Below are 72089 nucleotides of genomic sequence, written 5' to 3' on the forward strand. Positions count from 1 at the left end.
AAGCTTATTCTTCAAGTAACCGAGAGTACTAAAACACCTTTCATCCTCAATTGAGCCAAGAATAAAGGTTTGACATAAATTTGCAAGCTTGAAGTACTCAAAAATGTTATCTTGTAGGAATGTACTGCGAGAGAGCTCGTTCCAAAGCGGAACCATTGAACCTTGCATTTGAACATTTTCCATTAAATTACTTTGCTGATGCATGACTTCTCCAAAAAGGGAAGACTGTGAATAAAGCTTTCCAAGATCCAACAAACCATTGTACTTTATATTGTCCATGTCAATGTCCCATCCAAAGTGTTTTTTGAGAGCATCCAAATGATTCTTTAGACTTGCTTTGATACTTTCATAAGATCCATTGACCCAAAAACGTGGAAATATGATGGTAAATGCTTCCATTAGGTCATTTCGTGGAAACCTACTTTTGATCTCATCTACCATTGCACTTGCAACTTCACTAAGGGCATTTTTCACTGTTTCTACTTTCTTCAAAAAAGCCTCCTTTTTAATGTATTGTAGTCTTTTGTGTCATTTGTTTTCTCTCATCATCTTGAAAACATGATTGTTTGCACGAAGGCAAACATATCCTTCCTGGTCACATGTTAAAAGAGAGTAATCCCCATCTAGGTCTATTAAACTTTTCCAATCTTTAAACAATTTCTCATCTTGAAACCTAGAGCTTAACTTCTTATCGTATGCTATTGTTATACTCAAATTAGTGAGTTTTATTGCCTTGACATATTCATTGATATAAATATCCTTCGATTGAGAGATTTTACTCAACATATTCATTTGTCTAAAAGTGGAATAATTTCACACAATCCCAATATCGAATCTATGTTGGTCAGTTTATGATACAAAATATCTGCCTTTTCAACCTCTTCTTTTGCCTCCATATGCATTAAATAGACCAAATTCTTGTATTCATCCCATAATCTTTTCACTGGCTGAACCAAAGATATCCATCTAGTATCCACATTCTTCAAAATCTTCCTCCCTTTTGTACCCACTGCTTCTACAATAACTCTAAATTGATTGTATCTTTTTGGACTCTTGCAAAAGTAAGAGTAGCTTTTTTAAACCAAAGTCTCGATTCGTTGTGCTGATGGAAATATGGACACAACTTTGTAAGCTAGATTTGTGTGATGAGCCATACAATGTATCCCAACACAGTAAGGACCATATTTTGTTTCTATTTTTACAGAGACACCATTTCGACAACCTTGCAAACCTGAAGCACCATCACATGCAAAACAAACAAGTTTCTTGGCCATCTCAAACTCTGTCATGCCTCCATACTCTTTTAAAGCTTGGTGGATCAAAACTTGCACTAAGTTATTAGCATTGGATTCTGAATCAAGTCTGTATACATGTAAAAAATATGGTTTTCTCTTATTGTTTTCTACCACGTACAAATGCATTCCCAACCATGATGTAGTATCCATAGCTGTGTACTCATCCAATGACACAAAAAAAAAGTCTGCAAGTTTTAAAGTCTCCTTTAAATCATCAATTATGACTTGGTTCATGTGGTTAGCCATATCAATTGCACTACTCCTTGACCAATACATACTTGCCAAATTAGGAACATCCAAAAATTGAAGATATGATTGGTAACCTGAGAAGTCTATTAGTGAGTGGCCTTGCTTCAATATTTCCATGATAGTTGAAAATTGCACTATCTTTTCTCTATCAACCTGATCATCGATACATTCCCATAGCTTTTTCAATGATCCTTTACTTTTATTTCTACTAGACTCTTGTGCAAGCAAGAACTTATTGTACTCAATCTCATTTTTTAAGTGGCGGATATTTTCCTTGTCCCATTCTTTGATCACTTTCTTTTCATTACTTGTACCTTCTACGGTCTTGTAAACCTTCCCACAATACTTCTCAATCATATCAATCTTCAATTGTAACCGTGCCTCCTTTTTCCTTGCCCATGTGCATATTTTACAAATGGCCCACTTTGGTACATCCCCATTGTCCACTTGTTCTACGCCTAACCAAGGATATTTGGCTAGCTAATCTTCTTGAAAATTCCTACGAATATCCCAAGCTCTCTTCCTCTTCTGCTTACTTGAAGAGTTGCAATTTTCTGATGCATTCTCAATGGTTTCTTCAGTTGGTGTTGACATTGATGATACTATTTCTGACATTTTTCCTCTTTCCAATCCAGTTAAATCCACTACCTCATTATTTGTCAATGATGTGCCGGCTGATGAATTTTCAATTCCAATTGCATTCCCTTGATTACAATTTTGTGATCCTGTCTTCCCTGCTTCGAAGACTTCAAAACTCAAATCCCTGTTAAAACTATCATCGTTAAGTAGTGATCTAGAACATTGATTTCTAGCATGATGCATTGTTAGCTATATCTAAGGACTTGGTCCTTGCATGGATGTACGTCTACGGTAGCCTAAGAGCTGTGCAAAGTTTAATCTCCAACAGATAAGTCCACATGCATATTTCGTGAGTATGTGCGCCATTCTTCATACATAGTCGTGCTATAGGGATTATAAAAATGTACACATTATGCCTTTCACGTGGCGCATACCAAATCAGTTCGAGACCAAATCTTGCGTGGATGTATGTCTAGGGTGGCCTAAGAGTCATGCAAAGTTTCATCCCCAACAGATAAGTCCACACGTGTATTTCGTTAGTACATGTGCCATAGCTTTGCCATAGTCGTGCTAGTAGGGATTTTAAAAATGTACGCATTGTACCTTCCACGTGGCACATACCAAATCAGTTCGAGACCAAATCTCGCGTGGATGTATGTCTAGGGTGGCCTAAGAGTCATGCGAAGTTTCATCCCCAACAGATAAGTCCACACACGTATTTCATTAGTACGTGCGCCATAGCTTTGCCGTAGCCGTCTGACCAGATCCAGCGCCGCTGCCATGTGACACCATGATCCCTCAAGAAACTATCATGCAAAGTGAAGCAATGCTACACAAAATGGGGATCACGCGATCGATCATCACTAATGTAGAAGTGATACTCTCGCACAATGACGCATGAGTCCATGGTGCTATCAATGCCATCCACATGAGCCTATGCATGACGATAGCCAATGTGCACACACATCACCTATTCGGAGAAATAATACTCCAATTGGATCTCATGCTGTGGTGCAAAGGTGTAATTCTCCGCAAAGTCCACCATTGAGACAACCACCCCTGTAGGAAATGTCCTCAACATGCACGGAACTGACGATCCTCCCATTTCACAGTGTGCGAGTGGCGTATGTAGCAGTACAGCTTCCCTCGAAAGCTGTCAATGAATACAACACGTGGTGTCTCCTTCCCCATAAGCTACAACCTCCTCGACTGTGCACCACCATCTAATGTCAAAGTACTGTACTCATACTGCTGCCAACGAACCATCTGCACATCATAAGTATCTAGTGCAACTCGTGGCACTCTAGCAAAGTCACCACACAAAGTACACCTGCCTTCCACACAATCAAGGGAGTGGAATAAAGCATCACCATCGCGTGTACACAATATGGAATGAATGAAGTTGCGAGGGCTAGTAGGAACCACTCCCTTATGACCATCAAGGGAACGGAATAAGACATACATCAATCCAAAATCCACATGGTAGCAACAACAGCATGTGTCACACTCCTGAGAGCATCGCACAAACCATGGCCTACATCGCTCAAATGACCTCTGCCCAATCCTGAACTCCGGGTGCGCCTCTACAAACTGAGTGTACAACTCAGTCTGGGTACACTCCAAAAAACATGCACCATGCTCAATGTACACACCGCATGACACACTCTTCCGCAATGCCTTCTTGAACACCGGGGATGCTCTGCAATGCTCCTCCCAAAACTATTGTATGAAGGACCTAGTGGAATCATCCAACAATCAATCACTGCGAGGTGCACGACCACTCGAAGCCCAAAGAGCATCAGTCTCACTATCCTCTAGACTCTGCCTCCTAATCATGCCTGCTCGCAATGTACATAGTGCAATCTGAAGAAGACGTGAAGCGGTACGTACATGGCCTATCATATGAGGTCTACTAATGGCAGCCACAATAGCACGACGTGCTATCAAGGCATCATTGAAGTTCCTATGCTTAATAGAAGCATAGGAACGTCGAACACTGCTAAGGACCTCGCTAGATACAACCCTATCTCTATGTGCACCAAGACCAGCAAGCCTCCTACACTCTACCAAGTCAGGGATGTGAGAAGAGAAGACTGCGAAGCTGGCGTGAGGTCACAAAAAAAAGACTGCACAATCTTGCTAGTACGACGATAGATACTGGACTTCAGCAAGTCACATCGTGAAGCAGCACTGCTGCTGCAAGGTGGGGCAAGGGGATCAATGGGAGATGGTAGGGTGGACGGGGGAAGGGAGGTGCCAAGCAGATTGGGGGGAGGGGGAGGGGGGAGGGTGGAGGGGGAAGAGGTAGAGGTGGAGGCCAAAATGTAGGTGGCTAGGGGAAGGGCGGAGGCTAGAGGTAGGGGAGCGGATGAGGATGGGGGGAGAATGGAGGTGGGGGTGGGGGTGGGGGTGGAGGTGGAGGTGGAGGTGGGATGTAGAGGTAGAGGTGGAGGTGGATCGGTGGTGGCAGCACGAGCTCTAGCTCTAGAGGCTCTCTTGCGCTCAGGAGCCTTCCGCTTGCTCTCCTCATTAATGAGATTTGGGGGGGGGTTCCTACATCTTTCACATCTACTAGCTCTATGGCTTTGAGAACCCTTTCTCAATGAAAGTAGGATGGAAGGTGTGACAAAGTGATGAGGAGGCAAGAATGGCTAAGAATGGGTGAAATGAACCAAAACGTGGTGTCTTATAGAGAGCCTCAACTCATCCACTAGATTGCTCTTAGATTGCTCTTCATTATTATTGGTGGAGAAGGTGCTAAGATTGAAACTAATTGGCTGGAATCCAACGTTAATTTTGAATATTTGCATTGTTTGATTTTATTCCAGTTTTGTACCTTCAAATACCTCGATCGAGGTATGCTATGCCCAGGTCATATACCTCGATTGAGGTATTCAATGCCTCACGCAGGTATAAACCTCGATCGAGGTACCCCTCGGTCATATACCTCGATCGAGGTATTCTATGCCTCATGCAGGTCATATACCTCGATCGAGGTATTCTATGCCTCGTACATCGTGATGTGTATACATGTGGCTGATGTGGCACCATGAATGGTCATGATGTGCCAATATAGTCTCTTCCATGACATGGAAAGGTGATGTGACATGATGAGTTGGCATTCATGAGGTGGTAGATTGACATGGCAAATTGAGGTGGAGGGATTGGTGATGTGGCAAGGTTGATGAGGTATGCCAAGGTGGCAAGGTGTGATGACATGGCTCATGATGTGGAATGATGAGGTAGCACATGTGGTAGCATGTGTGGCAATGTAAGGTGACATGGCAAGGAGTGATGTCACATCTTCTTGATGACATGGCACCACGTGGTCTAACAACATGGCATGGTTGCAAGGCAAAAATAGATGACTCAGCCTTCTGCATGGGCAGCATGCACACTCCAAAGGCTTGCCACTAGGGTCGGTGATGCTCCTAGCCTACCTCACCAAGCCTAATACCAAGTCTACCTTGTCTTGGTATTAGGCTTGGGTGGCCCTTTTTCCCCCACAAAAGGGAGATTTCACTCTTGGAGGCCATATCATACATTTTCCTTACTCAAATTTAACCAAAATTTTTTCCTCTTATTCATCATGTGGAGGACTAAAAATATTGACATTTTTGAAATGTTTGGTTATGTTTGAGAATTACTAGACTTATTTTTAATATTCTTTGTTGATCCTCTAAGGAGTAAAAGTAAAAATTAAACTTCAATCTTCCTAAATCTAATCGTTGGATTTGGGATTTGATGATTCAACCACACACCCTTATGCCACCTACTAACCTTCCACCGAATTGGATTTGCTTAATTATTCAAAATACTAAAAAAATGTGGAGTGCTACTAAAATGCATGTATTTTATGACTTTATTTATTATAAATAATTATTTATAATTAGATAAATCATTCAAAAAATTACCAATAAATCAAGTTAAGCTCTACATAATCAAAGAGACCACTTACAAAGTTTCAATAACATTTAATCTAAAATTAGTGAGAAATTTAGAATTTAATATGACACTCTCTGTTCGTGACAAACGTGTGACCACTTTGGAACATGCCGTGTGACACAAAGAAATTTTTTGTGTGTGCATCAAATTTTTGATCAGACTATACGATTGTGTGCACAATAGCAAGTGTGATGTTGTGTCAGAAGACTTCAAAGACTAGATCCATAGGGAAGTAGGTGAGATTTGCATTTTTGTGTGCTAAAAAGCTTGTTTTTCCACCTCCTAAGGATTGGGAAGTGAACAAAAAGTGGACACCCTTAGCTTGCTACTTCCCTGATGTCCATGTATTTTGTCTCAACAACCTTTGGAATTTTAGCTCTTAGATCCTTTGTTGGTGTCGCATCTGCATCCATTGAAACCAACCACTTTCTAGCCCATGTCTTATCAAGGAGTTGACACTACAAGGCATAGGTTCTTTTCCGAGAGAACCATCATCTAAACCATTAATTGCTCTACCTTGGGCAGTGGACTACAAGGCCCTTTTCTTGATGTCCATATATTCTATCTCAACAATCTTTGGAATTTTAGCTCTTAGATCCTTTGTTGGTGTGGCATCTGCATCCATTGAAACCAACCACTTTCTAGCCCATGTCTTATCAAGGAGTTGACACTACGAGACATAGGTCCTTTTCTGATAAAAATACTGATCTTTTTTACACTAACAGGTTTTTTTTCAACAAGCGCAAAGGTCGTTATTTATGTCACGATAAGTATAAAAAAATAACGGTAGCTATATAAGCGTCGCTATATAGTGACACTAGTAAACGTTGCTATATAGCGACGATTAACAGAAGCTTTAAAAAAACATTAGTGGGGCTAAACAGGACCACAACAAACCCTGTTTTGCCCCACTAATGTTTCTTATTTAGTAATTACAAAAGAATGTTTTTTATTACAAAATTTCCCTTATGGAAAGGGTGATACAAAATCACTCAAACGAACCGAGCGACAGAAGCATATACATGTCGAAGATATACAACATTGTTTGTTACAAAATTACCCTTTCCAAAAGAGTGATACAAAATCACTCAAATGAGCCGATATACAAAAGCATATATATGGCAAAGTATATGCAAACTACTACTATTACTACTACTCATCCGAATCATTGTCCTCATCCTCGTCCTCATCTTGCTGGCTTGATCCTTGGCCCTCATGAGCTGCATCTGATCCCTGGCCCTCGTCAAAGTCGTGTAAGCCTAATCCCTCATCAGCACCGCTCACCTCTGCTGAGGGGACATTCGAGCTTTGATTCTAAGAGTGAAGCCATATTAATTGGAAATTAGATTAGAACTTAAAGAATAAAATATTTTAAAAAGTGAGATTACAAGTAGGAGTAGACTTATACTATGTGAGCAACCACCTCAGCCCAATCGATCATTGCTCCCATTGCCTCCTGCTCAATAAACCACGGCTTTGTTCCTACGCAAAACGCCCGTCTCGTCTCTGTGTCTATAGGAAGAGGACCCATCGCAGCTTACTATGGATCCACTTTATGAGAGTTAGATAAAGTGCATGCAATATGTAGTAAAACAAATAGAACAATACATTAAATGAGAAGAACTAGACTTACCACGATTGCCTCGAACGCCAACCGTTCGCCTGCACCAAAGTGCGAAGTACCTACAGAGTCCAGCCATCTCCTTGCAACCCTCCTCTAGCCCTCGAACATTTCGGGATGGTCCCTGCTTTGCTTCTTGAAAAACTTCCAATTAGCTTTGTCTGCCCAGCTGAGTTTAGCCTTCCCCTTTGCAATGGAAGTACGCATGGTTGACCTACAATGCTTCAAGACCAAACCCATGCGCTCTCGCATGTAATTCTCATTGAACTCCAATTTGGGGGGTTAGGGTATTTTCTTTTCAATTCATTGATAATTGCCTACTTCTTTTGGTCATCTTGGTACCACCAATCAGTAGCTATGCCACTCCTAAAGTGGTGGCTCATTAACTGCCTCATGGTGGCCATCACTGCTACGCCCTTTTTATCTTCTATTATTTCTCCAGCAGCCGTGATTTGATAGGACAGGTCCTCGATTGGGTAAGGAGGACTCATGGTAGTAGCAGAGCCAGAGCGAGTGGTGTTTGTACGAGCACTTTTGGAGTGAGGAGTAGCAGTGGGATTAGGAGAGGGCAAGGGACCTGACTGGCACTGGGTCTTGGGACCAAGTGGAGACCTATAGGGATGTGAGTGTGCTGACTCATCTATATCTCCCGAGTCAGCACAACATAAGCGACCCCTCCTACTCTTCCTTTCCTTATGATGGGCACGCCCAGGTGATGACCCCTCAGTTGAAGGGGCTAGAGGGGACAGATGGACACTAGGTCCAATCATCAGTGTAGGAGAGAGATTTATTGAGGTCCTCTGGGATAACAGAGAGAAGAATCTCGTTGCCTCTGCATCGGTCATCTGTGCGATAAACTCGTCGAGACTCCTGACAAAGCCATGGGCTTCTAGCAAAGGAGTTCCCCGAGGAGTAGTCATAGCGCTACGTCTGAGAGGAGTCGGGCCAGGGGTTATAGTCGTAGGGGTAGGCCCTTGATGTGTCACCTGAGTGGAATCAAAGTCCTCTAAAGAATAGAGATCATGATGTCTCCTCCTATGATGGTTTTTGTACTCGTCGGATGTGAGACGTGATCCCATGTCTAATTTGGGGGGATTGGACAAATGTAGACACAAACATGAAAACGAAAAACAAAAAACAAGAGCAGGTAAGAAGTGAAAAGCATATGAGGGAAAGCATATGCATAAGAGAAGGAGAAGCATAAGAGAAGCAAAAGAGAAGGAGAAGCATAAGAGAAGAAGAGGGGAAAAGAAGAGAAAGAAAAGGGGAAAAGAGATTGAAAGAGGGGAAAAGAACCAAATATGCATAAGAGAAAAAAGAGAGACAGCATATGCATAAGAGAAAAAGAGAGAAAGCACATGCTTATGCTTATGCATAAGCATATGAGCATATGCTCCTGCATAAGTATAAGCATAAGCATAGGCATAGGCATAGGGATATGCTTTATGAAAATAAGAGAAAAAGAGAGGGAAAAAGAAGAGAAGTAAAGGAGAATGAGACATATGCTCATGCATAAGCATAAGCATAGGAGAAGAAAAAACATATGCATAAGAGAAAAAGAGAGAATTTAGCATATGTTTGAAAGAGGGGAAAAAGAGATTGAAAGAGGGGAAAAAGAAGAGGGGAAAAGAAGAGAAGGAAGAGGAGAAAAGAGATTAAAAGAGGGGAAAAAGAAGAGGGGAAAGAAGCATAAGCATAAGAGAAGGAAGAGGGGAAAAGAGATTAAAAGAGGGGAAAAAGAAGGGGGAAAAAGAAGAGAAGGAAGAGGGGAAAAAGAAGAGAGGAAAAGAGCATAAGCATAAGAGAAGGAAGAGGGAAAAAGAGCATAATCATAAGAGAAAAAGAAAGAAAGCATATGCTTATGCTTATGCATGAGCATATGAGCATAAGAGAAAAAGAGAAAAAGCATAATCTAAAGACTTATGAATGAGCATATGAGCATATGCTCATGCATAAGCATAAGCATAGGCAAATGCATATGCTTATGAAAAGAGGAGAAAAAGAGAGGAAAAAAGAGAGTGAAAATTAAGAGGAGGAAGAGGCGAAAAGAGATTGAAAGAAGGGAAAAAGAAGAGGGGAAAAGAGCATAAGCATAAGAGAAGGAAAAACATATGCATAAGAGAAAAAGAGAGAAATATTATGCTTATGCTTATGCATGAGCATATGAGGGAACGAAAATAACAAAAGGAAAAAAGAGAAAGCACTTTCTTACCTAGAAATGTCCCGCTCAGTGTTTCATGCTAGACTGGCCCTACAAAAGAGAGGAAACATACCATTTTCTAGATAACTAGTTGGAGAAAGGAGGAGTTTAGAGAAGCAACTTCTCAAAGGGATTGGATTGAGAAGACAAGCATAAGCCTACAAACAAGGAGAAAGAGGAGGAAGAGAAATACCAAAAAGAGAAGAGGTGAGTCTTCTTTCTTTCACCAAATCTCGTTTTTTATCCTTAACCTTTGAAAATCAAGCATGAAAATTAGCACATAGCCTTAGCAATACAAGGAGAAACATGCTTCAACACTCACAAAACAAAATCTCACAAAAAATGAACCTACATTGCTTAAAGAGACTCACCTTCTTGAAAAACTTCATTTCCCACAAGCACAGAGCAAGAAGGGTGGAGAGGGAGCACAAGTGTTGGGAGAGGGGCTGGGTAGGGGTGAGGAGTGGGGAATAGAGAGGAGGAAAGCGAGGTTGTCGAATATAAGGTGGGAGGAGAGATTTTTTCTTTTTTTGAAATAGAGATGTAAAAGACGGCATCACGCAGGGTTTCGGGTTTAAGCCCCCAATGTCACTATATAGCAACGCTAGTCAGTCGCTATATAGCGACGTTTATATCCAAAAAGCATCGCTATATAGTGATGGTACAGGGCAAAGCGTCGCTATATAGCGACAGTTCAGAGCAAAGCATCGCTATATAGTGACGATTCAGGGCACTTATTGTCAAAAGAGAGAAAAGGAGCTCATGGGTGGCTATTTTTTGGATCTTAATAGCTTTCCTTGTAGCTCATGTTGTAATTTTGAAAGTGTGTAGATGGAAGGGACGAGTGGAAGCTCGTCAGATGATGCACCAATGCCTGGGAGTGCAAAGAGGCTTACGGAGAGGTTGTATTGTCATTGCACTCATTGCAAGCGAGAAGTACGACATCAATGTCGTATTGTCATGTGCCACTTGCGAATGTATGGGGAGAAGCCTGAACCTGTACCCACCATTGGTGTTGCACATGGTGATGGATCATCACTAAGTCAATGCTATTTGAGTTCGTGTGATTAATATTGGATACCATTATGACCTTGAGACAAGATCTTATATTTACACAAAATCTTGAGATAGGACGAGGAGCATGGCGAGCGTGCGCATATACCTTCACACTTTGAGCAAGACTATAGTCTCCCAGATGTGCCAGATGATGACGAGGGTATGATGGACATTATGGATTCTATTTTCAGGGACACTACATCACCATGGATGATTTTTTCAAGTTAGTTTTGTTAAGAAACTAAAATGTTATATTGGCTTTGAAAGTTTGTATGCCCTAATAAAAATAAATGTTTGAAATATTCGCCAGGATTTGAAACTTTTTTGCAAAAAAATTTAAAGTTTCACCAAGATTTACATTTTTTCCTTCAAAATTCAAAATAAAAAATATAAAAAAGTACTACATTCTACCAATATTGTGAAACTAAAAAAATGAGCTTAAAAACTTTCACCAAGATTTTATATCAATATATAGGCATAGGTTCGATAAAAACATCCTGGTACATCATATGTACACACGATGTCAGAGTCTGAGGTCAATATGCAAGAGTTGCAATCAACACAGTTGTATGAGGGTGCTAGGATGTCTAAACTACGGGCTTGTCTCTTAATCTTGAATCTGCAAGCAAAGTATGGGTGGTCGGATACAAGTGTCTCAGCCTTAATGAGGTTAGCTCCTGCATTAATTTGACTTATTATTTGGAATACTTGTTTGACTCATTATTTGGATTCTAAGCTTGCTCATGTCTTACAGATATTCTAAGCTATAGTGTTAGTAACATGACTTCTTTGTTGCTTTGAAAGAGGGGAAAAGAGAAAGAAAAGGGGAAAAGAGAGGTGAGAATAATCATGTATGTTTGAGAATCATCATTATTTGAAGCCTATGTATGTTTGAATTGTGATAGGTTGCTCCAGAAGATGTTGCTTGCACCAAATACCACGCCCGCATCAAGAGATGAAGCGAAGAAGATGCTAACATCAGTGGGTATGGATTATGATATCATCCATGCTTGCCGTAATGACTATATTCTCTGTCGTCGATGAGCATGGAGATTTGGCTATTTGTCCAAAGTGTGGGGAACAATGATATAGAGATGACTTGCAGGATGCTTGTCCTGTTTGTGGACCAAGTTTGAAATCGCTTGCATGATACTCCAAACATACGAGGAAAAATGTTAATGAAGGTCATGCTTGATACCTTCCGCTAGACCATCTCATGCGTAGAGGTCAGCTTGATCCATCACCACCATATTTGAAGGCAAGTGACTGGATTCAGGCTTGGAGGGCGAATAATCATGTATATTTGAGAATATCAAGAGATGAAGCGAAGAAGATGTTAACAACGGTGGGTATGGATTTGTAAGAAAAAAACACGTCTGTGCTCAATAGATAACGGGATCTCATACACAAGAGAGAAAACCAGATAGTATGGAGAATCAAAAATTTGATTACTGTAGAACTGATACAATAGATGGTGCTGCCTCCCAACCGTGTGCTCCTGTGAAAGAAGCTTCGATGGCAAGCTGGAAATAGTAGAGGATGGAGGCTGGATGCTAAGGAATCAGGGTTGCTATAGCCAGTGATGAAAATGGGCTTCATGGGCTCACTCTTATATAGCCACCAGTCGTAGTCGGTTAGACCCAATATGGTGACCGTCCACCCAAAACGGTCGACTGGGGGTCTGTCCTGAAATAGGCCACCGACCACACGATAGAACCGGTGCGCAAAATAGAGCGACTGTGACCTACGGCCATCAGCCATCCGTGATCATCTGGGACTCCGTTCGGCCCACAGCCATCCACGATCATCTGGGACTCCAAACGGGCCCGGCAACCTAAGAGTGGGCTGCCTCAGGAAATGCTTCGTCTACCCTCAATGCGGTCAATCAAGGGATGCCTTCCTACACTTGCATGTAGCCTAGTTGGCAGTGTGCCAACTCCGTCCAACCATCAGGCCACAATGGCCCCCATCTGGTGTCCAAACTAGGACCTCCTGGATAACCAAGCTACTCAAATGCCTTCTCCTCATATGGGGGGCTTACAAGTAGAGTTAGCTGGTTCCCGCGTAGTTACATGAGAGTGGAGCATTGATATCTAACACCCCCCCTCAATGTCCACCTGCAAGTGAACTTACTTTTTCGACCCAATGCCAAGTCAATGAAGATGCCTTTCCAGCAAGTCTCTTCGTGAAGATGTCCGCAGCATTCTCTGTAGTTAGATAGTACACCAAGTCAACCTCTCCATCCATGATGAGCTCACGTACAAAGTGATATTGAATCTCAATGTGTTTTGTGCAAGTGTGGAACACAGGGTTCTTTGTAATCACCATGCAACTCTGATTGTCACATGATAACTGCATAGGCTTGTTCTGCACTGCACCCATGTCCCCCAAAATCCTCCTCAACCACACTGCCTCACAAGAAGAAAAGCATGCAGATTTGTACTCAGCCTTGGTAGAAGAAAGAGCAATTGTGGGTTGCTTCTTGCTGACCCATGATACAGCTCCAGATCCAAGTGAGAAATAGTAACCTATCATTGATCTCCTGTTGGCCATGTCTCCTGCCCAATCCGAGTCACAGAATCTGGTCAAGATGTTGCCCTTGGTATAGGTGATGCCATAATCAAGTGTGCCTTTGATGTATTTCAGCACCCGCATCCTTGCCCTCCAATGGTTCTCCTGGGGCTTATTGGAAAACCTACTTAGTACACCAGTCGCAAAGCTGATGTCCGACCGTGTGTTGCACAAGTAAATCAAACTATCCACAAGCCTTTTGTACTTCGCTTCGTCCACCAGTGGTGATGAATCCTCGTTTGAGAGCTTCACATCAACCTCCATAGGGGTACCAACTGTCTTGCACTCAACCATGCCAAATGCCTTCAGTATCTCTCCAGCATACTTCAGCTATGAAATGAAGATCTATTTTGGCTCTTGCCAAACTTCAATCCCCAAATAGAAATGCATCAGTCCGAGGTCTATCATTTCAAACTCTCTTCCTAGCAAATGCTTCGTCTGTGAGATCTTCTCTTCATGGTTCCCTATTATGACAAGGTTGTCCACATAAAGGACCACGATCATACATCTGCCTTCTTCTCTGAAGATATACAAATTTGCATCTGATGGGCCCCCCTCCTGAACCCATTTTGCAGAAAGTAGGCATCAATCCGCTGGTACCACGCTCATGGGGCCTGTTTCAACCCATAAAGTGCCTTCTTTAGTTTACAGACTTTACCTTCTGAACCGGGGATCACAAAACCTAGTGGTTGTTCCACGTATACCTCCTCCTTGAGATCCCCATTCAGAAAGGCAGATTTTACATCCATTTGAAACATGGGCCAACTTTCCTGGGTAGCTAAAGCCAAAACACTACGAATTGTGGTTAGTCGAGCTATGGGAGCAAAAGTATCCTGATAATCAAAACCATGTACCTGTGGCAATATTCCAGTGATGCAATGGAAGCACTACTCAGTAGATGGAGATCATTTATGGAGTGAGTCAAAGAAGCATGCATACAATGTTGAAAAATGTATCACAATCTCTGATCCAAGTCATGTCCATATTAAACATCATTTGGCAAGACTTGACCCATCAAGCACAAATACATTACATGAATCTCATGACTCTGAACGAGATTCAGATGCATAAGATAATGTTTTGTTTTATTAGAGGTCACCACTTGACTTTTTAGCTTAATAAGGCCATATTTGTATATAAGTGACCCATTTAGTGCTTACTAAGTGAAGGTGAGTGGAGAGGATATGCTCCAAAAAAAAAGTCCAAACTAGGAGAGAAAGTCTAAAATTTTTGAATAGTGTGTTTAAGGGGATGCCTAATACTTTGGTCAAGGCATTAGAAACATTTATATTACAAAGCCTAGCTAACAAATGTTTCCTAGTCTGTCTAGTGTGGACGTTTGGGTAATAATTGCCTTGGTAGCTCTCAATTCTTACCATATTAGCCGTGTGTTGCGTATTTACCTTCACATGATTGGACTCTAGGGCCACGATCTTCCCCTTCTTGCGTACCATCTTCGAGTCACTCTCCAAAAGGATGGAGATTTGCAAATTAGGGAGAATGGTAGCTTGGCATGGAACATTGGCATAGAGGCAAGTGGTGTGAAAACCATGCAGCTATTGGCCGAGGGTGGTAATCTAGTGCTTGTGAACTATAGAAACTCGAATGTTAGCAGCAAGGACATAGTATGGTAGAGCTTCGATTATCCATCACACTAGCCAACAATTGAACCTGCATGTCACTATATTCGTTGTTGTAGCGGTCGATGTTCCCTACAAATCAGGAGGCTTCTACACCATGGCAGTTTCCAATTACTCTGATGACTTGCTTCTCTATGCTTAATTCAACCAACCATCCAGTCCAAAAGTTTGTTGTAATGGACATAATATTTATCTCCCCTGAAAGCGCCTCCACCAATTAGGGTCCAAAAGCCCATAGAGTTGTCGGAAACTACATTATCATCAAAGGCATGCATGCCAAAGTAGAACTTGAGTGGGTCTTCACCGCAATAGATCAATCCTCAACGCAATGGATGAATCTACTTATTCAAACTCAAAAAGTGTCCTTATAACGATTTCAACTATTTGTGAAAAGAGGTTGCATACGAGAACATTGTTACAATAAGAGCATGACGAGTGGCCTTATCCTTTAGCCGAGTTTGCATGTATGATGTTGTCCAATTATAAATTTAAAGTGTTTTGAAATGTGGGTAAAAGGTTTTCAAAGGTTACGATGCAAGCCAAAGGTTTGTGAACATTTCATTATTGAGTTTGAAGCATAGGACTCATATACTTATTTCCATCGCTAGTCCTACAGCCCAACCTTTTGTAGCAGCTGACTCCTGCTCCTTGGTTGACCTTCAATTGTACAACAACTACTCCTCAATTGCTTGTTTCTCCACCAAAATGGTCTCCATGGACAACCGTATTTTTGGACCTACCCTGCTGCGCATGCATGTATATATATAGAGACCATCACCTAGGAAGACTATAAGCATGGCGATCTACTCGTCTTCTTTCTCAGCTTTGGCCCTCCTCTGAATGCTTCCTTACTCCGCATCCTTTGCCTCCCTCATTGGTCTCTATCCTTACTATCCATTGATATAGCTATTTCCATCAGCGAACAATTTTCCTAGGGATGAAGAATTTCGTGATTCCCTCATATTCCTACTAATTGGATTGCTCTGCCCATTACCCTCGGTGGACCCTAATCACTCAAACTACGAATTACTGATGAGGAAACAGCTTGGCGATGTGTGTGGGCTGTAGAACACGGTGGTGATCCTCAGGCGAGAGGTAGACAGATTGAGGATCTAGAGAGGAGACAAGACATAGAGCTCAGCGGGGATGGAGGAAACTCCGATTTCCAATAGTCAGGTGTGTTCATTCTCTATGGGTAACAAAAATATCGATGTCACTTATAATTTCTCAACGTCCCAAATTATTAATACTTAAATAATAAATGTCCAAAGAAAATACTTTCTTTAATTAAAAGAAAAATATCCTAATTCCAAAGGAAATACACCCTTTCCCCAACTTACACTAATGTTTTCACAAATATTTTAGGTCCCCAAGTGCTATTAAATTCAAAAGAGGAACTTAGGAAAATAATTATTTTTATGTAGGCAAGAATCAAAAGCATAAATCCTTCCTTGCATAAAGGAATATCATTAAGAAATCTTCCATTACCAATAACCATCAAAGACATTTTCTCAATCCATTGTCATGCACTGCGTGCATCTCTTTTCTACTAAAAACAACATAACACGTAAAAGAGAATGGGATGACATGCAAGAGAGTTTAAGAAAAAGAGTTCCTCTAAGTATTGTAAAAGACTACACGGGGATCCATTGAAACCATCAATAGTAGTAAAAGATAATCTAGAGATGATAGGATGGACTATGCAAAATCAACAGTTAAATCCAACTTGCATACATCAATAGAAAACCTGCTCAGGATTAGTCATTGATAAACACAGGTACTTCATTAGAAGGGTGTACAACTGAGGGTAATTCAGAAGATGAAGAAAGAGAACCACTTAAATGCCAATTCCTCTTTATGGGGAAAAAGGATTTTTATGGTGACTCTAAGGACACCCCCATAACTTCAAAGTTGAGCTTCTAATCAACCATGTAGCCAAGTTGATGAAGTCATCGTTTCCTGCTGGAAGAGCTACACCTGCAAAAACAAATGTGATGTTTTGACAAAAAAAAAGAGACGCGCTTTGTCCAGCTTTCACCGAAATTCACTTGTGAAATTCTAAAGGTGAAAACTGAGTTCAACCACAGCGACGTTAGTAGCACATGTATCTATGGGAGCTACTGGAGAGCTCGAAGCGGAGGTAGTAAATGGAGAGCTCGAAGCGGAGGTAGTCAATTCTTCCGCATCCACATAGGAGCTTAAGCACCAGCCGATGGACAAAAAAATATGATGTGCTGGGACTGGAGGGCTTCTGGTACAACGGAAGACGATGCTAGACGCAAAATTACAGGGATCATATACTCGTCAGGAAGGCAGAAGCTCATCAATAGAAATGCGCAGAGAAGCGTGAACATCCTCCGCGTTCTCTGAGGAGAGGGGGTACGAAAGCTTTGGGGAGGAGGGGAGGGGAGGGAGAGGGTAATCCCCTTGGAGAATGCAACGGACATGCCTTCCCTCCTTCGCCCCTAAACCAGTCTCCCCAGCCCGTAGCCTCGCGTTGAAGTTGTTGTCTAGCTTCACATTGGTTGACTTCACGTCCCTGTGCAGAATCACACACCCATAGTTTATTTTTTGCGGCTGCTCCTTCGAGCACACCCCCCCTTCGTGCAGATGACTTAAGCCTGGTGCAATCCCACTCGCTATCTCGTACCTTTGCGCCCAGGAGAGACTCTCGTACTGGTTGTCGAAGAGGAACCTATCTAAGCTCTCATTTGGCATGAACTCGTACACAAGCATCAGCTCCCCCCTCTCTAGTCACCAGCCTGGATAGGAACCAAATTACGATGGCGGAGACCGGTGAGGATTCTTACCTTGTGTAGGAACTCCTCAAATCCCTCCTGAGGATCCTGGGAAATTTTCTTCACAGCTACAGCAGGTCCCGAATCCATGAGCACTCCTTTGAACACATTGCCCAAGCCGCTGCTTCTCAACCTTTGGTTCTCGCTAAATCCCTGCGTAGCTGTGTACAGTTTTTTGTACGTAGGGCTCTAGAAGCTGGACTTGCTAGCTTGAAGTCGTAGTCTTTGGCTCTTCGAAAGTCGCTCAGTCCTCTCTTGGACATCAACCCCTATGACAACAAACCAAGAGCTACTGCCGCAAACGCCCCGATCAAACACAGTGAGAATGCAAGGCCAGTTCCACCTCTGACGCTTGATTGATGTGGAGCTTGCTTCCGACGAAACTTCGTTCAAGCCTCAGCTTGAAAATGTCCAGGATATGAGGGTGTGGACTTCGGTACTATAATACCCAGTGGAGGCAGAGAATCCGACATACATGAACTCATTGAAATGTTTTGCAAAACTAACATTTGCATCGATTAGCGAATCAACAGGCTCTATGGAATTGGTGCTAATCCGCACTTGTAGATTTTCCTATGCACCATCGTAGTCGATCCAAGCCGTGATAATAGAACCGTCGTTCAACTGCACGCCTACATTGCTTGTGCGAGTAAAGGAGAAAATTTGCTTCTCTGACCTTCCATCTCCTCTCTTCGCAAAGCCTAGCGTCTCTCTGCAAGCGAATCCAGGGAGATCCACAAAAGCAACCAAAGAGGAAGAGAGTAATGAAGGAGGAGAACATGTTAAATGCATTGGGATATCTATGTTGGAAGCGAAGATGTATGTGCTTCATTGATCTTGCAGACATCAGGGAATGTAGAGGACACGTGTGGCAAAGAAGAGGAAGCGAAAGAAATGAATACCTTCTCACAAGTCTCTCTTGCTTTCTTCAGAATGGCAATAAAAGACTAAGTTCAAGACAAAAGGTAAAACCTCTCGTAAATGGAAAAAGGATTTGCAATAAGGCATATCGCAATATTACTGGATTATCCCATGGTACATATTGGGATTTAGTCACCAAGGCAAAGGGCGGCAACAAATTTAGCATTCACGGTAATAGAGGAAGGTCCAAATCAAGAATCTCAACTGTCAGGGCAGCAGCAATTTCGCAAGACTTCATACATGAAAATGCTTTACCTCAACCCCATATATCTACCAAACTCCCTAACAGTGATGCGATCACTGAAATGCACCTTCCAATGGGCTTAACAAAGCTCGAAGTGTTTGACTCTATTGCAGAAAAGCAAAGGCAAAGAGGGGATGCCGTAGCTTCTTCTCATACTTTGTATACTCTTTGAAACAAGAACTTTGGATATGTTAAAATGCCAAGGAGGCAAAAAATGTCAAAGTGCAATGTCTGTGATGATTTAAAGCGAGCGATTGAGAGTGCAACATGTCCAAATCAAAGGGAATTATATAAAAAAAACCAAAAATCTCATCATGACCTTATTCAACATTCTAGACAAAAATATGCATTTTGGAAGGAGCAAGCTATTTTGCATCCTGATGACTACATGTGCCTTATTGTAGATGGCGTGGATCAGAATACAACAACATTGCCTCGTTTTGTTGCCACTCCACCTAAATTACAAGGAAAGCACTTTCTAAAGACACATCTATGTGGAGTGTTAGTGCATGGAATTAAGTTCTTTGCAGATATATGGATTGATTCCTTGCATCTACATGATAGCAATCAAGTTGTAACATCTATTATGAAGGCAATTCGCAATGTACATGTAGAAAAAGGTCGCCTACCACCGACTTTGAGAATACAAGCTGATAATTGCTGGCGAGAAATCATCCCATATTTGGACAGCATGTCCAATCCATACTGCCTCTTCAAAAGCGATATCCCACTTGTGGATCTAATCACCTCAATGCCCAAGAAGTAACATAGCTCTCCCAAATCCTTCATCTCAAACTTCTTCTTCAATAGCATTTTCACATGAAGGATATCTTCATCACTATCACCTGTGATGATCAAATCATCAACATAAATGACAAGCAGCATAATACCTTTCTCTGTGTTTCTCACATAAAGTGAGAAATCTGCCATGGAAATCTAAAAACCAATAGTGACAAGATACTATCCTATCTTATCAGACCATGCTCTAGGTGCTTGCTTCAAGCCATACCCATGTAAGGATTTCTTCAACCTACAAACAGACTCAGGATGAACAGCATGCACATAACCTGGTGGCTATTCCATATAGACCTCTTCTTGAAAATCACCATGTAAGAAGGCATTCTTTACATCCATCTGATGTAAAGACCATCCCTTCAATCTAGCCATAGTAATGACTACTCTTATAGTTGCCATCCCTACAACCGGACTGAATGGATGTTTCTTTATAATCAATGCCATATGTCTGTGCATACCACTTGACAACTAATCATGCCTTGTATCTGCTCACAGAACCATCTGCATTGTGCTTCACCTTATAAACCCACTTGCAGCCAATTGCATTCTTGTCTTTAGGCAAAGGCACCAATTCCCATGTAGCATTTGCTTCCAAGGCATCCATTTCTTCATCCATGGCTTTCTCCCATTTTTCTTTTCCCATAGCTTGCTCAAAACAAGTGGATTCTGGTTCTTGCATCACTTTGACTATATAGGTAGAGTGAATGGCTGTAAATCCATCATATTTTAGCCTATCCACAGAATACTTGACTCTGCTAGACCTGTTGAAAATAGGCTCACTTCCAGGTGCTCTCAAAACATCCCTTGTCTTCCTTACTCCAAGTGTAACAATAGAAGGAATACCCAACTCATCATCAAGGTTCTGTTCTGAGCCACTGGATTCACCATCCACATATGAATGACCTGCATTCACATCAACCATGGGCTGATCTACTTTCTCCTTTTCTTTTTGTGATACTTGCATACCACTATTTGTGTTGCTTTGAGGAGATTCTCCTGATCTCAATTTGCCTGTCCATGGCGAAGTATGTGAACCACTGCTAGACACTACATGTCCACTAATATTTTGTGATTGCTACTGTGAATTCTGTGCAGCATTATCATTTTGTGCATCTACATCATCAATCACATTTACTGGTTTATACCAACTGCTCATCTCTTCAAAAACAACATCTCTGCTCACTGTAAACTTATGAGTAGAAGGATTATAGCATCTATACCCTTTTTGTTGCAGAGAATATCCAATAAAGATGCACTTCTCAGCTTTTTGATCCACCAACTTGGATCTCAACTCATCTGGCACATGAACATAGGCAATGCAACCAAAATTTTTCAAATGAGAAATATCTGGTTTCCTACCAGTATATCTCTCCTCTGGCATCATGCCATGTATTGCTATAGTGCGAGTCTTGTTCATTATGTAGATTGCTGTAGTAATTGCTTCAGCCCAATAAAAATCTGGCAGGTCTTTTTCGTTGAGCATGGCACTAGATACCTCTCCAATATGCCTGTTTTTCCTTTCTGCAAGTCCATTTTGCTGTGGGGTATGACTTATCAGAGAATGAGTTTTTTCGATACCCTCTGAATGTTAAAAGCAATCCCCCTATTATTGCCTTAACATTGGATGGAGTTCAATTCAACACAATAATAAACGGAACCTGACTGAAGCGCTACTACTTCAACACGCAAGCCATCCCCGAAAAAAATGAAGATTTGGGAAACCAAGTCTTTCATAGTTAGGATTAGATTGTATCACGAGCACTCACTAATATGCACGTTTTTGCACATATGGTTTGCACTAGATTGTTATATGCCCACTCACTGGCATATACATGTTTTTGCACATTTAGGAAGACCTAATCAATTTCGTATTAGGGATGATTAAGTCTTAGTTTCCCTATTAAATCCCACAAATAAACATAAAGTTAGACACATCACGTGCACTCACACGATTTTGCATAGGCACATAATAGATTACATCAGTAATAGTATCACACACACTTTCATTCCATACTCTCAAAGCATGCAATGAAATCACGAGCAGGACAAGAAGCTATGCCAAAACTCAAGATGAATTGACAAAAGAGTCTGCAGCCTCAGCAACGAGACCCCCGCCAAACATCATAGCCATCTCCTAAATGCAAAAATATCAGACTTGCATACAAACTTATCTACAAGCTCAATGATATGGGTGTAATCGCATCCAACATGTATGCAAGATAGCAAGAAATACCAGCCTCAACAATGAGACCCCCGTCAAATCTCTTCCCAAGAAGATTCGATGGCAGAGTCCGCAGCCTCAGCAATGAGATCCCCTCTGAAATTCACGACCGTCTACCCCTCTTCAAGAGGAGATAAGCTTCCTGACTACATACCATAAATTGTATGGTATAAAAGCATTACAGCAAGAACGACTTGCATGCCACAAGCTCAACAACCACTGGGTTATGCACATGGCATCCCAACTCCGAAATCAAAATAAGCCATAACTCGAGGACAGGTAATAAAATGGATCCGGGAGTATGTTGTCTCTGTGCCAACATGGACTTAGGAAGAACACAATGTCTGTGTAGAGTAGCAGCAAAGCTTCGCTTGTACTTGCATAAGGCTAGAAATAATCCCTCTTAGAAATCCAACTTGCATGTTCTACATACAAGTTCTACATATGATTCCTAGATGCAACTCCTACATGTGAATTCTGCATGCAACTCCTACATGCGAGTTCTGCATGCGAGTTCTACATGCAACTCCTACATGCGAGTTTTACATGCAACTCCTACGTGCCAGTTCTACATATGATTCCTACACGCAACTCCTACATACAAGTTCTACATGCAACTCCTACATGCGAGTGCTACATGCGACTCCTACATGCAACTCCTACATGTGAGTTCCACATGTAGAGAGAGAATTTCTTACAATTTCTACATGCAGAGAGAGAAGCTCTCCAACTTGTAAAAATACCCCATAATGGAATGAAGCCCAGACTCTTTGGGGCATTGTGTTGAGTTCTACTTTGGTATTCCAAGCAATGGTCTCAAGTGTCCATGCTTCCTTGCACTCCACGTCCAAAAGCATGTCCTAACCTTGCAACTCCTCCAACCTTGCAACCCATCCTCTCCCTCTTCTCCTCCCTCCTCCTCCTCCCTTCTCCTCCTCACTCTTCCTCCTCCTCCTCCCTCCTCCTCCTCCTCCTCCTCCTTTCTCCTCCTCCCTCCTCTCTCCTCCTCCTCCCTCCTCCTCCTCCTCCTCCTCCTCCTCCATCCTCTCTTCTTTCCCCCATGCTCTTACACCTTCTTCCTCTCCCACTCCTATGCTCCCCCTTAACCCTTAGTTTCTCAACCCTTAACCTCCATGATCTACGAGGGAGACAAGCTCTCCACCATGTACTCTACCCTAAACCTTGGATCCTCCTTCTAACCCTAGAATCCCTTTTGAACTCTGGAACCTCTCTCTAAACCTTGGAATCTCCTTCTAACCCTTAAAGCTCTTTCTAAACCTTGGAACTTCTTCTAAACCTTGGAATCTTCTTCTAACCCTGGAACCTCTTTTTAACTCAAGAATCTCTTCTAAACCTTGGAACCTCTCTCTAAACCTTGGAATCTCCTTAAACCTCTTTCTAAAACCAGCAACCCCCAATGAAGGCGAAAGCCTTCATTATCTCAATCATGATGATACACGTTCCTTTTACACATGCATGCACTATGTTTGCTTATCACACTTAAGCCTATGTCTCTCACCGAAACACGACTCGAGGTCCTAAGCTACACATATATACTAGAAACGATAACCCCGATATATCTATAGGTGACAAAAAGCCTCGAAACTTTGCATACTAAGAATACCCTGCTCTTCCTGCGGAAGCCGTGGGAAAGAGCCAACACCTCCCCTCCTTGCCGCCTCGAACCTCCTCCCGTCCTTTTTCCCTCCTGCTAGCGCCCCCCCGCCATTCCACCTCTCCCCACCGTCTTCTTCTCCTCTTCTCCCGTGTCTCCCGCCTGCTTCTATTTCTTCATTCCTTTCTCCTTCTCCTCCCCTTGCTCCCTCCTTCCCCCCTGCCCTCTCCTCTGCCTCTCCGCCTCATCCTTTTTCATTTGCCTCCCTGCTGCGGGAGCATTCGTGTTTGTTACAGTGAAAGAAAATCTTGGTGGTGACCTTTGGTCCAGCCAGAGGGACTCTATGGCAGCACCCTCGACTCCCACAACCGTTACAGTTCTTCTTTCCCTAGCTGACAAGCAACAAGTACAACAAGCAGTTCAGTTCCTCCAGGATAAGGCGCTAGCACCTTAGTCATAAAGCTTCAATCTTCGTGATGACATGTAATCTATCCATCCATTGATAGGGGTATGAGAGAGATACGGTTTGTGAGATATGCATGAACACCTCAAACCCTTTGAATCTTCGCTAGTACAGGTTTAACCCTGTTCTGGACACTACAATCAAAGGAGAGTATGCCCTGAGAGGAAACACATTCTGTAGGCAGCCTGAGTGAAGGCCAATGGTAGCTCCCATAAGCACGCATCCTGCTTTACTTGTGGTCTTGAGGATGTGCCATCTGGTTTGCTGAAGGTCCTCAGCTTCTTTGGTTGGGTGGCTAATGGATGCAATGCATGGCATGATTCTTGGTGAGTGTTGCTGTGAGTGAACTCAGCCAAATACCATCAGGCCAGACTTTCATGTTCATCTATTGAGTTCACACCAGTTGAGCTGACTGGTTAGGTCAGCTGACCAAAGATCAGGTCAGTTTAAGTTAGCCAGTCTCCTGCCTAGCCCCCCTCCTTATAAGTAGGGCACTATATCATGTAGTGGTATAGTATCTGCCACTGTTTTTCCATTTTGAGTTACAGTTCTAGTCAGTTTGCACTCTATTATAGGCACAGATTCCAGGCTCCAGCCCGTGTGTGGAGTGTTCTACGGTGCAATTCCTGGCCTGGGTGTAGTTTTTCTCAGCACGAGTTTCTTGCATGCACTGTGAAATGTTTGGAGGATGGGTAACCTGGTTCAAGATGTGCTTATTTAAACTGTTTTACTTCCAAGCCATTGTGCAGCAGGAGATGAAGGATGGTGGATAAACAAGTGTGTTGTAGGAATACATGTGCTACAATGTATCTGATCGAGGGTCTGGAAAGTTGGGAGTTTTTGTCAAAACTTCCCTTAAGTCTCTGCATCATGTACCTCTAAGCATGTGCTCCTTAACCTAGTGTTGGCAAAAACTCCACACTTTTAAGAGTCCTCCTCCAAGCCCTAGAAACACCATGAGCAGGACCCAACTCTTTGGGGCCTCTCCCTTCCGTAGCTTGATTTAAAATTTTATTTGTACTATAGGTTCACTGAGTGCAGCACCAGGACTTCCCGGGAGGTCACCCATCCTAGTCTTCTGGCCCAAGTGCGCTTAACTGCGGAGTTCTGATGGGATCCGGTGTATTAGCGCTGGTGTGACCGCACCATGACAAATAACCGTGAGAAATCAGTATTGTCTTATTTTGTAAAGGGGGGGGTGCAATGGGGGATACACGACATGCGCGCAAGGGGGGGCGCATGCGCACAAGTGGGATGGGCGGGTGGGGGGGGCGCATGGGTGCAAGGGGGGATGGTGGGGAGGATGCGCACAAGGGGGGATGAGGGAAGGGGGAGGAGGGGGGGCATGGGTGCAAGGGGGGATGGGGGGGAGGATGCGCACAAGGGGGGATGAGGGAAGGGGGGGAGGGCGCATGGGTGCAAGGGGGGATGAGGGAGGGGGGGGGGCATGCGCACAAGGGGGGGTGTTGGGGGGAGGGGGGTGTGCAGGCGCACAGGGGGGGGCGAGGGGGGGATGCATGCAAGGGGGGGTTGGGGGGGTGCGCATGGGCACAAGGGGGGGTTTTGGGGGGGGGGGGGCATGGAGAGACAGAGGTGTGGAGCTATAGGTGTAATGCTATAGCTTGAGGTTTTGATGCAGGCATGGAAAAGTGTCGTGGTATGCAAAAAAGTTGGGCTAGTTCTTGAGGCAAAATTCTACATTTTTTGTAAGTCAAATACTTTAAGATAAACTTGAATACAAACTTTTCTTGAGATATAATTCTATATTTTTTGTAAGTCAAGTAATTTAGATAAACTTGAGTGCAAATGTTTTCTAGCTTTATCTAACATTAATCATGCAAAATTCTTGATTCTTATTGGTGAATAAATAGGGCAATACTGGATGGAGTGTCAATTTTGGAAGCCAAGTGGCCTGTTTTAGGGCCCTCCCTTGGCTATAATCTTTACACTATAAACAAGACAATTCCACATCCTCCATGTTATCCAACTGAGGTCATTCAAGGATCCATCAATGAGGAGGAGAAGTTTGTGTAACAACCTTTAGTCTAGGTATCTCTAGCTGATTTTTTGCCACATCTAAGTCTAAGGTTTTGATTAAACTCTTGATGACAAGTCTTGGTTGTAACTTGTATCTATTTTTAGATATCAATATGCTTGTACTTTGGATTCAACTCTACCTTTTCATTTGGTACTTTTGATGAAATTTGGCTATAGCTTGTGAGCCTCGGTTCTGTGCTAGAGTCTAAATATCAAATTGAGCATCTACAAAATAGAATTTATCTACCAAATTGTGCAATCAATACAAGTTTGATATGGATCTCATCGAAGCTTGAAACATCCCAAACCTCTAACTAAACCTTCATGTGAAATTCCATATTGAGTAGCAAAATATGGATTATAAAACTCTAAAGGACTACTAAAGGAAGAATAGACTATATCCAAAAAACTATGCATCCAATGTACAGGTGGTCTATGGCTTCCCTTAAATATCCACGCATTCCAATTCTATCTGCCAAAATAGCTCATTATTTTATTTACATATGGTCTCAAAATTGTGAGGAGAAGCATGGGTCCTTCAAAAGTTTGAATTGAAATATAGTAGAAATGGAATAAAGGGTGCTTTCCAAACTGAAAAAATGTCAAATGCATTAATAATTAAGATCTAAATTCAATAAAGAAGCTATAATATTTCATCATTCTAAAAATTTTTCTTTTATATCATATGCATCTAGCATATGGTTTGGAAGTTAGGATATTCAAAAATTTAGAAAAAAGTGGTGTAAATACATAAATATGAAAGCATGTAACTTAAAGAAAAGTAAAGCGACATAAATTTAGAAAAAGATATGGATTGAGTGATAATAAGCTTAATAACTTTGTGCACTTAACATGATTAAGTTGCATGCCTTTATGATGAGATGATAAACACTATCTTTTCCTAATATAGAGAGTGGCATATAGGCAACATGATGCTAGTGCATGCATCATATTGAATATAAACACTTGCACTACATCAACATAATGCTACTACATGAATCATATTTAATATAAAAACTCCCATTAGATTAACACAAGGTTAAAGTTTAAGTCATCTTCTTATAAGTTTGTGCCATTTTATTCATAGTTCAATTCAAGTTACTTCATGCAAATCTCTAGTAGGTAGTGACAGTTTCGGAGCATGCAAGGGAAACAAAATTGGATAAGGTGGAGTAAATACATGAGAATTTGAGAATTGAAAAGATCAAAAGTTGAAAATACGTTCTATTAGGTACTAGTATGGATGTAAAGCATGCATCTAGGCGACATACAATTTAAATGGTTTTATTCAATTATACAATAGATTAACACAAGGTTAAAGTTTAAGCCATCTTCTTATAAGTTTGTGCCATTTTATTCATAGTTCAATTCAAGTTATTTCATGCAAATCTCTAGTAGGTAGTGAGTTTGGGAGCATGCAAGGGAAACAAAATTGGATAAGGTGGAGTAAATACATGAGAATTTGAGAATTGAAAAGATCAAAAGTTGAAAATATGTTCTATTAGGTACTAGTATGGATGTAAAGCATGCATTCGGCGACATACAATTTAAATGGTTTTATTCAATTATACAATACAATTTCTCAAAATTAGCGTCTGTTTCAACTTACACTGAAATGTACAAGAGGAGGGCAAAAAATATAGGCTTCCTAAATTTTGAATTTATTGAAGGGATATAATTATTGATCCAAAAATTCATAGTAGGGGTATATAAATAGATAAAATGTGGTTACAGAGGGGTTTTTTAAATACCTTTCGAACGCACATTGTATAGCTGGCTTATGTAAGGTGGACCCCCCGAGGAAATTTGTTTGTGGGAGTTTGAAGATCTCCAGCTTGTTGAGTTTCTTAGATCTCATGTGTATAGATTTTTGTATGTGGGAGTTCTAGGATCTCTTTGGTGAGTTCCTTAGATCTTTTGTGATAAATGAGCTTGTTTCTGTGTCTATGAAATTTTTTTGTGGGAGTTCTAAGATCTCCTTGTTGAGTTTCTTAATCTTATGTGAATAGATTTTTGTACATGGTAGCTCTAGAATCTCTTTGGTGAGTTCCTTAGATCTCTTGTGATAAATGGGCTTGTTTTTGTGTCTATGAAATTTGTTTGTGGGAGTTCTAAGATCTCCTTGTTGAGTCTCTTAGATCTCATGTGAATAGATTTTTGTAAGTGGGAGTTCAAGGATCTCTTTGGTGAGTTCCTTAGATCTCTTATGATAAATGGGCTTGTTTTTGTGTCTATGAAATTTGTTTGTGGGAGTTGTAGGATCTCCTTATTGAGTTTCTTAGATCTCATGTGAATAGATTTTTGTATGTGGGAGTTTAGGATCTCCTTATTGAGTTCCTTAGATCTCTTGTGAGAAATGGGCTTGTTTTCATGTCTATGAAATTATTAAATTAGTTTATGGAAGTTCTAAGATCTCCTTGTTGAGTTCCTTAGATCTCTTGTGGGAATTTTTGTATGTGGGAGTTTTAGGATCTTCTCGTTGAGTTCCCTAAACCTCATGTGAGAAATATGATTTTATTGTGTTTGTATTCTCACACTTTTTTTGAATGAATATGTAATATTCTTTTAATAGAATGTGAAAGAATACAAAGAGTTTTAAAGTGTACGAATTGAAAGTTTTAAAAGTTATTATAAGAGTTGTCTCATTCTTACACTTTCTTTTGAATGAATATTTAATATTCTTTCAATAGAATGTGAATTATTTTAAAAGAGCGTGATTGAATGACAATTAATATATTGCATGCTTGAACATGTTTTTCAAAGCATATGTGTTGTTTTTTATAAAATATGTAGTGCAATATGTTTCTATTATATACTCAAATTAGTTTTTTTTGCATTTTGTTTTTGGCAACTTCAAAAGCATGATGCGCGGCAAGATTTGGTCATATGTGATGGAGATACGAAAAGTACATGCCTCGGTCTCTTTCTTGCAGTGTAAATATTATGGACACAAATTCACAGGTGGTTCTACTCGCATCAAGAAACATTTTCTCGGAATAGGAAGTGACGTTGGAGCTTGCACATGCACTCTAGCTGATGTTCTTTCGTTATGCAAATCGTATTTAGAGAAAGTGAAGAAAGTGGTTAATCCGACCCTAATAAGAAATTGTGCAACTCAACAAGATGTGAGCACTAAGGTTGATGAGACGGTTGAAGGAGAAGCACCAATAAATGTGAGGAGTGTATCCATACATAAAGGTGATGTAGATATGTTAGCAAGGGGGTCGCACGTGAGTTTTATGCCCAATGTTAAAAGCTTAGGTGAGTCCGATAGTTTGAGGTGTATGCGGTCGACAATCCGCCAGCTGTGGTAGCACTCGGATAGGAGGAAGTGTTTGAATCAGCCTTAGTAGGCAAGGCATCGAGGTGGATTTGCAGAGTATGTGGTGGATCAATTGGCCTGATATGATTTCATCTGCACTGCATTCTTGAGATGGTTTTGTAAAGAAAAAACGATTCCAGAATCTCTAGATAGATTGTGGTGGTTGGATCAAGGAGATCTGGATGTGGAGGATTATGTGTCCAAATTCAATTTGCTCATGTAACATCTATCACAAACGAATCGGCCTGCTCATGAGGTGCTGAATGACTACTTCATTTCGGGGTTGTCCTGAGATCTACATACAGTGTTGGCTATAGTGGATCGGACACAAATGATGCTCATGACAATCATGGCACAAGCAGTGTGAGCAGGGGAATCTCTATACAACAGGATGGCCAAGAACCACAAATCCTCAAAAAGCAAATCCAAGAAGAAATTGGCAAAATCTAAGAAGTCGGATGATAGCGATGAAGATTCAAACATTGCCAGCTTTGAAGAAAGCTTTGAAGGAACCAGTTTGGCAGAATCTGAGTCAAAGCAGAGACAAAGATGTGGAGAGCCTCTAAAGGGGGTAAGGGCACTCCAATGGCTTCTCGAGGAGGATCAATAGTCAAAGGTTTGAAAGGTTTATGGTGCATTCAATGTCGCAACCCAAGTCATTCTACAGTCGAGTGCGCCCTAAACATGAATTGGTGTGCGATCTACTTGACCAATGCCCACAACACAGTGGGATGCCACTATAATGGTCAGGGCCAAAGAGCAATGGTTCAACATCAGGATCCAGGTGCATCTTATGTGCAAGAGGAGCAACCCCAATCTTCGTTCCAATGAGGCTATGGCGGTGGTGGCCACGGTCCGGATGCGGTGGTGGCAGTCTTGGCCAAAATCAACGAAAAACTTTCTTTTTCTACTTGGAATGAATGCTTGGATGCTTAGGAATGGGATCGGCAATGAGCGGAGTGGCAAAGTTGATGGGAAAAATGTTGAGTACCTTCATGGTGCATATTTTTGAGGATGACCCATTCGTATGCCAAGAGATTAGTATAATCACCCGTGTGGCTACAAAGCCGTAGGGCCCTCGACCACCAAGAAAGGCAACATGCTGCTGGATTGGCTAGTACCGGAGCACATACAACGACAAGTTTGCAAGTTGGTGATGGAGGAGCCACCCTTGGTGTAGGTGGCCGAGTCCAAAAAGGCATCCATAGGGTCACGCAAGGTGCAGTTCGTGGAGCCGATTGTTCAACCGGAGTCGGAGATGGCACAAGGGAAGCTCAAACTTCACTTACTGGGGGAACGGTCTGAAGGCTATCGCAGCTTCATTGTTGGTGGCTAAGCAAGCTAAGAAGTGGGAAAATTCCCTGCAAAGGGAGCCAGGATTGGAATACATTCTGGAAGCACTGATCCAGATTTCACTTGGTAAGCTACTCAACTTGTTCCCTCAATTCCACCTACAATTGTTGCACTCTCTCCACAAGGGTTAGAGCTAGAAGAAGCAGATCTGTGCCAAGATGATTCCTCTCTAGTGCTAGCAGTTGCTTTGATGGACGTGAGAATTTTGGTAATAATAGCAATAGCACAAGTCCGGATGTTTGCACAGGTTCCGGTAGATGGAGGTTTGGGGGTCAATATAGTCCCCTTGAAGACCTGTCAAGAAATGGGATGGATGTCCTTGGAACTAGCGCCATTGTTAGTATGCATGACTGATCAACGCCGAGCTAGGCCACTCAGAATTTTACAAGCATTAGTCTTGGAGGTGGGAGGGATCTCGTTCGTGGTATCATTCGTGGTGCTGTGACGCCAAAAATTGATATTTTTTATTTAGCATTGGTATTGTTTTCTTCTATGTTTAGTAAGACTTTGAGTATCAAGTGATAGCCTAGCAGCTCTCACTTATTGAAATACCATGTGTATGAATGATAAATACCTTGGTATGGGGTGAGAGCTATTTGTGTATGGGATATTATGGGGTTTTTAGAAAATAGGAAGAGTGAGTCATATAAAGAGGTGGGCTCATGTCCATGTGTTCCAATAATATAAGAGAGGCTATATGCCAAGCATGTGGAAGGCATGTGGAGGAGTGTGGAGTCAAGAGGAATCCTTCTAGAATTCCTATGTGGAATAAGGAGGATGTGGACATATGGAAAAGAGAGGGTCCCTATGGGCTCCATGTGGGGAGACTCATGACTTTCTTAATATTTTAGGAGTCTTGAGCATCTTTTTATGGGACACATGGCAAGAGTAGCCAAAAGGACATGGAGTATGTAAGCAATCTAACCTCGAGAGCACTCCGGTCTCTTGACACGGTCTGCAATTCCCCTGGCATAATGCTTATAAAATCAAATCATGCAATGTATAGTATGTTAGCAATCTAGCCTCGGGAGCACTCCAGTCTCTTGACACGGTCTGCAATTCCCCTGGCAGAATGCTTAGAGAATCAAGTCATGCAATGTATAGTATGTAAGCAATCTAGCCTCAGGAGCACTTCGGTCTCTTGACACGGTCTGCAATTCCCTTGGTAGAATGCTTAGAGAATCAAGTCAATAATTGGAAATACATCTACATGCTCACAAGAATCAAAATTTTTAGTTGTGTGTGAGAGAGAGAGGGAGGGATAGAGAGAGAGAGAGAGAGAGAGAGAGAGAGAGAGAGAGTAGAATCTTACAAAAGCAACTAATTTTGTTTATGTGCAAAAGGTAGCATGGACAAGATGAAGAGTCATAAAAAATGCATGTTATATGAATATAGATTCAAGGAATGTGAAAAATTTTTTGGAAGTGTCTTTGCATGAGCTTGTTATCAAAAATGCAGGAAGATTTGGAAAAGTATTTTGACTTAGGGGAAAGAGGGATGGATAAGCTTTGTGTGGATCTTTCCTTTGATGTCATTACCATGATGAAGAATGAGGATCCACAATGGAATATGCAATATGAATTTCAAGATAATTTTTTGTGTGAGTATTCGCATAGAACTAGGGAGAGTTAAAAGTGTTTATGAAAAGCGGACAAGTACATTCAATCCTAGAGATACAAATAATAAAGAAGAGTTGATTGATTGGTTTTCCTTAAAGTGGAAGGTAGTTATGAGTTCAAAGAGGGAAGCATTCAATGCCAGTTCTTCAAAAGAATGTATCAATCCCACATGATTGAAGATGCTATTTTTGTTTTTTCTTGAGAAGCAACAGATTCATGTACAGGAGAAAGATTATGTGCTAGGTGAAGGCGAGGTGAAGGCTCATATGGAAGAGTGGTGAATGGTAACATCATTGGTGTAGACTGCTTTGATCCAAAAGAGACCTTTGCCATTAAGATTCTTAAGGTATCTCAAAAGCCAAGTGAAAGAGATTTTGAAGTGTAATGAGTCAGCTTGAAATTGTATTTTTAAATAGAACCAGTGTAATGAGTCAGTTTGAAATTGAAGGTCCATGCGAGAGTTAATGGCAAATATGGAAATAATGCAAGCCCAATTACCTCATAGAGGACTTGTTCGCACGATTGCTCGTGTGATAAATCCTCCAAGATTGGTAGACCAGTATTGGAATGGGGAGACATTGGATTGAGTGATAATAAGCTTTATAACTTTGTGCGCTTAACATGATTAAGTTGGATGTCTTTATAATGAGATGATATACACTATATTTTCCTAATATAGAAAGTGGCATATAGGCAACATGATGCTAGTGCATGCATCATATTGAATATAAACACTTGCACTACATCAACATAATGCTACTACATGCATCATATTTAATGTAAAAACTCTCATTAGATCAACACAAGGTTAAAGTTTGGGCCATCTTCTTATAAGTTTGTGCCATTTTATTCATAGTTCAATTCAAGTTACTTCATGTAAATCTCTAGTAGGTAATCTCTAGTAGGTAGTGATAGTTTGGGAGCATGTAAGGGAAACAAAATTGGATAATGTGGAGTAAATACATGAGATTTTGGGAATTAAAAAGATCAAAAGTTGAAAATACGTTCTATTAGCTACTAGTATGGGTGTAAAGCATGCATCTCAGCGACATACAAATTAAATGGATTTATTCAATTATACAATACAATTTCTCAAAAAAGCCGTCTATTTCAACTTACACTGAAATGTACAAGAGGAGGGCAAAAAATATAGGCTTCTCAAATTTTAAATTTATTAGGGATATAATTATTGATCCAAGAATTCATAGTAGGGGTATATAAATAGATAAAATGTGGTTATAGAGGGGTTTTTTAAATACCTTTCGAACGCACGTTGTATAGCTGGCTTATGTAAGGTGGACCCCCTGAGGTTCGAAAGCAGTAGGAAGTGAAGAGGTGTGTGAAGTTTATTAGCCCCAACTTCATGTCACAACACTCTTGTGCTTGCTAGCTTTTCCAATTCCTTCCATAGTATTGGAGACAAAGCAAGTAATTGACCAAAGGTGATATGAGCTTCCTTTTCTTTAAGGTGGGACAACAAGTCATAACTTCCAATGCCTTGTCCTAAAGGAAAGTCTGAGTAGCTAATTCTCCTTCTAGATGCCTTCTTTTTCTTACTATGGTGTTCCTCTTCCTGATGTCCTCATCTACTTCTTCCTTGCTTTCTTCTTCTTCTTTTTCTTTACCATGCCCCCGTTTAACCATCATTACCTCTCTTTCCTCATCCCCTAAAGAAGCTTCTAACAAGGATACTTGTTTTTCTTCTTTCTTTCTCAATCTAGGACCACTTGGGGCAATAGTGACCTTTTTCATTACATTCACAGCAAGTGACCTGAGGAGTGCCCATTACCTCCACCTTAAAACTTGAAGCTATTGAAGACACAAAAGAGGATTCGATCTTTAGAGAAGCTTCTTTCTTGGTTGCAATTCGAAGTGCCTCCATGTATAATGTTGGATCTTTACTCATTACTTTCGAGCGAAGACGAGGCTCCAAAGCCATAACAAATTTTCTCATCTTTAAGTTGATCCCTACAAGACTTTGAGGGGATGATGATGCAGATGCCATAGCTCGCAAAGCTGCCCTTTCATACTTTGTCCATAAAGATTCATATCAGATTGCCAATGCAAAGACCATCTCACCCTCTCCTTGATAGAACCAGTCCAACTGCAACATCGACAAAGCATTTGGTGACTCCACTACCCCATATCTCTGTTTCATTGCAATCACCACTTGGTCTCATTCCTCCATGGTAGAGTCCGGCAAGGCCTCATGCCAACTCAAGGCTACACCTTCAAGAAAATCAGGCAAAATCTTTGTTCGATCCTTCATGGACCATCCAGAAAGCCGGCATCCTTGAACAAAATCCTGAAGATAAGACTCCGGGTCTTCCCCTTGGGTCCCTCGAAACACTAGAATCTTCACCATGATGAAACACAAAAAGGAAACACCAAGATTGAAATATCCCAAACAAGATCCAAACAAGATCCCACAGAGCCTTAGTATACCAAGACCAACTTATTATGCATAAACACTTGTTGAAAACCCTCCATAATGTGATCCTCAACAAAATCTTCAAAAATAAGTGACCAACCAGCACCATGAAAACATTGTGTATACATGCATTCAAGAATCACCCTTGTCACAATTGGAGGTGCACATAACAGCTTTAAGATATTGTACTCTTCATCATTTGCATAGCAAAAGAAGTTGAAAGCATTGAGAATCACCACTCCACTAGTATAGACTAAGTCAAAAACTACCCAAAGACTCAACTCTTCTTCACACCAAGCCGCCAGTGCATGAAACAATCCCCAATCTATCGTTCTGCTTGTTGTCGGCATTGTCGATTCACCAACATATTTAAGAGTGCAGATATAAAGGATATGATCATGACGACCGTGCGAAGAGCTTGAGCATCACCTTCACAATCTTCTAGTTCTCTTAAATGAGCTACAATCTTTTCTAATGGAGTTCTTCCAGGCATCTTCTTTATCAATCAGAAAACACATGCCTATACTAGACATAAAATGCAATCAAGTATGCCTGAGACCATTTAGTGAGGTGGGATGAATCCAATACCAAACATCCTCGGCATCTCTACCAAAAGATGTGACATGAAGTTGGGGGTAATAAACTTCACGCACCTCTTCACTTCCTACTACTTTCGGACTGAGTGATAGAGATATTCATCACTAGGAAAGGGACATTAAAAATAAGCTTTTATACCAAGAGACCACACCATATTATCCTCCCTTAGATGAGAATGAAGATCATAACATCCCAAGTGATGTTGTACTCAAGCATAGGGAGAAGGAAAGGATCAGCAGAGGCCATAATCTTAGCAAGCCGGTCTGTGCCAAAGAGAAGAGCGATACGTTGTTGAAAGAAGATCTTGTGGCTCAACATGACATGAACTGATATATATCGAGGAGTTTGAAGTAGCTGATTGGGTCGGATGGTTAGGGTCCGAGGAAACATTGCACCTCCTTCATAGACACCTTTACACTTAGCTCAAAACACTCTCCAAACTATCATAAGACATAGAGACCCATAACTTTCAGCAAATACATGATATAAAATATTCAATCACATATTGAGATGCATTAGAAATGGGCTTCACTCTGATATAAGTTTTGTAAGAAACAAAGAAGTGGCCAAAAAGTTATGGACGATTTAATAGACGGGGTTAAAAACTGTCATAAAAACAGACTGTTAGACATAGAGACTCATAACTTTTTTGCATAAGTATTTGATTCAAGATAAGAGGGTAAGTAAATCCCTTGGTGGCTCGGGAAATGGATGGACCATGTGTGTGCAATGAGTGGCCAAATAAAAAGACTTTTGAGCACTTTGGAAGAGAACAATGGAAAAAGGGAAGAGACTCTCAAGAGAGAACCTGAAGTGACCTTCATTACCAATAGAGTGAGACTCCACTCCAATGCAACTCAAAACACAACAAACACAAGGGAGAAGAAGTGGTTTCATATGTACAAGAGGGAGCAAAAGCTCCAAGACTACTCATAGAGAGAGATGGACTCAAGAGTCTACATAAGAGAATATTTGCAAGAGGGAGAGAAGGCTCACGGAAGAGGCTTGAGGAGACTAGAGCTATAGCAACATGAGGCCTAATGGTGGAAGAGATGTTGAACAAGGGAGATGAGGGCTCCTTTTATAGAGATTTTGTCACCCTCTTTCACCCATTTACAATTGTTGCATGTAGATTCTTTTCCCCATCAAATATTGAGAAATTCAAGAGTCTCCACACATGGAGCCCATAGGGATCCTCTCTTTTGCATATGTCCACATCCTCCTTATTCCACATACGAATTCTAGAAGGATTTCTCTTGGCTCCACACTCCTCCACATGCCTTCTACATGCTTAGCATGTGATCTCTCTTATATTATTGGAACATATGGACATGAGTCCACCTTTTTATATGACTCACTCTTCCTATTTTCTAAAAACCCCATAATATCCCATACAGAAATAACTCTCACCCCATACCAAGGTATTTATCATTCATACACATGATATTTACAATAATCCATTTCACTCATCCTCTCAATCCCATACAATATCTTAAAAAATAGAAATAAGTGAGAGCCGCTAGGCTATCACTTGATACTCAAACTCTTATCAAACATAGAAGAAAACAATATCAATGCCAAATAAAAAATATCAATTTTCGGCATCACAGTACACCACAGATCTCGTGTGCCATACCCTCATCATCTAAGAGCACTTCCAAAGGATATTCATGTGGATTGGCTACTTGACAAAATGGAGAGAGAAGAGAGACATGAGGGGATGCATATCACAATGGAAGAATGGGAGTATGCTAGAGGATGCATGCAAAAGATTGGTATATAGAATGTTATGCATAATTTAGGAGCTTTCAACAATTTAGATTGCTTATTCAATGGATTTTGTCTTGGTTTAGTGTATTATGTTTAATGCTATATGGTGTGAGGGAAATCATTTGTGGACACAACGGATTGATGTTAAGAGAAACACACAAGATAACGGCGTCATTGCTAGCTTTGATGGAGCCAATGGAGACATGGATGATTATTGTGGCATAATCTAAGATATTATTAAGCTTGACTTTTGACCCTTCTTTGTGTATGTTTTGATGTCAAGTGGTTTAAGGAAGTGGAGGAAAGAGGACCTAATGCAACAATCAAATGCCATGTAAGTGGCTTTGTAACTATTGACTCCACAAAGTTTTGGCAAAGCAAGGACACACTAGTACTACTGTAACAATGTGAATAGGTACTCTACACATATATAAAAATACTCACTTTTTAATATTTGATACCTTCAATGTAATGAAAATAACATGATTGTATTTGTGTTTGAATTAGGTTGTCTATCAAGCAATGGTGGATAATAATAGGTGGTGGCATGTCATACCTATTACTCCACGTTCCAAAAATAGTACATTTATTGATATGGAGCATATGGAGGAGGATCATGGCCATGGAGGGGATGATGATCATGATACAACAGAGGAGTATGATCATGAGATAGGAGATACATCTATTCAGGCCATTACCCATGAGGACGAGCATGCCATTGGTGATGGTGATTTCAATGAGCATAGTAGCACAAGTAGTAGTGGGCTGAATGTATTTGTAGATCTCAACAATTGTTTAGATTTTGAAGTACATAGTTTGGCAAGGGTTGATCTCATTGAGGATGAGATCGAACCATAGCCCATCGTTGATATTGGAAAAACTATTTTATATATTGTCTCATTCTCCTCACCTCACTTAATTTTTATATATGTGGGTTTGCAAAAAAGCATTGATATTTGTTTTTTAATTATGTGCTTTGGTAATCATGGGCAGTGTTTGGAAAGCAGTGATGCACATTTATTAGCCTATAGCAGAATTTTACTGTCTATATTCTTTGTTGTGCATTTATAAATGCGTCCAAATACGTGTCTAGAAGATAGCATAGATGCACTATTAGACGCATTAATAACCGCTCTATTAGACATGCTAATAGACATGCTTGTATTTTCACTAATTCTATCTGTGCGTATAGACGCACCTGCTATTTTGTGCATCTATCATGTGCATCTATAAAGTGTATTTTTTTCCTTTGCAATGAGTAATCAACATGACATGTAAAGTTATCCTTTTACAATAATGCTAGTCAGTCTAAACATTGAAAGTGCACAATAAATGACTATCATTGCCACCTAGTTTTACATTAAATGCTTGTCATTGCCGATTGATTTCACATCAACTACATATCTTGCATTCATTCTCCTCTAAAAACACTTAGTCAAGTTAAAGAGCCTGCATGTTGTCATTGCAATATTCATGGTTATCAATTACACTCCACGTCTTTTAGATGGTGTTTTGGAGATTTTCAAATGAGAATGCTCACAACAAAGTGACTCTCAATATCAATGGAAATTCTAGACTAGAGAGCTGTTATGAAGGTGATTTTGAACACCACTATGGCTCACGAGATGAATATCACTCAAATGGGTTTCGAAGTTTGTTATTTTGTTGATGATAACATAGTTGAGACACTGATATTCTATTTATTATTTGAGAATGTAGTTGACATTTCATACTTCATGAATGGCAATCTAGTCTATTTTCACACATTTCTTTTGTTTTTCATGGAGAAAGGCTACAATTTCTTCCAAAACTGCCAGTTTGGGAATTGTGTTTTTCCCAAAAGCTCACAACAAAGTGAGTCTCAATATCAATGGAAATTCTAGAGTGCTATTATGAAGGTGTTTTTGAACACCACTATGGCTGACGAGATGAATGTCACTCAAATGGGTTTCGAAATTTATTATTTTGTTGATGATAAAGTAGTGTAGACACTGATATTCTGTTTATTATTTGAGAATGTAGTTGATATTTCATACTTCATGAATGGCAATCTAGTCTATTTTCACATATTTCTGTTGTTGTTTTATGGAGAAAGGCTACAATAAACATATATCAACGTGAAGCTCTCTTTAGGCAACATCATCCTATGTCTTCAATTATTGTATTATATGTCATAACAAAAAATCTATGACTCTCTCTGTGTGACTATTTCTTTTTCATATAGTTTTTACCCCCGCCCAGTAAACTGCCCATATCTTTTCGACCGCTTCTCTGTTTCTTATGAAACTTATATTAGAACAAAGCCCATTTCAAGCGCATCTTGATATGTGTTTGAATGTTTGATATCATGTCTCTATTGAAAGTTATAGGCCTCTGTGTCTTATGATGCTTTAGAGAGTGTTTTGAGCTAAGTGTAATGGTGTCTATGAAGGAGGTGCAATGTTTCCTCGGAACCTACCCATCCAACCCAATCAGCCCCTTCAAACTCCTCGATATATATCATTTCATGTCATGTTGAGCCACAATGTCTTCTTTCAACAACGTATTGCTCTTCTCTTTGGTGCAGACCGGCTTGCTGAGATTATGGCCTCCAGTGATCCATTCCTTCTCCCTACGCTTGAGTACAACATCACTTGGGATGTTACCATCTTCATTCTCGTCTAAGGGAGGATAGTATGATGTGGTATGAGTGTGGTCTCTTGGTATAAAAGCTTATTTTTAATGTCCCTTTCCTAGTGATGAATATCTCTATCACTCAATTCAAAAGCAGTAGGAAGTGAAGAGGTGTGTGAAGTTTATTACCCCAACTTCATGTCATATCCTTTTGGTGGAGATGCTGGGTATGTTTGGTATTGGATTCATCCCACCTTACTAAATGGTCTTAGTTGTACTTGATTTCATGTTATGCCTAGTATAGGCATGTGTTTTCTGATGTGATAAAGAAGATGCCTGGAAGAACTCTTTTAGAAGAGATTGCAGCCCACTTAAGAGAACTAGAAGGTTGTGAAGGTGATGCTCAAGCTATTCGCATGGTCATCATGATCATATCCTTTATGTTTCCACTCTTGAATATGATGGTGAATTGACAATACCAGCAGTAGGCACAATTATAGATTGGGGATTGTTTCATGCACTACTAGCTTGGTGTGAAGAAGAGTTGAGTGTTTGGGTAGTTTTTGACTATAACAATGGAGTGGTGATTCACAATGCTTTCAACATCTTTTTCCATGAAAATGATGAAGAGTACAATATCTTGAAGCTGTTATGTGCACTTCCAATTGTGAGAAGGGTGATTCTTGAATGCATGTATACACAATGTTTTCATGGTACTAGTTGGTCACTTATTTTTGAAGATTTTATTGAGGATCACATTGTGGAGGGTTTTCAACAAGTGGTTATGCATAATAAGTTGGTCTTGGTATACTAAGGCTGTGGGATCTTGTTTGGGATATTATTTGGATCTTGGTGTTTTCCTTTTGTGTTTCATCATGGTGAAGATTCCAGTGTTTCGAGGGACCCAAGGAGAAGACCTGGAGTCTTATCTTTGGGATTTTGTTTGAGGATGCCGACTTTTTGGATGGTCCATGAAGGATTGGGCAGAGATTTTGCATGATTTTCTTGAAGGTGTAGCCTTGAGTTGGCATGAGACCTTTCCAAACTCTACAAAGGAGGATTGGGACCAAGTGGTGACTGCAATGAAGCAAAGATTTGGGGCAATGGAGTCGCCAAATGCTTTGATGTTGTAGTTGGTCCGGTTCTATCAAGGAGAGGGTGAGATGGTCTCTGCATTGGCAATCCGATATGAAATTTTATGGACAAAGTATGAAAGGGAAGCTTTGCAAGCTATGGCATCTGCATCATTGGTCCCCCAAAGTCTCGTAGGGATGGAGCACTTAAAGATGAGTAAATTTATTATGGCTTTGGAGCCTCGTCTTTGGTCAAAAGTTTTGAGTAAAGATCCAACAACATACATGGAGGCACTTCGTATTACGACCAAGAAAGAAGCTTCTCTAAAGACCGAATCCTCTTTTGTGTCTTCAATAGCTTCAACTTCTAAGGTGGAGGTAATGGGCACTCCTTAGGTACCAAAGTCCTCTGAGTTAGATCATAATATCTCTCAATTGATGGCAGAGTTTGCTGATTTGAAATTGCATTTGGTTAATGCACGACAACCTAGTGCACCAAAGAGTGAAGATAGGCCTCGAGATAAGAGTGGGGTCACTTGCTATGAATGTAATGAAAAAGGTCACTATCACCCCGAGTGGAAGAAAAACAAGTATCCTTGTTAGAAGCTTCTTCGTGGGATGAGAAAAGAGAGGTAAAGATGGCTAAGTGGGGGCGTGGTAAAGCAAAAGAAGAAGAAGAAAGCAAGGAAGAAGTGGATGAGGAACATCAGGAAGAGGAATGCCATATTAAGAAAAAGAGGGCATATAGAAGGAGAATTAGCCAGCCAGACTTTCCTTTAGGACAAGGCATTGGAAGTTATGACTTGTTGTCCGACCTTAAAGAAAAGGAACCTCATATCACCTTTGGTCAATTACTTGCTTTGTCTCGAAAGCTACGGAAAGAATGGGGAAAGCTAGCAAGCACAAGAGTGTCAAAGAAGAAAAGTGCCATTCCTGTTGTTCAAAAGGTAGATATAGATGGTGATGATGTACCTTTGGTAGTTGTGATCATTGATGGTCAAGTGATTTCTAATGTGTACATTGATGGAGGTGCATGGATTAATGTCATGAGTGAGAAGACCATGATAGATGCTGATTTAAAATACTCTAGTACTACCTCTCCTTATCGCATCAAATTGGCCTGACAACACTAGGGTTAAGACCTTGGGAGTTGTGAAGAATCTAGAAGTGGATGTATGTGGAATTTCTATGCCGACTACTTTTTAGGTGATCCCTACCAAGCCAGATGCACATGTCTATCCATTGATTTTGGGAAGGCCTTGGCTATGCAAGGTGAAGGCTGTTCAAAAGTGGGATACTTGAGAATTGATTTTATGGGAAAATGATAAGAAGGTGCACTACAACATCAGAAGCCACAAAAAGGAAGTTGTCAAGGAGGAGTCTTCAACATCAGAGAGTTCAAGCTCTGACTTAACCGATGAAGAAGAAGAGAGAGCATGTATCTCCGAAGAGTCTAGCTCAGAGGGTGAGGTGGAAGGAGTGGCCTTTGCTCTATGTCTTGGTGCTGATCAAGATGAGCCAAGAAGGAACAAGTTGGTGGTGTAAGAAGATCCTGTAGAGACACTTCATGTGGAGGATGTGGAGCACACTAAACGACGCCAACAAATGAAGAAATTCTTAGTGATTCTCTATCAGGTAGTGAGAAGCTCTAGTACTTGGATATGTTAGATGATTTTCCATGTCTTTTGCAACAAGCTATTTACAAGTTCGACCAGTCTCTCTTGTGGAGCACAAGATTGAGTTGAAGCGAGAAAGCAAGTCAGTGGTGCAATGCTTAAGGCGATTGGGGGTGATCCAAGCTAAGGCACTAAAGAAAGAGGTAACACAACTACTTGAGGCAAAATTCATCTTTCTTGTTGATGATTCATAATGGATATCTCCTGTAGTTGTCACACCAAAGAAAGGAAATAAGTGGCGGATTTTTGTGGAATTTTGTCCTTTGAATGCATGCACTAAGAGGGATCATTTTACTTTGCCATTCCAAGATGAAATACTAGACCAAGTAGTAGGGCATGAGATGTGTTCTGTATGTGATGGGTATTCTGGGTACTTTCAAATTCGTATTTGGGAGGAAGATCAAAAGAAAACATCATTTGTCACACCTTGGAAAGTTTTTGCTTACAGAGTGATGCCTTTTGGGTTGACCAATGCACTAGCTACATTTCAAAGGTTCATGAGTCAAGTGCTCGAGCTTTACTCGGGAAAGTTCATAAGGGTGTTTTTGGATTATTTTTGCATTTATTCTCGGTGCATAGATCACATGGAGAAGTTAAAGATGGCCTTAGCTAGGATTGATGCAGCAAAAGGGTCTCTAAATACTTGCTTTTTCCTAGAATTCTACAAACACCAGTGGCACTCTCAGGACTTGGCAATGCCATGATTGCTTGAAACTTGTCAAGATCCATTTGTAGGCCTTCTTCAGACACAATATGCCGCAACAAGACTAATTTTGTAAGCTACACCAGTACCTGCAAAACAATCTCGAGGTTCACATAAAGTTGAATACTCACAATAGATGCATGACACACTCAAGCACTAGGGTTTTGGAAATCATTGCGTGGTTTCTTTTGTCCAACTCCATTCATTGGGCTACCAAGGGCCCTCTTGTGATGAGACACTATCATAAAGGATGGTATTACCTCTTTTCTTGTATAGGTGTCTTGCAATGATCGTGTACTTTCATGATTCAAGGTTAAAGTCTATCGGGCATGTGCCCATCTTGACATGCCTTGTGCACGTGGATCCAAAAAAGGTAACCACTGAAGGCTATCATGGTCAAAAGGACCCACCAGAGGGTTTTGCACAAAAAGGCAACCATGGTCAACAAAAGTAATGAGGGACGGCTCTCATGGAGGTTAATTGTAATGTTCCAAGATGATCTCTATTGGTTTTTGAATTCCTAAAACATCTTGAATACAGTGCTTACCTTTGCGGCTTACCTTTGCGTTGATGAACCCCTGATGCAGGAACTGTTGTTGGGGATGCTATATTCCAAACAAGGAGAGGTTTTCTGTACATACCATCAAAGTACTTTAGACCTCTAAAGTTGGTTGAGACGTGGCTTCATCATACTCTCTCTCTCTCTCTCTCTCTCTCTCTCTCTCTCTCTCTCTCTCTCTCTCACTTCCCCTGCATTGTACCTGGAGGTTCACTAGCATAAAGCTTTCCCACGCTTCAGAATTGCAACCAAAATAAAGGTGGGCATACCTGGTGGCTCATTTAAATAAAGGTTCCCCATGCCAGGGAATCATGCAAAGGTGGGCGTTGATGGAGGTTTTCTAGCATAAAGCGCTACAGAATCACAACCGCAATAAAGGTGGGTGTACCTGGAGGTTCGCTTTAATAAAAGTTTCTCATAGCAAGGAATCACAACCATAAGACCATCCGGAGGAAGAAAAACACAGGCGTCGGAGTGCCCAATTACCAACGCAGCCACCACACTCAAACGATTGTTCATGGCAAAGCATCTAAGCTTTAAGGTACACATGCGTGTGTTTAATCCAAAATTGTTATTTGCATTGAAAGGCATTTCAACTTCAAAAAAGTACCATGTAGATGTTAAAAACACCACGCTTTTCTATTCCTATGAGATGTATACACATCTGGCGTACATGTCAAATTGAGAAATGATCAAGTCTCGATGAGCGTATGACTTCAACCTTATGCTGTGTAGACATTTAAACCACCATTTTGCATAACTTTGATTTTGTGCATTTCAAAAGCACGTTGCAACCATTTTATGATTTCAACTTTCTAGAAGACAAACATATAACCACCATTTGGAAATCATTTTGAACATGTTTCACCTTAGTGTTAAAGGAAACCATAGGCTCGATTAGTTGCCACACAACATATCCATCACACTAAATTCAGTTCCAATGAGACATTGCACACTACTGTAAAAAACTATCTACTACTCTGCATTGCTGTCACTTGTACTCCTACTCTCATCATCATTGGTGGGAGGGTCACTTGCAACCTCATCCTCAACTCCTATTGTATGTAATCGTACTCTTGTTCATTGATGTATCCACGGCTCAAGAAGACATGCACACATCCCATTATATCTTTAACATGATATTCCTTGTAGATATCAGGCATGTCCCTAACATGCCAAAGCTTCTTCAGGTCCTTCAAGTAAACCTGTGTAGAATTCAATGCATGGTTCTCCAAGTGTCTTGTGGCTCCATCCCAATGGCACATGTGCGCCTGACTATTGGCCTTGATCCACTTGGAGTCATGTGCGATCTTTTCCTTCACATGAAGCTGAAGCACATCCATGCTTACAATTGCGGGAAAGTGAGCTATAGGGACAAATTGAGAGAAGATAGGCAGGGATTTGGGCATTCCATTACTCTGAAGGAAAGGATAAGATCAAGAAGGACCAAACATGAGTCATTACAAACAAATAATAGATGATACATGCAAGAACATATTATCACAATCGGACTCGTAAATGAACATCTTCGATCAAGGAAGTTAGTTTTTTTACTATTGCACTCGAACTCGTACCCATCTTGATGATCGCTTTCAAAACGATAAATGAAGAGCTAACATTGTTATAATGAAATGAATGCTAATTGAAAAAAACCCTTTTTTTTTTTTTAAGATCAATAATGCATAAACATGTTAACTAGATCCGGGCAGGTAGCTGTATTGAGCTAGAATATATATGAATGAATTTAGTGCTATTTCATAAAAATTGTTAAATAATATTTTCCATCTTGATTTGATTGTTAAAGTGAATTTAGAACTTAGATTTATGTAAACTTGCAATTTGAGAAGAATTAATTATGATATGAAGAAGAGCACTATAATAGCAGAATTTTTAAAAATACACTATAATATTATTATAAGAGTAACAATACATGAAAATTTATATAGTATACCTAAAAGTGGTTATTATTGGAATTGTTATAAATGGAGTTATATATCACTAAAAACATGATGCTTTTGTAAGCATTTTTTAATACAGGTTATACATGAATTATTTTATGTGTATTGAAAAAAAGTAGTAATGCTTTGAAAACCAAAAAAAATGAGTAATATATGTTATGAATTAAGAGTCCTTCAAGAGTATGATGTAACTATAGTTTGAAATAGGAAGTCCTTTACATGTATTGAAAATGGGCTTCTACTTAAATATACTAGATTATGTCTCTATTTTTGAGAAAGTAAAATTTTTTTGTAGATGTTGGATTTCCACTGAGGTTATTGTATCCATATTTCAAGTCAGTTGTTTTTAGTTCTCTTATGTATTTCTCTTCAAGTGTATCCACTTTGCTTTTAAAGTTTGTGGTGGCTAGGATTTCTGTTTTGAAGTTCGACTTGAATGGTTTGTACCTGTTAACATCATGTTTCAATTTTAATGGAGGATTCGTTTGGTGTTGTGCTATCCGTTTTTCAAGATTTCTAGTTTGTCCAATATATCTTTTTTCTGTAGCAATACATAGAATAGAATATATGTAATATGGGCCTTTTGTGCCTTTTTCTTTATCTTCTCTGCGATTTCCTATTTGAAATAGAAAAATGAAGTACGATGAGTTTTTCTTGTGTTCAAAATGTTCGCCATATGCTTCTTTTGCAAAATTTAAATCAATAATGGAAGTTATACCTTCTATGGTAAATGGCAACTCTTTTGCTTGTTTTTTATCTGTTTGGAACATGTTGTTGAACTCTGCTAGTATTACATTTCTAGTCTTACAATCTATTTTGAGGAATTCGGCTAAGCTTACATTGTAGCCAAAGTGTAGAAGTTCAAGGCAATAAGCTGAAATTCCTTATGAGTGCTTATCTATTATAGCTTGTGCTTTTGTTCTCAACATCATTGGAGTAATGATATCGTCCTCTTTTGTGATTTTTTGAATTATGTACTTAGTTAGACCTGCGTTATGTTTGAATTGATATTATGTATATGTTATTTATTGTATTTTTAAAATTTAAATTTTAATCATTTTTTAGAAATAAAATTGGGTTACTAATCGTTTGCTCTTATTTCTTTGTCCCCATGTTCTGCCTTCCATTGTTGTACTTCATGTTGATTGTTATCCATGAAATTCCTATGGTCTTGCAGTGTGCTCCATCCATAAATGTATTCATTTGGTTCCTTTCCAGCCATGTTTGCAAGATGCATTTGAGCTATATACAAGAAGTAATTTTGTCCCTTTGTTCTTTTTATTGATTTGTCTTGATCTTGTTGATCCAATCGGGCTTTACTTTTGAATTGATTAAAGATCTGCGAAATAGTAATCTATTATAAATTAGAATATAAACTAATGTGAAGAAATACTACAATGCTTAATATTGAAAATGTGCCTCATCTGATGTTGCCATATTTTATTGTTGTTGTTCTTCAAATAAGTTTTTTGATAGATCCCGCATATTAGTTTGTATATCAAAAGTTTCTTTTCTCTTAAATGATGAATATTTAATAAAAGGATTTTCTATTGATTACTATTTTTTTAAAGTTCATGTAAGCATTGGAATGAAGTCAGATGGATTGATTTTATTTAAGATTCTTAAGTTCTTTCGAGTGGTGACTAGTGAAAGCATGACATATGTTAGTCCTGGTGCAAATGATTTTTGTATTACTACAAGAGCCTTTCCTTTGAGTGTGCATCCTTGTGACTTGTGTCCTGTAATTGCATATGCTAGTGTGATTGGAAAAGTTGTTTTGTGATACCATATTGAGTTTAATACCTTTCGTTTATGTTTTGATCGTAGTAATGATTTTTTCATTTGTTGATAAGATCTTGGCATGAATTTTTAAAATGTTGTTTGTGTTATTATCTATTTCTAGTGATATGACACTTGCAATAGCACCATTTGTAGCTGCAATTGTGAGATCTATATTTTCTATGATCATCACTTTTGCTCCTATTGTATTTGTTGTATGGAGTGGAAATTTGGATCCATTATCCATTCTTTTAATTCTAAGATTTGATCTACATTGGATGTTATGGTGAAGCTTTTAATTTGATGCTCTTTGAATTTCTTATGTAGTATGAGCTCATTATAGTATCGTGTGTATTTTTGATGGGTGCACAATATAGTTGTGTCCTTGTCAATGAAATCATTTGGTTCACTATCACTTATGATTAAATTACCTAGGTAATACTGAATCTCTTCTACTGTTGGTTGTCTTATTCTAATTATGTTTAAGAATTCTATGTATGTTGGATCTTCTAGGTGACGTATTGATGTGTGAAGGAATGAAAAGGTTGCAGTTGTCCAAAAACCCGAGTTTCCAATATAGCATTTTCTACAGAATTCATTTTCTTGCACCTTGCATTTGCATACTGGAGGTAACTGGGACATATCTCCGAATAAGAGCATCTTTTTATTTTCAAAAGGATGCAAGATTGTTTGCTTGCAAGTTTTGCACAGTTGTCTGATTATTGTGTTTAATGTTTGGCATGTCATCATTGAGATCTCATCAATTATTATGATTTCTGCACTTTGCAATTCTATGTATCGTTCGTCTGACACTGGTAAGGAGGCCCGAAACATATCGTGTCTCTTTGGTAGAGCAAACTGATGATGGATAGTAGTTGCTAATCGACTTAGTATCATTGCAATAGCTCCTGTTGTTGCTGCTAGAACAATCGATTTTCCTTGTTTTACATAATTATAAGTAATGTACTTGATCATAAATGTCTTTCCTGAACCAAGAGTACCACAAATGACATGAAGTCTTGTGGGTGATCCATTTATCTTTTTGTAAACTTCTTGTTGTTCAGAAGAAAGAGTTGCATTTTCAAAATCCTTGAACTCGTTCAACATTTGAAGTAATTTTGTGCATGTTGTGTTATGTATATTGGTATCTTCATGAAGGTCGGTTGAAGCCATGAAGGAGTTCTGAATAACACGTAATGGGCTTTTTTGGAGTATCATGTTTGTTAGTTGGTGGCAATTTTGATCTATTAGCAAGTGCACTTTGCAATATTGATCGAAAAAATTTTTGATGTCTTCTTCTGTTTTTACAAGGTCTTGGATATGGCATTCGAAGAAGTAAGATTTTGTATGATTGTTTTCAAAAATGAGCTCATTCTCATTTCTAAAATTTATGTTCTTTAGTAGAAGGTTGTAAAAAAATCGTTCAAAATGATGAGCAGGGTGGTAATCTGTGATTGTACGATCCGTGTTGATGGATACACATAATTTCCGAAAGAATCTACGATAGTTATGTTATCTTTGTTTTTTTTCTTTGACTTTTGGACATTGTATTTTTTCCAAAATTCATAGAAGGTCAAGTCCTCCATGACACTTGGACGACCGCAATATGTATCTATAGGATGCATTATAGAAACACAATGTTCATGAAGGTATTTTTGGCACATAGATGGGGGAGAGGAGTCAATGAAATGTACAGATTCGCTTCTTTGAATGGTAGATATTTGTAAGCATGACAATGCTACCTCTGTTGGAGATGTTGGCTTTGAAAGAATGTATGCAGATATCATTTTTAATTTAATTGGATCTAGATTATCTAGTCCTAGAAGTTTCGACCAGGATTCAAGTCCATGTGTCCCATGGGTTTGGTTTTCATAGCATATTTTAGAAGGTAATATGAGAGGCCTGTGCTTGTTATTTTTGAATATTCATATGTGCTTGCCACAAGAGTAATATTCCTGCATGGTATGGAACGACATTACAATGTTCTAGTGATGGACAAAAGTAGATCCATCTTTGTGTGAGAGGATCTATAGTAGGTTTAGTATCTAAATGTATTGGATATGGAAATCTGTATTTGCATTTGTGGTTTGTGGTTGAGTCGAATAGATTACATGTTGGCCTACATGTGTGGATTTGTTTTCTCTTTACCATATAGTTAAGATTTCTTTGAATTGAATTATTTGGCCAGTTATTAAAATCATTCATGTAAGGGATATGTGCATCTATCTGGTTTGATATAATATCTATTTCTTGTGCATCTATCCATAGCAACATGTGTGCATGCATAGATCCTCTATTTTATACCTCATATCTTATGATGTGATGGTTGACTCTACCTAGTAGTCCTTTATCACACAGAATATATCTTGCTTAGAATTGTTGCAATCTAACATGGAAGAGCACTGTGCATTCGACTGGACAATCTCTCCATGTGAAGTTTTTATTGAATTGTTTAGCAATGGTTTCTATTTGATCGATTTCACACCATCTTGTGGTTGATACCTCATCTGCAGTAAGTGTAAGGAATATATTGGGAAGGCCCCATGTGTCAACCATTGCCATTAGATCTTTTAAGTTTCTATGATGCCATGAACGAGATCCAGGAATAGAATTTGGTATCTAAAACTTAAGAATACGTCTAATTATCTCTTGTTCAGTTATTCTTGGATCTTGTTGTCTTTGTTGGTCAATATCTCTTTGTAATACTGTAGTTTGAGTAGAGTTTGCTATTAAAATAGATTGACGTATTTGGTACATCAATAACAAGTATGGTTTGTAAAGAGTGAACACGGAGAACAATGTTGATATTCTCATTTTTAAATATACATTGAAGAATATCTTGCCATCATGAGCACCATATCCGAAAGGATAGAGGAATGGGAATAATGCATACTCTATTGTTAATTCGTCACATTGTGACAGACCTTCCATAGATGTTATGAGCTAACGCTCAATAATTCTTGTTGAATCACAAAGTACAACTGTCCTGACTTCATGTGATGTATTTTTTTTTAATTGATGAGTTGTAGGTAGCATGTTGATTTGTTCTAGTAATGACAAGTAGTTGTCCTCATGTGCAGTTTTCATAAGATCAAATGGTGAGTCAGCAGAGTGTCTTTCAAGAATATCAGAAATAACTTCTGAAGAAAGAACACTTACTCCTAGTTTTGGATGCAGTCGTTCATACATTGTTAAGTATTTTTTAAATATGGGGTTTGTTCTAGAGTTAAACGCTAGAACCTGTTTTGTTGTTGATAGTAAGTTTGTTGAGTTACTACAGAATCTTTGTTGGTGATTCCAACATATTAGTGGATTATCCAACATCGATCTCCTTTGTAGTATACCTATTACTAAAGATGTAATACCTTAACAAACGTTTAGGGATATATCGATTATAGAAAGCATTTGCATTTGAAATATGTCCACACCTAATACATTCTGTAAATAGTCTGGATCATAGGGAACTGAGTACAACTTTCTGAATGGACTATCTATGCATGCTTTACAAGCCATTTTTTATCTATGTCCTAGGCCATTTTCTACATGCAAACTTATGAACATATTGGATAAGTCATATGGTGTTATACTTGATTCTAATAGTGATATTACTGATTTTAACTTTGTAAAAGAACCTGTGTTAAATTCTATTCTACCATAATATACACAATATTGCATCTTTGAAATATATTGAGAAGTGATTTGGTTCCATTCTTTTAGAAAATTATTGATGAATAACCATGAGGAGAAACTTGGTTGTAAGCATCTTTTCTTGTTTTCTATGCTAATGTAGGAAGCACGTTCTCTCCTTTCAATAAGAGACCTTTTCATATTTGTAAAGTAAATTATATGTTGAAGTAGAAGCACCTACTTTATTTTTCCGTTGTGGATGAGAGCATTAAAAATTACTTGAAATTCACCAATTTGAATAATCTGCAAACAAAATATCAAGGTTGTTAACACTTTATTATTTTCACTCAAAATTTATAATGTCTCTAGTTTATGTTGATACCAATTTAAATATAGCATATGGGAATTTGAATGTAGCATATAGCATTTCGAATATAGAACATGGTAAATAGATCTTTCTTTTTGCACATAGGAGTTTTTTATATTTTTTTGCATATATTTGTAGCTATTTGAATTTGGGATATAGCAATTTTCATTTATCACTTTGTATATATTTGGTAGCAATTTGAATTTGAGAAATAGCACTCTAAATTTCGTACATATCATTTTGCATTTAGAATTAGCATTTAGCATTGATCAACTAGCATTTTTGTGTTTAGCAAATAGCACTTTGTATCCAACACATAAACAAATAAACTTATGTGGGGGGAGATTCAGCACATTTCCTCTCCAAAAATTATAAGACCAAGGAACGTGCCCTTCCTTGGGTTCATATGATTTTGCATTTTGCATATAGTATGTAGCAATTTGAGTTTGGGATACAAAACATAGCACTTTGCATTTTGCACATCATACTTTGTTTTTAGAAATGTATAACTTTGTATTTTGTACATAGTATTTTGCATTTTTGAAAATTGAATGGATCAATTCTGTAGTACAAAAAACTTTGAGGTTGTTGGCAATCACCCATGCGTAGCAGCTCAAATTGCAAGCATCAATAGCATGCCCATCGAACCAACAAGGACGAGCTAGAAGAACGTCAAGCTAATGCCAATTGAAAACTCTGAATCATCAAGCTGCCTCTACAAGGTTTTGAAGCGCAAGTACCTTTAGGAGCAACTTGGCACACAAGAGCTACTTGACTACTCGAAGCTACATTAGCTTGAAGAGATCAAGAACACTCAATGCACAGATTGGAGCTCCCCCACTGTGCAGACTGAAACTGATGGAGGATTGGTGCTAGCGAAGGAAGGTGAGCTAGCCAAAGGGTGTGGACAAGAGTGGCTCCTAAATGTTCTATCACCGGATCTCTTCAGCCAAGGAAGTGATAGTGATTCTAACTCAAAGGATGGGGAACTTAAGCCAAACATTTGTAGCTATTTGAATTTGGGATATAGCAGTTTTCATTTATCACCTTGTATATATTTGGTAGCAATTTGAATTTGAGAAATAGCACTCTAAATTTTGTACATATCACTTCGCATTTAGAATTAGCACTTAGCATTGATCAACTATCATTTTTGTGTTTAGCAAATAGCACTTTGTATCCAACACATAAACAAATAAACTTAACCACACATTCATGTGGGGGGAGAGTTGGCACATTTCCTCTCCAAAAATTATAAGACCAAGGAACGTGCCCTTCCTTGGGTTCATATGATTTTGCATTTTGCACATAGCATGTTGCATATAGTGTGTAGCAATTTGAGTTTGGGATATAGAACATAGCACTTTACATTTTGCACATGGTACTTTGTTTTTAGAAATGTATGATTTTGTATTTTGTACATAGTATTTTGCATTTTTTAAAATTCAATGGATCAATTTTGTAGTACAAAAAACTTTGAGGTTGTTGGCAATCACCCATGCATAGCAGCTCAAATTGCAAGCATCAATAGCATGGCCATCGAAGCAACAAGGATGAGCTAGAAGAACGTCAAGCTAATGCCAATTGGAAACTCTGAATCACCAAGCTGCCTCCACAAGGTTTTCAAGTGCAAGTACCTTTAGGAGCAACTTGGCACACAAGAGCTAATTGACTACTTGAAGCTATATCAGTTTGAAGAGATCAAGAACACTCAATGCACAGATTAGAGCTCTCCCATAGTGCAGATTGAAACCAATGGAGGACTGGTGCTAGCGGAGAAAGGTGAGCTAGCCAAAAGGTGCAGACAAGAGTGGCTCCTGAATGTTCTATCATTGGATCTCTTCATGCAAGAAAGTGATAGTGATTCTGTGAGGGGTTCCAGATTTACTAGAAAGGGATCAGTTGGGAAGAGCTACGTGGAGCAGTCCCAAGGTCCTCACTTTATAAGTTCTGAAGCTCGAGTTTGCAGATGTTGGAGAATGATTGGGTTGAAACAAATCAAGCATGCTTGGTACTTTGCAGAAGGAGGACAGGTTGGTAGACTACAGATAATGGACATGAGCAGTTTGCAAGGAGTAATGAGTTTCATTGGGCTAGCAAGTTCTTGGCAGGCCATCAGCATAGGGCTCGTTTGTCGGGTATCTACATAGATTGTGGTTGGCTTGATCAGGTGGGCATTTGCCCTATAACAGGACCCCATCGATGGGGCCAAGGTATTATCTTGCACGCAGCAGGGAGGCTAGTGATCAGCATCCATCTTGCCTCAGGTTTGGGCTGCATTGAGAGCAGCAGGGAGGACAGGGATACTTCACAACACTCTCTGGAGCTTGAACACGTAGGTTGACCTGCCACCATTTTCGAAACCTCGCATAGGAGACAAACACTGTAGAAGCAGCTGAATAGACATAGCACAAGGAGCCACGAACTAAAATAGAGGACTGCTTGCCATAAAGTGAATGGAGAAGCTCATGATTATGACACAAACATGGAGCAAGATGCCCAAAGCCAGTACCAAACCATAGATTCCCACCTATAATCTCTTATTGATAACATCAGCCACGATTTTCGAACCCTGGACACATCCATGTGACTCTTATTTGTTGCTAGTCATAGTTGCATGAATCTCTTAACCTTGTTCTAGAGTTTCCATATCGGCATACGAGTCAAGTGTAATATTTTCCGGCTCATTGATTTTTGCCTACACTTGTGCAACCTTGAATTTTTTGCTCTATTTCGATATAGGCATCCATACCATAGGCATCTCCTCATGATGATGTTTAATCAGTAAACCAACACGTGCCAACTCCTATAGATGGCTCAAAACTGTTACAACCTGGGAGAGGAGACTAAAAAGAACCATATGGATTCAGTCTGTTGACATGGCAGGTCCGGAGGAGACAACAGCATGGAGTTGCTAGATCACATCTAGGATCAGACATACCTATGGTATGGATCAGCACCAATGGCTACACAAAAGCAGAGCATTAGATCTAAGGCTGCACAAGTGCTAGTACAAGGGCAGATGTGGCTTGGGTTGGTATGCAATGGAAAGGGGCAAGGATTGGACCAGTAAAATGGACTTGAAGTAAGTCAGGCTCATGCCAAGAGAGCCTGGGCTAGTGGTAGCTTGCCACATGGCCAGGCACGGCCTGCAAAGCCCAAACAAGGGAGAGAACTCTAGGATCACTCATCAAGACACTCCCCAATTGCATACGTTCAAAATAGTTTAGCTCTTCCTCACAAAGCCCATGTTCAACATATGCTCCAATTATTGTAGTTCATAAGACTACCTCGTGAGCACAAGCCTGTCAAAATACATCGCTTGATCCCACAAGGAATCCAAACTTGGCATACACACCAGCCAAGTTGCTGCCAACAAAATGACCTCTTTCCAATTTTAGTCTATCATTCTCAAGGTGTGTTTCTTGGACTTTTACTATGGATCGGATGCTACCACAAGCTTTCAAGATGCAAATACATGTGACAGCAGTGGGAGGACGCCCTCCACCTGCATCCATCTATACCATTACCACCACCATCTGGTATCTTATCCTCTTTTCCACCCAAAATAGTTTGCAACTGTTTTGACTCAGATTGTGGCTAAAGAAGGCTGCCTTACACAGCCATACGGACTAAAAAGGAGTCAAAGCAGTCTAAAGACACTACATACAGGCCCGCACGATGGATGGGTTGCCCAGATAGCCATCTGGGAGCTACATGCAACCGAGATAGCACAAACTATTCAAAATATTCTCGGGCTGCAGTGGACCAACGGCATGATTCTGAACAGTGAACAGGAGGGATCACATGTTACCTTGGAAGGCTTGGGATTGGGACCTGAATGGAGCTCAACAATAGGTTGGTTCTGAAGATAGCTGTGAGGAGTTCTAGATTTACCAAAAAGGGATCAGTTGGGAAGAGGTACATGGAGCAGTTCCAACGTTCTCACTTTATAAGTTTTGAGGCTCGAGTTTGCAGATGTTGGAGAATGACCGGGTTGAAACAAACCAAGGATGCTTGGTACTTTGCAGAAGGAGGATAGGTTGGTAGACTGCAGATAATGGACATGAGCAGTTTGCAAGGAGTAACAAGTTTCATTGGGCCAACAAGTTCCTGTCATGTGGCAGGCCATCAGCATAGGCCTCATTTGTTGGGTATCTACACAGACTATGGCTGGCCAGATCAGGTGGGCATTTGCCCCATAATAGGGCCCCACTGATGGGGCCAAGGTATTATCTTGCGCGCAGCAGGGAGGCCAGTGATTAGCATCCATCTTGGCTCAGGTTTGGGCTGCATCGAGAGCAGCAGGGAGGCCAGGGATACTTCACAGCACTCTCTCGAGCTTGAACACGCAAGTTGACAAAGGCTAGAGGATCTCTCAGGAGGCTTACTAAGAGTGCAAGCCCAAGAAGGCCAAGAATAGAGGTGGTGTTACATGAGAATGCAGTCACAAACATTTTGGGAAAGCAAGATGGTGGATAGCAGCAACGGCACAAATCTATATAAATGATAGGGTAGTTACAAGCATGTTTATTGAAAATAACTTGGAGTACAGATCAGTAAGCCTTCCTAACTTGGCCTCTCTCTTAAAGCATTATGGTAATCTTAGCATGTATTTCTCAATCCTTGTCTATAGCACCTATGCTGCCACAAGCTTTCAATCTGCAAACAAATGTAATAGCATTTGGAGGGATGCCCTCCAATTGCATCTGTTTAAACTAGTACATGGCTTTGATAATGAAAATAAAAGTAACCCTACTTGGCATTCCTCATTTTGTTGCATCTCATCAAAATGTCCAGTAGGATCTGGGCTAAGGCAAGGTTGAAAGATAAATTGTTATCATTTCAAAGTCCATGTCCATTGGGATGCAGACTTGGAGTACAGATCAGTAAGCCTTGCTAACTTGGCCTCTCTCTTAAGGTGGTAGAATGACAGTTAGAGGACAGGGAAGTAGCAAGCTAAGGGTGCCCACTTTTTGTTCACTCCCCAATCCTTAGGAGGTGGAAAAACAAGCTTTTTAGCACACAAAAATGCAAATCTCACCTACTTCCCTATGTATCTAGTCTTTGAAGTCTTCAGACACAACATCACACTTGCTTTTGTGCAGTCTGATCAAAAATTCGATGCACACACAAAAAACTTCTTTGTGTCACATGGCATGGTTCCAGGGTGGTCACACCTTTGTCACGAACAGAGAGTGTCATATTAAATTCTAAATTTCTCACTCATTTTAGATTAAATGTTATTGAAACTTTGTAAGTGGTCTCTTTACATTATGTAGAGCTTAACTTGATTTATTGGTAGTTTTTTGAATGATTTATGTAATTATAAATAATTATTTATAATAAATAAAGTCAAAATACATGTATTTTAGTAGCACACCACATTTTTTTAGTATTTTGAATAATTAAGCAAATCCAATTCAGTGGAAGGTTAGTAGGCCATAAGGGTGTGTGGTTGAATCATCAAATCCCAAATCCAACCCTTAGATTTAGGAAGATTGAAGTTTAATTTTTGCTTTTACTCCTTTGAGGATCAACAAAGAATATTAAAAATAAATCTAGTAATTCTCAAACATGACCAAACATTTCAAAAATGTCAATATTTTTAGTCCTCTGCATGATGAATAAGAGGAAAAAATTTTGGTTAAATTCGAGTAAGGGAAACGTACGATATGGCCTCCAAGAATGAAATCTCCCTTTTGTGGGGGAAAAAGGGCCACACAAGCCTAATACCAAGACAAGGTAGGCTTGGTATTAGGCTTGGTGAGGTAGGCTAGGAGCATCACTGACCCTAGTGGCAATTCTTTGGAGTGTTCATGCTGCCCATGTGGAAGGCTGAGTCATCTATTTTTGCCTTGCAACCATGCCCTGCGTGGTGCCATGTCATCAAGGAGATGTGACATCACTCCTTGCCATGTCACCTTACATTGCCACACGTGCTGCCACATCAGTCACATGTGCCACCTCATCATTCCACATCACAGGAACTCTTGGAGCCATGTCATCACACCTTGCCACGTCACCAATCCCTCCACCTCAATTTGCCATGTCAATCTACCACCTCATGAATGCCAACTCATCATGCCACATCACATTTCCATGTCATGGAAGAGACTCATATATTCCACACCATATTGCCACATCATGACCATGCATGGTGCCACATCAGCCACATGTATACACATCACGATGTGCGCAAGGCATAGAATACCTCGATCGAGGTTTATGACCACGATGTGCGAGGCATAGAATACCTCGATCGAGGTTTATGAACTATGTGAGGCATAGAATACCTCGATCGAGGTATATGACTGTGGGGTATGTACCTCGATCGAGGTTTATACCTGCGTGAGGCATTGAATACCTCAATCGAGGTATATGACCTAGGCATAGCATACCTCGATCGAAGTATTTGTAGGTACAAAACTGGAATAAAATCAAACGATGCAAATATTCAAAATTAACGTTGGATTCCAACCAATTAGTTTCAATCTTAGCACCTTCTCCACCAATAATAATGAAGAGCAATCTAAGAGCAATCTAGTGGATGAGGTTAGGCTCTCTATAAGACACCACGTTTTGGTTCATTTCACCCATTCTTAGCCATTCTTGCCTCCTCATCACTTTGTCACACCTTCCATCCTACTTTCATTGACAATGGGTTCTCAAAGCCGTAGAGCTAGTAGACGTGAAAGATGTAGGAACCCCCCCAAATCTCATTGACGAGGAGCGCAAGCGGAAGGCTCGTGAGCGCAAGAGAGCCTCTAGAGCTAGAGCTCGTGCTACCACCACCGATCCACCTCCACCTCTACATCCCACCTCCACCTCCACCTCCACCCCCACCCCCACCCCCACCTCCATTGTCGCCCCATGCTCATCCGCTCCCCTACCTCCAGCCTCCGCCCTTCCCCTACCTCTTCCCCCTCCCCCCGTTCCCCTTGGCGCCTCCACCGAGCTACCTCTTCCCCCTCCACCCTCCCCCCTCCCCCTCCCACTCCCCCCGTAAACCTTGGTGCCTCCCTTCCCCCCTCCACCCTACCATCTCCCATTGATCCCCTGGCCCCACCTTGCAGCAGCAGTGTTGCTTCACGATGTGACTTGTCGAAGTCCAATATCCATCGTTGTACTAGCAAGATTATGCAGCCTTTTTTTTGTGACCTCACGCCAGCTTCGCAGTCTTCTCTTCTCACATCCCTGATTGATCACCCTGACTTGGTAGAGTGTAGGAGGCTTGCTGGTCTTGGTGCACGTAGAGATAGGGTTGTATGTAGCGAGATCCTTAGCAGTGTTCGATGTTCCTATGCTTCTATTAAGCATAGGAACTCCAGTGATGCCTTGGCAGCATGTCGTGCTATTGTGGCTACCATTAGTAGACCTCATATGATAGGCCATGTGCGTACCGCTTCACGTCTTCTTCAGATTGCACCGCGCACATTGCGAGCAGGCATTATTAGGAGGTAGAGTCTAGAGGATAGTGAGACTGATGCTCTTTGGGCTTCGAGTGGTCGTGCACCTCGTAGCGATCGATTGTTGGATGATTCCACTAGGTCCTTCATACAACAGTTTTGGGAGGAGCATTGCAGAGCATTCCCGGTGTTCAAGAAGGCATTGCAGAAGAGGGTGTCATGCGGTGTGTACATTGAGCATGGTGCATGTTTTTTGGAGTGCACCTAGACTGAGTTGTACACTCAGTTTGTAGAGGCGCACTCGGAGTTTAGGATTGGGCAGAGGTCATTTGAGCGATGCAGGCCATGGTTTGTGCGATGCTCTAAGGAGTGTGACACATGCTGTTGTCGCTACCATGTGGATTTTGGATTGATGTATGATGTATTCCGTTCCCTTGATGGTCATAGGGGAGTGGTTCCTACTCTCTTCCTACTAGCCCTTGTGACTTCATTCATTCGATATTGTGTACACAAGATGGTGATGCTTTATTCCACTCCCTTGATTGTGTGGAAGGCAGGTGTACTTTGTGTGGTGACTTTGCTAGAGTGCCACGAGTTGCACTAGATACTTGTGATGTGCAGATGGTTCATTGGCAGTAGTATGAGTACAGTACCTTAACATTAGATGGTGGTGCATAGTCGAGGAGGTTGCAGCTTGTGGGGAAGGAGACACCACGTGTTGTATTCATTGACAGTTTTCGAGGGAAGCTGTACCGCTACATATGCCACTCGCACACTGCGAAATGGGAGGATCGTCAGTTCCGTGCATGTTTGAGGACATTTCCTATAGGGGTGGTTGTCTCAGTGTTGGACTTTGCGGAGAAGTTACATCTTTGCACCACAGCATGAGATCCAATCGGAGTATTATTTCTCCGAACAGGTGACGTGTGATTGAGTATTGATTTTTTTATGGCCTCATTATATTGAATTATTTCAATAGTCATATTTTTTTTCAATGCCATATTGCAAGTTGCTATATTTATGCACATTAGCTATCGTCATGCATAGGCTCATGTGGATGGCATTGATAGCACCATGGACTCATGCATCATTGTGCGAGAGTATCACTTCTACATTAGTGATGATCGATCACATGATGCCCATTTTGTGCAGCATTGCTTCACTTTGCATGATAGTTTCTTGAGGGATCATGGTGTCACATGGCAGCAGTGCTGGATCTGGTCAGACGGTTGTGATGGTCAGTTCAAATCCGCTAGACAATTTTTTGGTTCTGCAGATGGCACCATGAGACAAGCATTCCAATCACATGGAGCTACTTCGAGACAGGGCACGGTAAGGGAGAGCACGATGGTGCAGGTGCTTGCGTGAAGCATGCTTTGCGTCAATACCAGTTGCGTCATAGTGCCGATCGCTTCAAGGATGCACATGATGTGGTGTGGTGGTGCAGCTAGCACTTATCCCTAGCACTTATCCACTAGTGCTATCTCCTTGTTTCAGTCGTGTGACGATAGGGTGGTGAGCTGGTATTTTTGGTGCATGGACATTGGGAGTCTTGCTCGGTCTAGGCCTTTTGATTGTCGTTCAATGTCTGGCACTCTTGATTTCCATTCCATCAGGAGCATAGGTGAGTCTCACCCCGTGATCTTTTCTCGACGGTTTGCATGTTTTTGCTCTGCATGCATTGATGATGATTAGGGAGGCTGCTCCATGATACCATGGGCTGATCCATGGGTATGGCGAGTGCTTTCTCCCTTCCAGCCTTGGGAGGAGGTACATGATGATGATCAGGATGCGGGATTCAATTCCTCTAGAGATTATGACCATCTTACAGATGTGTTGCATATTGGTGATATCTTCGCGGTTATTGCTTCGGAGAGCAATGAGGAGGGTGTGGATTATTACTTGTTGCAATGCTCTATGCTGAAGAGTGTGTTGAATGAGGATACAGTGGATGGGCATGGGATGAACTTCAATGCTCATAGCATGATCGTAGGTGGCCACTATTTTCAGCAAATACAGAGGCGTGGTTGCTATATTGAGTTCCAGGAGTACATGGCAGATCAGGAGGCATACATGTATTCTCATCTTGTTGTTGCGATCAAGATTACTTTGAGTCGTGTTCGCACTCGCAAGGCGACATCCACTCCACGATGGCACCTTGGAGTGGCAGATCACGAGAGCATACTTGCAACTATTGGCATGAGAGCTGATCCTGAGGAGTAGCACATTACATATCATATTTTTTGGGATCATCAGTTGATCAGATTGATTTTTATTGGGTATCACTAGTTGATTACACATTTTTGTATTCGATATGCATAGGCTCACTGTGTGACCGTACCATTGTAATTTTCATGGATCATATTTTGTATTTCACTCTGATGGTTGTATACATTCATAAACATCATTGTATTAGATTCTATTTTATACATGATGTCCGATGTCTTCTCAATGGGATTTGTTGTGTTTGTAAAACAAAAGATTGTTTATTAGTAGTAATGTTGTAATCGTGTTTTGTGCTTTAGGACATTTTAAAAACGTGACTAAGAAAATTCGCGCACGTACTAACGAAATACACGTGTGGATTATCTGTTGGTCCCTACTAGCACGACTACATATGAAAAATGGTGCACGTACTAACGAAATATGCATGTGGACATTTCTGTTGGGGACGAAACTTTGCATGACTCTTAGGCCACCCTAGACATACATCCATGCAAGATTTGGTCTCCACCTGATTTGGTATGATCCACGTGGAAGGTATAATGCATACATTTTTACAATCCCTACTAGCATGATTGCGGCAAAGCTATGGCACACGTACTAACGAAATATGCAGATGGACTTATTTGTTGGGGATGAAACTTTGCACGGCTCTTAGGCCACCCTAGAAATAAATCCATGCTGTCTCCAACTGATTTGGTATGCGCCACATGGAAGGTATAATGCGTACATTTTTACAATCCCTACTAGCAGGACTACGCATGAAAAATGGCGCACGTACTAACGAAATACGCAAATGGACTTATCTGTTGGGGATGAAACTTCACACGGATCTTAGGCCACCCTATACATACATCCACACAAGATTTGGTCTCCAACTGATTTGGTATGCACCACGTGGAAGGTATAATGCGTACATTTTTACAATCCCTACTAGCATGACTACGTATGAAAAATGGCGCACGTACTAATGAAATATGCATGTGGACTTATTTGTTGGGGATTAAACTTTGCACGGCTCTTAGGCTACCCTAGACATACATCCACACAAGATTTGGTCTCCAACTCATTTGGTATGCACCACGTGGAAGGTATAATGCGTACATTTTTACAATCCCTACTAGCATGACTACGTATGAAAAATGGCGCACGTACTAACGAAATACGCAGATGGACTTATCTATTGGGGATGAAACTTCGCACGGCTCTTAGGCCACCCTAGACATACATCCACACAAGATTTGGTCTCCAACTGATTTGGTATGCGCCACGTGGAAGGTATAATGCATACATTTTTACAATCCCTACTAGCACGACTACGTATGAAAAATGGCACACGTACTAATGAAATACGCATGTGGACTTATCTATTGGGGATTAAACTTTCCGCCGCTCTTAGGCTACTCTAGATGTACATCCATGCAAGATTTGGTCTCCAACTGATTTGGTATGCGCCATGTGGAAGGTATAATGCGTACATTTTTACAATCCCTACTAGCACGACTACGTATGAAAAATGGCGCACGTACTAATGAAATATGCAGATGGACTTATCTATTGGGGATGAAACTTTGCATGGCTCTTAGGCCACCCTAGACTTACATTGACGCAAGATTTAGTCTCCAACTGATTTGGTATGCGCCACGTGGAAGGTATAATGCGTACATTTTTACAATCCCTACTAGCACGACTACGTATGAAAAATGGTGCACGTACTAACGAAATACACAGATGGACTTATCTGTTGGGGATGAAACTTCACGCGGCTCTTAGGCCAGCCCTAGACATACATCCACGCAAGATTTGGTCTCCAACTGATTTGGTATGCGCCACGTGGAAGGTATAATGTGTACATTTTTACAATCCCTACTAGCACGACTGCGTATGAAAAATGGCGCACGTACTAACGAAATACGCATGTGGACTTATCTGTTGGAGATTAAACTTTGCATGGCTCTTAGGCTACCCTAGACGTACATCCACGCAAGATTTGGTCTCCAACTGATTTGGTATGCGACTTATTTGTTGGGGATTAAACTTTGCATGGCTCTTAGGCAACCCTAGACGTACATCCACGCAAGATTTGGTCTCCAACTTATTTGGTATGCGCCACGTGGAAGGTATAATGCGTAGATTTTTACAAATCCCTATAGCACGACTAAACCCTAAACCCTAAATCCTAAACCCTAAACCCTGTTGGGGATGAAACTTCACACGGCTCTTAGGCTACCCTAGACATACATCCATGCAAGATTTGGTCTCCAACTGATTTGGTATGCGCCATGTGGAAGGTATAATGCGTACATTTTTACATTCCCTACTAGCACGACTAAACCCTAAACCCTAAACCCTATTGGGGATGAAACTTCACATGGCTCTTAGGCTACCTTAGACATACATCCACGCAAGATTTGGTTTCTAACTGATTTGGTATGCGCCACGTGGAAGGTATAATGCGTACATTTTTACAATCCCTACTAGCACGACTAAACCCTAAACCCTGTTGGGGATGAAACTTCACACAGCTCTTAGGCTACCCTAGACGTACATCCATGCAAGATTTGGCCTCCAACTAATTTGGTATGTGCCACGTGGAAGGTATAATGCATACATTTTTGCAAGCACTCCCTACTAGTGATTGCATACGAAAAATGGCGCACGTACTAACCAAATATGCATGTGGACTTATCTGTTGGGGATTAAACTTTGCACGGCTCTTAGGCTACCCTAGACATACATCCATGCAAGATTTGGTCTCCAACTGATTTTGGTATGTGCCACATGGAAGGTATAATGCATACATCCACACAAGATTTGGTCTCCAACTGATTTTGTATGTGCCACGTGGAAGGTATAATCCCTACTAGTGACTATGTATGAAAATGGCAAGCATTGATATATACAAAATTCAATATGATATTCAAAATGATAAAGTTCATAGCACGAGAGAGCTCTAGAAAGAGAGAGAGAGAGAGAGAGAGAGAGAGAGAGACCTTATACTTGAACACCTTTTCAATGCTTAATGTTTACAATTATGACACACGGCATTATTTTTAAAATACCTTATGTATTAGATGTGTGAATTGAGATATCTAAAATTCATAATCATACTCTTAATTTTAAATACACACATGGGGATGAAACTTCGCACGGCTCTTAGGTTTAGTGTAATAATTGCAAGAATTGAGATATACGAAATTCAATATGATATTCAAAATGCTAAAATTCATAGCTTGAGAGAGAGAGAGAGAGAGAGAGAGAGACCTTATACTTGAACACTTTTTCAATGCTTAATGTTTACAATTACTTCACATGGCATTCTTTTTAAAATACCTTATGTATTAGATGTGTGAATTGAGATATTTGAAATTCAAAATCATACTCCTAATTTTAAATGTTTATGCTAGATTTGAACAAACTATAAACTGAGATAAACAAAGTAAGAAGAACATCATGAAAGTACGAAAATGCTCATACATCATAAAAGTAAGAACAATATCATGAAAGTACCAAAATGAATGTGTACATCATCATCATCATCGTGTAGAAGTGCATCCCTAAACAAGAAATGTGTGAAGCCTAAACAATCATCTTGAATCAGAATCTGATAACTCCACATATGATCCTCTAGTCATCCTCTGACATGGCTCTTATATGACCCGCTGCCCAATCGTCCGCTGTGTGCCCTCAGGCAAAGTTGGATCAGATGGGCCAGCCTCATCTCCTGCATGAGATGGGCCAACCTCATCCTGATGAAGAGGAGGGCATGCTGCATGAGCCACCGCTGCCATCTCTGCCTCCCTCGCCTCCTCTATGTATGTGCATCTCAGCTCCCAAACTTGTGCATCTATGAATACTCGTGCCTCAAATCCAGCACGAGTAATCGTCTCTACATGTAGAAGACGCTGGTCTCGGCCCCGCTGCTGCTCCACCCACTACTGCAATGATGTCTGAAGCTCTACCAGAATAACTAACCGTCCCTAGACTCGGCCAACAATGCCTCCAACTCTGCAATCCGTGCGTCTCGAGTCTCCATCTCATGCTGAGGCGGTGATGTGGGAGGTGGTGTAGATGTGGGAGGCTCCATAGATGTGGGGGGTGGGGGAGGTGGAACCGAAAGTGATCTTGATAGGGCAGAGACCATGTCATGCAAGGATGATGCCACTGAATGAACATCCCCCCTAATCCATCCTCCAACAGCTCGCAATGCCAGTGTAGGAATAGTGTGCAACTGTGGTGCCTCGCGTCGACGTCGAACACTTGCAGTCTGATGCTCCTGATGCCCCATCCTACCATGTCCCGCTCCTGATCCTAGATGGGTACTAAGGTAGTCTACCCGATGACCAAGCACAAACTCAGCGTATAGCTGCATGGCAAATGACTTGGCTATCTAACGGTTGTGAGGCAATCGACCACTATTCGCAGTAAGATATCTCGGATAAATGTGTGCTGCTATGACGGGGTGCCTACAACGTAAAATATGCAAGGGCAGCCCTGATCATGGTCGCATTGCCTCAGTGTGACCATCCCAAAACATATCCTCTAAGGCCTGCCTGTGAGGTGACTCACGCTCAAACAACTGTCGAATGGCTCTCCAATCCAAGCCATGACCAGTGATCTCTGCCTCAGCCCTGTGCGTGAAAGCTATCCACAACGTCCTCAACTGTGTTCAATCGACCCAGAGCCTCAATGACTGAATCTAGACTCGCAACCAAGTGAGGGGGTGCCCTAGCATCTTGCAGTGCCCTCATAGCACACCGCAATAATTTCTTTTTTTTAATAGATGATTTCTAAAAACAAAATTTAAACGTTATATTTAATTCAAAACTTCACTAATTTAAAAAATAACATGCAAACTACTTTAATCTCTTTTTTTTTAATAGATGATTTTAAAAAACAAAATATATACTTTCTGACATTTAAATAAAAACTTCACTAACTTAAATAACATAAAAGCTACCTTAAACTCTTATTTTCTTTTTTTTTAAAAGATGATTTTTACGACTAAAATTTAAACATTTTTTTATTTAAATAAAAATAGCACCAATTTGAAAAATAACATAAAACCTACTTTAATCTCTCTTTTTCTAAATAGATGAATTTAAAAAACAAAATATATACATTTTCACATTTTAAATAAAAAATTACGTAATTAAAAAAAATTATTTAAAAAAATTTTAAAATGCATTTGAAATTTTGAAATATTTTATAATTACATTACATTTTCCTATAAACTTTTATTTTCTTTTTTTTTTAAGATCATTTTTTAAAATAAAATTTAAACGTTTTTTTATTTAAATAAAAATAGCACTAATTTAAAAAATAACTTTAATCTTTTTTTTAAAAAGATGATTTTAAAAAACAAAATATTTACATTTTTACATTTTAAATAAAAAATTACGTAATTCAAAAAAAAATAAAAAACTTTAAAATGCATTTAAAATTTAGAAATATTTTATAATTATAAATAGATGAATTTAAAAAACAAAATATATACATTTTCACATTTTAAATAAAAAATTACGTAATTAAAAAAAACTATTTAAAAAAAATTAAAATACATTTGAAATTTTGAAATATTTTATAATTAGATTACATTTTCCTATAAACTCTTATTTTCTTTGTTTTTCAAAGATCAGTTTTAAAAATAAAATTTAAACGTTTTTTTATTTAAATAAAATTGGCACTAATTTAAAAAATAGCTTTAATCTCTTTTTTTTAAAAGATGATTTTAAAAAACGAAATATTTACATTTTCACATTTTAAATAAAAAATTACGTAATCATAAAAAAAATAAAAAAACTTTAAAATGCACTTGAAATTTAGAAATATTTTATTTTTAAAAATAAAATTTAAAGGTTTTTTTATTTAAATAAAAATAGTACTAATTTAAAAAATAACTTTAATCTCTTTTTTTTTAAAGATGATTTTAAAAAACAAAATATTTACATTTTCACATTTTAAATAAAAAATTACGTAATTAAAAAAAATTATTAAAAAAAATTTTGAAATGCATTTGAAATTTTGAAATATTTTATAATTAGATTACATTTTTCTATAAACTCTTATTATTTTTTTTCAAAGATCATTTTTAAAAATAAAATTTAAATATTTTTTTATTTAAATAAAAATGGCACTATTTTAAAAAATAGCTTTAATCTCTTTTTTTTAAAAGATGATTTTTAAAAACAAAATATTTACATTTTCATATTTTAAATAAAAAATTACGTAATTCCAAAAAAAAAAACTTTAAAATGCATTTGGAATTTAGAAATATTTTATAATTATAAATACATGAATTTAAAAAACAAAATATATACATTTTCAAATTTTAAATAAAAAATTATGTAATTAAAAAAAAAATTTAAAAAAAATTTTAAAATGCATTTGAAAATTTGAAATATTTTATAATTAGATTACATTTTCCTATAAACTCTTATTTTCTTTTTTTTCAAAGATCATTTTTAAAAATAAATTTAAACGTTTTCTTATTTAAATAAAAATAGCACTAATTTAAAAAATAACTTCAATCTTTTTTTTTAAAAAGATGATTTTAAAAAACAAAATATTTACATTTTCACATTTTAAATAAAAAATTATGTAATTCCAAAAAAAAATAAAAAAACTTTAAAATGCATTTAAAATTTACAAATATTTTATAATTATTCCTATAAACTAAAATTTAAATAAATTTTCGCAAAAAAAAAATGCTACAGAAAAAAAACCTTACTTGGACTCTCCCGCTCCGTCCATCTCTGTCGTTGTTCGTCGGTCGCTCTCCGTCGCTGCCACAATTCCGTCGAGCTCCCGCAAATCCGTCAATTTCGATGAGGAGGAGCTCGATCGAGGTATGAAGAAAGAGGGCGGGTCCCTCTCTTTATATACGAAATTTTAGGGTTTTCCTACCTCGATCGAGGTATTTCACATGCAACATACATAGCGATCCATATACCTCGATCGAGGTATAGACATGCCATGATACCTCGATTGAGGTGTTTTACATGCCACATATACATCGCTCCGTCATACCTCTATACCTCGATCGAGGTATTTGACATGCCCCATACACATCAGTCCATCTACCTCGATCGAGGTATGGACCTGCCACGATACCTCGATCGAGGTATGTCAGTAGCCAGCCAGATGCCACATACCTCGATCGACGTATTGGACATGCAGCCAAGTCATCGGTCCAACATACCTGGATCGAGGTATGTTAATTGCCCTATCGGATGGCATTTACCTCGATTGAGGTATATGACACGATCGAGATCAAGGTATGTGGACTTGCCAATACCTCGATCGAGGTATAGCTGGATTCCCACGATACCTCGAATGAGATATAGGTGGCTTGTATAGGTGGCATGCCATGAGACCTCGATCGAGGTATAGGCTCGGTTCGGTGAAAAAAGTCCAGGACCTTGATCGAGGTATTGGCTTGGCTCGGTTGTCCTCGTGTGTGATTTTCATTGGAGATAATACCTCGATCGAGGTATTACAGACCGAAGCAAAATCTTTGTATTTTCACTCGAGTGGGTGTCACACTCACCCGAAAGTGGTCCGGACGTGGACACCCTTAGCTTGCTACCTCCCCACACCCTAAGGTTCTTTGTAATATGAATAAGTGTCCCTAGAGGGGTGGAAATGAGCCCAAAACTGATGGCCAACTTCACGCTGTGGTAGCAAAGCGAATCTTCTCTCTCTTCCTCATCCAGATCATGAAGCACCACATTTGTGTCAGCTGCAAATCTTGCCTCCTTCATGCATCTATCCAACCTTTGCAACTCAGCTTGTATCTCCTCCTGTTGAGGATGTGATGTGCCTGTAACAAATTCGTGGACCATGTGTTTCACCTCAATACAACAGCAACCTAGCACCTTCTTCACACCATTATTAATCATTGGTTTGCTCACGTTCATTACATCTGCTAGCCTGCGTATGTTAGCACAGACATTTGCTAGCAATAGATATGGTAAAGCATTCTGTAGTGCAACACCTTCTTCCTTCAGCCAATAGCCAAACATATCAATCGCAAAGAACATCCATGCAGTAAGAATCCTCTAGCCCAATAGGACTCAGCAGGCATTAAGTCTCCGGACAACATCACCAAAGACCTTAGGACTGTGCATGCTTGGAACTGCCTATTCCTACCCTTGCCTCTTCTAAAGAGTTCTAAAGTGGTCCTAACTCCCCGACAATAGAGCTACATCCCTCATCAGATAGAACTGAGTTTTAATGGCCTATTTCAAACAATGACCCATCACACAATGCAACAGTAATGTAACAAGCAGCGACCACCTTGTATATCACACAAAAGACATCCATGCAGTAAGAATCCTCTAGCCTGATATTACTCAGTAGCATTAAGACTCCTAACAACATTGCCAAAGATCCTAGGACTGTGCATGCTTGGAACAGCCCATCCCTACTCTTGACTCTTGGCCATCATATCCTCATCCCAGAAATGGCATTTATAAACTTGAGTTTTTCTACTGATTCATGTAGTCGTTCATTTCAAGGGATACCTATTACTTGTGATGAGGCCCCTTAGGCTTTCAGAGATCCAGGACATGATAACAGTCATCAGCTTGTGCTCCATCAGTACTCGTCAGGTTTATTGCATATCTAACTGGCAAGACAAATCTAAAAGGCCTACTTCAAGTGATCCGGGACTATCAATTCTCCATGAAGTGGACTGAGGCATAATTTGAAGATCACCAAAAGCAAAAGTGTGTCACTGGAGTTCAAAGGTGTGCTATAACTAACTTGGATGTACAGAAAGTGATCAACAACGAAAGTGCTTAGGTGGCTTGACACGGAGGCGCACGTCAAAACAGGATTTGCGACATGCCATGCAGATCTTTATCATTCCTTATATTCTCTTGTGAGGAAGCCACCAGAAAATACAATTGTTGAGAGACAGAGACAGAGATTAACTGCTCGCCTAATAGATCTGCATTCAGGCTCTTACAGTATTGACACAAAATTGACATAATTCTGTGGAGCTTCATTTCTATCATGATACTCGTGCTTTTTGAGCTTAGAATACATTACAAACCAGTTCAATCGGTTTCGAGGACAACAGACTGCTCTCGAAGTAAAGGGGGACAGCAGACCACGATCCTTCATTATCGCATTGACATCTTGGTACAACGGCATCGGACAATGGTTTGCTGCATATATCCAAGAATCTGTTCTATGATAAACTCCTTTCAGAAGCACCCGAACCCATCAATCTTGTCAACACATCCCACCCATCGCCTTGAGGGATCGAGCCTATAGTCCTGCTAATGGAGGTCGCCTTAAAGGTTTCTCATTAGTTCCTCTCGTAAGGTAGGGGGAGGGTGATCATGAGCTAGGACTGGAGCTTAAGGGTGACCTGCTCCTCATCATATCCGAAGGACCAATCCAATTGGATTTGGAATTTACAGAGCAAGGCACACCAATTCAAGGTGAACCTACACTTCCTCTCGTGAGACGTTTTGATCTACAACTAAGGATGGAGACAAAACGGTTGGTAGACATTTCTTGCCATTCACAAAATTTCAATTAATATATAAAATTATTACATGTGGCTCAATGAGAAGGAACTATTTCATTTCATCCCACACAGACTTCCAGATAACTACGTTAGGTTGGAAAGGCATCTTCTCCACCATCGCCACTGCCTCGTTCACTTGGCTTGCATGGCCGAGGAGGTCAACCATGCACATATAGTGCTCACTAGTCGGGATAATGCTAAACTGTTTGCTCATAGCCTCAAAATACTCCTGGCCCTTATCCACTAAACTCACATGACTACATACAGTGAGAAGAATAAGAAAAGTGACCCAGTTGGGTTGTATGCCTTTCTGTCTCATTCTCTTAAACAAATTGAACACAAGTTCACTCTCCCCCTAGCACGCATATCCTGCAAGCAATGCATTCCATTATACAACATCCCTCGTGGACAATGCATCTACTGGGCATCAACCATGCTCCCACTTTTAGCATACATGTCGATGAGGCTGGTTGCCATGTTGGCAACAGTCTCAAAGCCATCCCTGCAAATTTGAGAATGGAGTTCCTTTCCAGTCTCCAGAGATGTTGTGTTGCCACATGCTTTCAGGATGGCCACATAAATCACACTATTTGGTGACAGCAGACCTTGCTCTTGCATCTGTGCATAAAGCCTAAAAGCTTCCTCGCTTTCTTTTTTCTTAGCATACCCCAAAATCATGGTAGTCCATGTAATCAGATTACAGTGAGGCAATTCATCAAAGACTCAGCGAGCATCCTCCACACTACCACATTTTGTGAACATATCCACCAAGGCAGTCCCCACAAATACATCATACTGAAAGTCACTCTTTACTACTTCAGAATGTATAGCTCTACCTTTCATTAGGCACACTGTATTTTAAATTATCTCATCAACTTGGTACCCCTCCAATGATGTGCTGTGATACCTTTTTGGCGCATCAATGGATACAACTCCAGAGCTAGTGCATTGTCTTTTTGCTCAGCATGACCGAGGATCATGATAGTCCATGTAACTGCATTACGATAAGGCAATTGGTCAAAGACACACTGTCCATCGGTCATGCTTCCACACTTCACATACATATTCACCAAGGTATTTCTTACAAATATATCGGACTCAAAGCCACTCCTTATTGCTTGGGAGTGGATGGCTCTTCCCTTTTCTAGGCACTCTACTTTTTCAAATTTCTCATCAAGTGGCTTCCCCCCTTCCAATGCTGCCAGACTACTGCAAGCTT

At 40.1% G+C, this 72089-nt stretch overlaps 2 pseudogenes; both read right to left on the minus strand.

Annotated features, from left to right (window-relative positions):
* Positions 1–17906: 17906 nt before the first annotated feature.
* LOC147887210 (uncharacterized) lies at positions 17907–50892 on the minus strand (annotated as a pseudogene).
* Positions 25246–25361, minus strand: LOC147887211 (5S ribosomal RNA; annotated as a pseudogene).
* Positions 50893–72089: the final 21197 nt, after the last annotated feature.

Source organism: Dipteris shenzhenensis, chromosome 23 (genome assembly GCF_047967505.1).
Source record: "Dipteris shenzhenensis isolate YYH24624 ecotype China chromosome 23, Dip_SZ_1.0, whole genome shotgun sequence".
Taxonomy (NCBI): domain Eukaryota; kingdom Viridiplantae; phylum Streptophyta; class Polypodiopsida; order Gleicheniales; family Dipteridaceae; genus Dipteris; species Dipteris shenzhenensis.